This window comes from Manis pentadactyla, chromosome 16 (genome assembly GCF_030020395.1).
Source record: "Manis pentadactyla isolate mManPen7 chromosome 16, mManPen7.hap1, whole genome shotgun sequence".
Classification (NCBI taxonomy): domain Eukaryota; kingdom Metazoa; phylum Chordata; class Mammalia; order Pholidota; family Manidae; genus Manis; species Manis pentadactyla.
Window position 1 is genome coordinate 73,349,960 of NC_080034.1, and position 72,089 is coordinate 73,422,048.

Sequence of the window (72,089 nt, forward strand, 5' to 3'; positions counted from 1 at the left end):
TTTCCAACTGTGGGCATGAAGAAAGGAACAGATTTATTCCTTCTGTCACAGTTACCCTGACACAAGTTGTAAGACTACAGGAAGAACATAGCACTTGGAGGAGTCTATTTTAGACTAGGAATATCATACTTTGTGTTTAAAGATGTTATAATAATTGGAGGTTTGGAAGGTCATGAACAGATAGAGTGTTCTTCATGTCATGGACACTGACTGAGATCTATTTCCACTCTTAATTCAGTCAACAAATACCCAAAAATGCAGGAGGAATTTCAGTCACCTTGGGTATCTTTATGGAAATCTTTGGACAGATGCTCTTGATATAACTTCAAGTATCTTTTTACTGCCTCTAGATATTTGAAGGGAATGTTCAGGCACCTTTAGATTTTAAAAGTTTTGTCAGTCATCCATGGCCATTTTTCTTAATTGTCTTTTCATCCTTTGTATTGAAATAGTTCTCCGTCCTGTGTGCACAGCACAGCCTGCCAGTGACAAAAACAGCCTAGTCTTGGGAAGAGGCATCATCTCCCAGTTGGCAAGTTTCTGTTATTGATGATTGAAGCTGTAAAAATAAAGCTCTAAGGCATGTGTACAAAAAAATAAGTGGAAGATAAAGCCAGGACAAAGCACAACCCTGAGGCAGTGTGACACTGATTCCAGCAGGTGGCACAGAGGTTAAGAGCCAGGACTCTTATCTTCTGGTTTCCAAGTTCTACTGTGCTTCTCTGTGTGCACCAATTATCTCACATGTAAAATAGAAGCAATAATAATAACCATCTGTGTAGTTGTTGGAAAAATTAAATAAGTAAATTACTGCAAGGTAATAAAAATGTGCCCCCAAAAATAATGCCCTCAATTAATGTTTATTATTAGTTTAAAGAGCTAGGTAAGAAGTGTAAAAGAAATGTAATGTGCTGTTTGATATTTTATAAATGCATATAACTGAACAAAAAAGATAAAAATGCATGAAAGTATGTACATGAGAATGCATTATCACAACTGTAATAATATACTTCAGGTACTTGACCATTTATTCACTTAAGAAGTATTGTTGCATACTTACTATGAACCCGAACTTATGGAGCATTAAAAGACATGGATGGTCCCTGTCTCCCACCAAGTAGCTTATGGAGAGAGGAGAAGAAGATGGACACCAAGAACAATGCTCTGGGTAGATGCCATGGCAAAGGTGAAAGAGGGAGAAATTATAGGAAATTGGCTTGCGTTCCAGACTGTGGAACAGAAGGGAAAACATGGCAAAGCCTTCAGGCGAGTGAAGTAGTCTGGCTTTTAACCTTCATAATGGGGAGCATTTGAAGGATGTGTTTCATTTCACTGTCTACATTAGGGAAATGAAGGAGGACGCATAGGTGATGACAGGGAAACCACTTAGTTTGCCATTTCATAATCCATTACCTGGGATCTGAGCTAAGCTCGTGGAGGTGGGGTGATGGGCAGGCAGAAGATTTGAGAGACAATAAGATGATAGATTAGTAGAGAAGTTGTGTCAACAATTGGGTTGAAAAGTTAAGGGAGAGGGGCATAAAGAACTCATCCCTGAGTTACCTGACCCACTTAACTGGGTGGATGGATATGCTATTTGTCAGTACGCAGAACAGTAGGAAGGATATGGTAGATTTAGGTAAGAAGGTGCTTTCTCCAGATTTTCATCTATTTAGACAGAGATTCACATACAAATTCCTGCAAAGGAACTTTAGTTTACAATAGAACATATTTTTCTATTACACATAAGAAAGGTCTGGATTAGATAAAGTAGATTTGGGAGTTATCTCATAAAAATGGTAGTTGCAGCCATGATAGCCTTACTCCAAAGAAGCAGATGGCATGGGACAAAAGAACGGCTGAAGATGGAATTCTGAGGAGCACCAAAATTTTATGGATAGAAGAGGGAACCTGCCAAGAGGTGTCAAGAACAGCTACAGGAATAGCAGGACAAAGCATGTCACTGATGCCAAAAGAAAACTCGGTTCTGAGAAGAGGGGCTATTCTGCAGGAACAAACTGAGCAGAGAAAGCAAATGGGTTGAAGGATTAAACATGCCCTTTGACATCAGCATTGGGAAAGCCCCTGGCAGTTCGGGCAGGTCCACATGGGATGGCAGAGGTGTGTCCTCACAGGGCAGGTGTGGAAGAGGGGGTGCGGTGGGGGCTGGGCACACAGGTTGCTTGGCAGAGCAACAGCAAAGGGGAGACGTGTGGCCAGGTGAGGTTGTTTCTATTTTCCTTCTGGTTCTTAGATTTGGAGTATTTGAACATGTTTGCTTGCTAAAAGGAATGGGCTGTGGGAGAAGAGTAGACATTTTTGGAACAAAACGCAGTAGGAGCCAGACAATTAAGGTACAGATATAGGAACGGAGAAGATGATGGTTTTGGACCCAGTTTGCTAGAAAGGGTGGTGGCTTGAGGTGTTCTTGAATAATTTCATGAATAAAGAAGAGGATGCTTATCCTTGGAGCAGGATGGTGAAGAAATGAAGTAGAGGGCTTGAAAGGGGGGTTGACTTGGATAGTCCATGTAAAGAAGAGGACAGGGAGCCAATGAGGAAAGGGTCTCCAGTTAGCATTCCAGCCCAGATGGGGTGCCTTTGTAATGGTGGCATCAATCCTCATCCTAGATGAGAGCTCAGACCTCACTTGCAGGCTTGCGGGTCTAATCAAAGGTACAATAAAGAACCCTATTTGCAGGCTATGTGAGCTCTGATGTGCTTGACAAGTCTATGTAAGTGGAATGCTTTGAGGGGCAGATCCATAACAGGTAGTAGAGAGCACCCTCTGGGGTGAGTAGCCAAGGACTTGGGTGTTGCTCTGTGGAGGGAGCACGTGGCCCCAGAGTGCAGACCCCTGAGTGGTCTCAGAGGAGGCAGGGCGGTGCACCCCGCTGCACACACGCCAGGATGTATGCTGTGCTTTCTGTCAGTAAACTGTATATCACATTTACATTTGTGTTAAGTCTTCTTAAACATAAAATTTATTGCATTCAGTTTTTACTTTTCAACAAAATGCAGAATCCTCATGGGACACAGGTGGAAAGCGCTCAGGAGCAGAAGAGCCCCAGGTCAGAACCCCAGTTCCACCACTTAGGAACGTGGATCACAGAATGAGCCCTGGAGTCCCTGGCATCTCATATTTCTTCCTGGTGTAACAAGGTGTGACTAGCCACCATTATGATATCCCATTCTAAAATCCTGTGCGAGACAGGAATTTTCTCTTATCCTGGTCAATTTGAAGTGTAGCCTTCAAAGTCAAACAGCCAAGAACACCTGAAATCAGGGTGGATAGCAGTCTGTGCCCACGAATTCTAGAAGCCTGATCCTGACCCCAGAGACTTGCAGGCTAGCAGCGGGGTTGTTCCCACCAGCGTGTTCCATGAAAGCTTCATGTGGTGCCCGGGGACTCACCTGCTCACACAGCAGAATCTGACGGAAAGCGTTAACACTGCAGCGTCAGATGGAGGAAAATTGTTCATAAATTCCACCAATGTGCATGGCTTTATTTGGGGTCCTGGTTGCAAACTCATTATTCATGCTGTGTACAGTAGGCCATCAACATATCCCACCGGGAAATTAGTTTGCAATTTAGAACCGTTTCAAAGTACAAGTGATTCTCAAGTCATTTTCTGAGGTTAAATGAGAACTCTTACTGCCTTCCTTGGGCTCAGAGGGGACTGTTGCTGCACGAGTTCCCTCCTCCCCCAGCTTCTGTTATACTGGTTTGATTTTTCCTTTTTAAATGCCACCTGTGCTGAATGTCTTTTTTCTTCATTTTTTGAAAGAGAGTAAATGGAAGGCCACTGGCTGCATTTCCCTGCTTGCTGGGACTGCTTAAGCAGCTCAGTTTTGATTACTGCTGTGACCCGTCCAAGGCTCCTGGGAGGGTTCCACGTGCTCTGCACAGGGACTGCTTAGCTGACACAGGATGGCAGCCACGTTAGGGTGCAGCGAGTCAGCCATCATTCCCCTCCCTCTACTGCTTCTCCCTCCAGGGGCCAGGCGGTGGGCAGGGTTTCAGACAGCCTGGCCAACAGCAGGGGCCAGACCGGTGACTCCAGGCAGGGCAATGTGCCCATCTTCAGCCTGCCTGTGGGCCATAAGCACAGAGCAAAGTATTAAGATAAAAGGGCTTCACTGACTGTCTCCATTTCACACACCCCTTTGGTGATGTGATTCTTTCCTTTAGAATTTCCTTAGGCAGTTTTTAAAACTCTATTTCACCATTAAACGTGGGCGTGTCTCCCAGAATCTTACCCGGACCTGGGAGAATGGGCCTCCGACCACCTAGTAGATCATTTATAAGCTGATATAACCCTTTGGGAGTGAAAGCATTATTTTAAGTGCATCATTTTGCCCTTGATCATTCCCGTAAAGCAGAAAATAACCCATAGTCTAAAATCCTCAGAGGAATTTTCTTTTCCTCTTTTCTCAGCCAGTGTCTAAAATGCCAAGGCCTGATGTTATTAGTATAATAAACCAAGGTCAACTGGAATATAAGTCAAAGTTGTTAAGCTACATTGAGTGACTCTCCTCTCCCCCGCCAAGACGCAGCATTAGGGTTTATCTGCACCTGAGATTTCAACATCTCTCCCGTGCATTCAGGGAGTGCTTCTGCAGGCAGAAAGTACATATACCAGGGAGATTAAGGGTTTAGTTTCAAAATACATGAAATCACTAGCTTAAACATAGAAACTATACACAAAGCACAAAGAAACGATGAAAACAAGAGACCAGCAGAGTCAACATCACCTAGAAAAGCTAACAGTCTTAAAGGTCAGAAATCCTCCCTCAAACAAAAAGGTCCATCCATTAAAAACAATCAATCACAAGATAACGTGGGAGTACCACCTCATGAGCTCCCTTTAAAGCAGAGGTCATTCAGCTAAAAGCTGGTGCTCCCTGCCCTGCAGGCAGCAAACAGAAACGGAAGCCCTGAGGAGAAGAAACCTTAAAACAAGGCCCGCGGTGAGGCCTCCTGGGGGTCTCCGGGCGCGAGGAGCGAGGGTCTGGTGCAGTCCGCCCAGCCGTGCCCTGAGCTCTGCGCGCTGCCCGGAAGGGAGGCACAATGGCTCTCTGGATTCAGCATTCTGAGTTAGTCTTTTCAGTTGAAATTGGCTTTAAATGTTTTCCTTGATTACAGATAATTCGTGTCTTTTTCTACCACTGTTTGAATGTGAAAATGCTTCAAAAATAATCCCTTTTCCTTCAGGCACTGGGGAAAGCAGATACTGGTTTGGTCTGCTTGTGATTTTGGTGTTTTTAGTTCTCTTTTTGATGCTATATACACTTCATAATCTTTTAGCTCCTACATTTAACTCATCTCAACCTCTGCTTGGTGAAGTAGTTGGTATGACACCAGGCCTTACAGAAGCTTGGAGTCTGAATCTTTAAGGATGCTCACGCAGATGGCATTTATAAGGACGTTTCCTATGTCTCCAACAAGTCTTCCTAGATTTCCATACCTTGATTTTTACTTTTAGGGAGCATACTAAGTATTTGTCATTAAAGCACTGAATCTTCTCACAGGTATGGAGATGGGCTGAGCCCATTTAAAACCTCCCAGTTCTCAAGCAAATTATTGTATTATTAAGGCAACTTTAGAGATTCCTGCATTTCTCATATTTCATGAGATAATAAGTTTATTATTAAGTTTCCTACAATGCAGCAGAAAAAGCAGTAGGAATGCTCTGTGACTTTCCCATTTTCATGTGTGTCCTTGGAACAGGAGAAGAATCCAGCTCTACCTTCTGAGTCACACCCACTTTGTCTCTGTGACACAACCTTCCGTGGGAGGCCAGCCATGATTCACAACAACCAGGGGATACATGCTTCTCCCTTTCCTCTCCCCAAAGGGCTGCACTTTGCTCCAAAGCCTCATTCTCAACACATGCCAAGGTACTTTCTCTATATGAACTAGGATCTCAATGATAGTATAGCACAATTCTTGACAATAATTCCATGGAGGTGAAATCCATGGTAGGCCAGTATCATCTAGATTACTGAAACCAGAGACCTTTTTGCAGAACAAACATATTGATGAAACCAATAAAAACCCGGTGGCTTCAAGTAGCAAGAAGGCCCCAGTTAGACTGCAGGGTGCCGGACTGAAGACGCTGTGAAAGTCGGAGCCTGCTTCTTTATGTGAGCGCCTGCCTGCATCTAGGGCTGGCCACTTCTACACTCATTAGCATTATTACACACACCTCCAGCCACTCGGACGTTTTGATTTCATGAATGTGTAATTCCCAGGGATTATTCATTTTCATATTAGATGTAATAAAACATTTTGGAGGTTTACATAATTGTCCTCAGATGTTTCAGCCATGGGAAAGGAAGAGGACAGGACACACCCCCTCTACCTAAAACACCAATTTCTGTGTGCTGTGTCTTCTCGCTCCTCAGGCCTTGGGAGCACAGCTATTGTACACAAACTGCCTGATTATAAGGTTCTCAATAACCAATGACAACCAATGAGTTATTAAAGTTCTTAGTAACTTTTTTAAAAGACAACATAATCAGCCTCAAAACCTGCTGTTCTAGACACAAGAGCACGTGGCCTTCGCCTGGGACAGAGTGACTGCAACATCTGCAGCGGTGAGCTGCTGAAGCCAGGGGTCAGCGGAGCGCAGAGCGGCCTCTCCTGGCGTCCACTGGCTCGTCTGCGCCCGGAGCTCGGCCTCAGGCCTCGGAGCAGAGCCCCAGGGCCGACCGCACTCCCCAGGAGCTTGCTGCTGTGCCCACAGAGATGAGCACCTGTGCACAACGGGGAAAGTATTTCTTCTGAGGATCCTGGGCAGGGCCACAAACACGCGGTTGCACCAACCAGTTTGGCTTTCTCCTTTTTAATTTTCTTAAAGACAGAGCAACCTCCCCCTGTAGATTTTTAAAGATAGCCTGTTTGTACCCCCTTGAAAAACAAAACAGAGCCCCAGGGGCCCACGGCCAGGTTTGGCTTTAGAAGTCGCTCATTTTGGACTCACTTCTCCCTATCAGCGAAGTGTAAGAATCATGCACACGAGGCTGAGGCCTGCTCTGCTTAGAAAACATCTGCGTTCAATTAGCAACCAGCCTGGGTGTTGTGCTAGTGCTGCAGAACCAAACAAAGTCAGTTTTGTTTAAACTCTTCCAGCGCCGTGAGGAGGAGAGGTTTGCAGGAGTAAAAACAATACAAATACAAAAGCAATAGAACAAAACTGCCCTGTGGTCCTGGAAGGGAGCTGGGAAGGCAAAAAAGAAGTTACTTTTCCTGGAGCCTACAGACCCGGCCATTTTTTTCAGGAGAGTCCTCCTCTACCGTTTCTCTCTTGAGGGGCCCCGGGGGTGGGGAGTAAGTATTCTTTTCTTCTAAAAATGCAACTTTCGAAGCAGTGGAACATTCTCCAGATTCCCCCCAAATGAATATGACCTAATAGTTGATGTGTTTGGCAAATCAGAAGTAGTGTTTTATTTTTAATTCTGTGGAAAGCCAAACAAACCAAAATGATATTTATAGCCCACTGCGTGCATTTCCATCACTCTCACTGTTGCTAAATGTGATTGATATTCTGACCTCAGATATGCTGAAATCAGCTGTTTCGACTGAAGCGCACACCTTGCCGCGAACACCGGTCAGGTCCACCTCTGTTAACAGCAGCAGCACAGGCCCTTCTGGGGTGGAGCTTATCCCTGTCCAAGGTGTCTGCGGCGGACCAAAGGCACTTCCACACAGGAAGGTTGGAACTACGTGTCACTGAGGCTGAGGCCCCGAGAAGAAGGGACTGCAGCCACTCCTTTGGGCTGGAGTAGTATTTCCTCTTCATGCCTTCTCTTGAGATGAGGTCCTACTGCATGTATCTTAGGTAAGGAATGCAGATGAAGACTCTCTTTTCGTTTAATTGAGTTTTGAGGGATAAGATTCAGCCCCTAATCGGCAGGTAAAAATGTTTAAGTCTTTGATGTTTAGCCCTTATCAAAACATGGACTATGGGCAATTCTTTATGGATGCAGCTTGATGGGCAGGCTAGACCTTTACTCTTTCATATATATTGACTCTATCTTCAGATCAAACCAAAGAACTGGGCATTGAACCAAACGTTTGGCACCATTTTTATTGGTTTTCACTAAATTGTCCGGTAACTTTATATCACTTTTATCTATTGAAAACACTGTAAGAAGCCATCCAATAAAATGTACCATCATACTTACTACAGGAACATTTGTACCATATTTTACAATACCTGCTCATGAGAAGCCAGGGGAGAGATTTCAGTGTAAACATCTGAAATGTGCATTGGGAAGATGGCACACGCTTCCATGATATTTTACTCAAGAACTTTATGCTGGGGCGTGTGTATCACCCTCTGTGTTATCTCTGTTTCGCTATGTTACCACCTTATTTATAAGTATGAAGAGAGCTTAAAACTGATGCAAAAGAAAAAGTGCTAAAATATTTCATTTCCATTTGCCATCAGATACACAATGACAGACCCGTCTCTTCACTACTGGTTCACACTGATTTTTCTTTGGTTTTGGGGAGGATGAAGATGGGAATATGATGAACAACAACAAAAAGAAGTTGGAAAGATTAAAGTTCATGTTTTTGTGTCTATTTGATTATTTAGACACCCTTTAGGTTTTAGAATGGAGAGAGATCTTCATCTTATTTTTTTAAAAAGTAAATATGGGCAGAGATGGAGCTAAGGTTCAGCCCCACAGTGCAAACTCCCTCACCTATACTAGGCACATGTCACCGGCAGCTCGAGGGCTTGAGGCCAGGAGGCCAAGGTGAACTCGGGTGATGGAAATGCCGGGGGCCAGAGTTCCCCCTGTTTTGTGACATCACAAAGGATTATTCTGCTTTTCACTCACAATTCCTTCTGTCCTTCCACTGTGCTCAATATTTCATTAAACATTAAAATGAAAAGTTAAAGCAGAATATCATTTAGTTTTTTCCCAAATCCAGTCGTATGGTCTTATACCATCCTAATTCCATTTCTGTATGATATTAAAAAGGTTTTTTTGGTAAAGAAATAATTGGTATACAAATAAGAGTCATTTGTGTATCATAACATGGGGAGCAATTTTAACAGACTATTATTTAAATTCCAGTTTTCCTGAACACTGAGATACCCACAATAACTATCATGTCAATGATTTATCCCATCTTTTCCCATTTTCTCTCAATCGATATTTTGGGAAATACCACCTGGTAATTGTATATATATATATATATATATATGTCCCTCCATATTTTTAAAGAAATACTGTTTCTTTATGGAACCATATTAACACAAAAATATTTTCCACTTACGGAGGGTAAGAAAAATAAGGGGAAAAAGTTGAGAGCCAAAAGGACACCAAATCTTTCATGTTTTTCCTATGTGGATTTCTTTTGTCATGAATTGCTCTAAATTTGTCCTTATTTCCCGTGTGAGTACTACCTGGGTAAATTATGACTTATATTGCCCTCCATTTGAAATGAAAAGCAGATTGCATCTCAGACCTGACTTATCCTCCAATACGGCATGATACATGATCCATCTTGACAGGAAACTATTGTATATATTTCATAGTTACGATCTGCAAAGTAGCAAGGTCCTCATTATCTCCCCGGGCTAGCCAGGTATAGATGCCGAAACACCGTAGCCTCCAGTATGTGCTTTTTGAAACTTATAGTCCTGTGTTCTGTGTATGGTTAGCATTTAACGACACTGTATAATATAGAAATGTCAGCATACTTTATTAAACGCCCCAGCTAGGCTATTGACAGTATAGGTTTCATTTAATTCCTGGATGCGTCTGACATTCTTTGGTATTTCCTGAATAATATAATAAACAATTGCAGTGCTTAAAATGAATATTTAAAAAATCAATCAGCCTTGAAATTTAATTTTATCTAATTGGCTTGCTATAGTCTAACAAAATTAAATGACATAAAAATTTCACCTACCCTATATAATTTCTTATTTTCTCCAATCATAAAAATATATTTTTTTCCTTCTCCTTTAACTTTCTTTGATATAATCTTTTAATTTACTATGTTAATTTAACCCTCTCTTACACAGGTTGAAAAAAGTGTGTATCATCATCCCTGGGTAGTAATCATATTCTCAATATAATTTTATATCAGCCGTTCTATTCATGCTTTGCTTCTACAGTGAATCTCCAGGACAATTAAGCCCTTCCAGAGGGCTTTGGTGTAGGAGGCAAAGACTGATTACCTTTTTTTCGTACTTCTGGAATGGACTAAAGATGCATACAAACCATCCCTTCTGTTCTCCTAGGACTCCCTGGAATCAGGCATCGCACCTCCGATTCACCACCCCGTCGGGAGCCATCAGGGTGACCCACACCACGGTGAATATCGTCGGTGCCTCTGGGAAGGAACGAGCAGGTCCTAATGAAAAATATCAAAGCTACAAAAGCAGCTAGCTTATGAGCAGACAACAGTGGGGAAATATATTTTTTTCATATAGTCAGTCTGTCTGCTTAAAAAATAAATATATATAAATGGAAGAACACCCAGATAGGAGTCCCTAAGGAGTATGAGGCACATGTTTGTTTCTGATTAGCTAAAATTACTGCTTGAGTATATGATTTGGCTGTGTTTACATACCCAGTTGGATATATTGAATCTCCTCTTAAAGTTAAAAAAAAAGTATTTATTTAAACAATTTTACCATAATACCAAATAATTACTTGGTCGGCATTTCTCTTTTCATTTCCCTCTGACGGTCATATTACCATAGCCTTACACCCAGAATTCACCAATGAAAATTCAAACATGTTGATTCTGATCAATAATCAAACATTGCAAAAACTAAACTTAACATATTCACAACAGGTAAGAAGTGTATCTCCCTGCCAATTCTAAATGCAGTGAACTCTTAGAATATGCCTTCTTAATGTGGAAAATAAGTTTAAGAGTGCCATTACCCACAGATCTTTCTAAAATCCTGATTAAGTACATGTATATGGGGGTGAATCAAAATAGGGCTCAAAACTGTTCTAATTTTCTATCTCTATCTGATATGGTCCAGCCTACTAATTGGATGGAATAAGAAAGCATGGGTTACAACATTTTTCCCAGAATGAAAATTTCTGTGATGAGCCAGTCACACTAAACAAAATGGGTTTATGGTACTAAAATTATGGCCCTAAGGTATGGGGAGTCTCTCTAATCCCCTACCGGGATGACTAGACAAAACACTTTGAGAAACAAAGCACATAGTCCCCTCACAAAGATTTGGTCCAGACTCCCATCACCAGCAATCTTGTATGCCAATGTTTCTGATTTATTCAACTAAGGAAAATTCTTATTAAACGTAAGGACCATTTTCTTTCTTTGAAAAAATCTCGATAAAATGGAAAGGAATGTGCATCTACCTGTGTATGAAAATTATTTTCTCTCCACTGGCCTCATGTAGCTGTTTCTGCACTAACTGGAAATGTCCTGGTTTTACCCAGGTGTCTGACTCACATTCGGATTAATCCTACCGCCGCAATTTATGATGCTCTCGGTTTCACGTTTACTGCTAGCTCAGACTATAGGCTCTCTCTGGACCAATACCAGGACACGGGGTCAACACCTAGGTAATCACGCCATTGTTTTTCCATACATGTCACCCTCGAATTATCTACAATGATGATTGATTAAAGACACATCTTGGATGATGTCACTTTTTAAAAAAAGGAACAAATTCAATTTTTCAAACAAAGCTTGTTTAGGTTTGTACGAGATTTTTTTGAACATCTTAAATAATTTTATTAAATAGATTTTTCATTCAACAAAATACATATATTTAGAATTAGCACTAATCACCATTAAAGACTTTTGAGGCTCCGTTTGTAAAGCCACAGTGCTTTGAGTTCCATATGTGAGCAAGACCTAGATTGTATCATACCATAAAGAGAGAGGGAAGTATATTGACAGCTTTATTTTTAACATATTTTTCATGCTACATAAAGCTATTCTTCCTTTTCTATATTTTGAGAGTAACAATTTTTTGTAAATTAAAATCTTCAAGATAACAATATTAAAGCATACGACTTTATATGCACTACTGATTTTTGAGTCCTCGGACTAATTTCTATCAAATCTTCCTATATATAGCATGAGAGGTAGTCCCTCCCCACCAACCCCTTTAAGAGAATGCCTTATCTTATTTTACAGTCTGTGCTACCCACAAAGGACTATATTCAGCAGACCTTAGTAAGAGAGAGTCACTTCTGGATGCAGCTTTTCCCAGTATCTGAATCTCACCGAATGCTATGGATGTGCAAAAGAAGTTAAGGATAGGCTAAGACATTGAACCAGAAAACACAGGTTCACACCTCCTGCTGGTTTTGTGTGTTCTGACCTTAGAAGAGTTGCTCTGCTTTCCTGTCTCGTGTTTCTTGGAGTAAATACAACCTGTGCCTACTGAGAACCACAACTATGTTACATTAGGAGCATTCAGCCAGTGGAGGCCAGAAGCAGTCAGATCCACGAGCGCTGTGCAGTTTGCTCGCCACGTTTATACTGGTCACATGGCACATACTTCACAGACGCAAGAGGGCAAATCCACACTGCTGGCTTCGGGGTCTTCAGGAGCGCCTTGAGCAAATGGTTCTTAAGTCAGTGAGGAGATTCTTTTTGGAAAGGAGATGGAGGGCGGGGAAGCTGTGTGAGAAATTACAGAGCGCGGAAGAGAAGCACATCCATCCAGGCAGTGATGGAAAATTGCATCTGAAAGGCAGTTGGCTTTGCTCCTGACCCTCACTCTTGTCTTCTTCTGCCTCGTGTCCATGTTCCCGTTCACCATGGCTTATCTTTATGAGCACTGAAGGAAGCAGTTATGGGCATGCTCCTTAATCAGAGGCAGACTTCCCTTGCTAGCCTCAGTGTCTGCTTTCCCCTATTTGACTTGGTGTTATCTGTCCAAGGACAATTAAATTGACTGAAAGGAGTTGATGACTAAAACCCTGTGTTAAGAGCTCTGTGTACTGCACACAGCCATTTCTATAGCCACCCTATTCCGTATCCTAAAGCCTTTCAGCCTGAGGTCCATGATACATAAGTACACATGCAAACATCTAATCTCCATCCTTCTTTCACTTTCTGCTAAGCTCGTGGTTCGCGCCTCCAACTCAGAGAATTGGGAAAATGTACCTCCAGCCTCCTACCCTTCTCATTACTACTACAGGTGTTCTTAGCTCAGCAACTGGGTCATTCAGAACCCTCATTATTGCAACTGCATCTCTGACACAAATGACCTACAGATTTAAGTTCCAGTAAGTTGGAGGTTTCAGATGGGCTTTTCTGGTAGTTCTGTGCATTACTTGAGATTTGGAGACCTCAGTTACTTCCTGATTAACAAAGAGAACAAGTTGAGTTGAGTGACCACTGAAGTTCAGTAAGTTTAAAATTATACTGATAACCTTTCTGGCCAAATTTTTCTTCTTTTATCTCCATTTTGGAACATGACCCTTTCAGTTATACCCATCCCCAGCAATATTAAAAATGGTCTCTTCTTCCTCATTGTCTATAACTGGTCTATCACTAATTTGGTTGCCTAGAACTTCAAGTACAGATAACACTGATGCCTAAAATAATTATGATTCACTTTTTCATACCAGATTCAAATTAAGGAGAATAATCCCCACTTTATTTCCCTGGCGAGCTCTGAGGAATACACTAGTATAGACAACGGACCTAATCTCCCTCCACCAGACCCCACTCCCTGGCAGGGTCTGACTGTATGGATCAGAACCGAGCCTGCATGACCTCTGAGTTTCAAAGCTGCCCCAGAATCTCACGTGTCAATACTCACTCCAACTTCCAGAAAGTAGCTTAAAGTAACAGCGTTTTCCTTCTAAACCTTGATGAATTCAACCAATCATAAATATTCAAATTATCCTTTGTTTTTTCTTATGAAACTCAAGAATGTTTAGCAAAACATGGCCCAAAGAGACTCTTGGATGGTCATGAATCTTGTCCCACTCAGTAGGAATCTCCAAGCTTTCCTTGGTCAATGGCAAATCAAGTCAGCAGAACTCGTAATCTAACATAAACAGAATGTTTTTAGTCCTTACTGTAGAACTATTTTACGGTCAACACGTGATCAATTCTCACACTTCCTCTAGAGCACGGGAGAGCCCCACACAGAACTAGAGATAAGGACAGGACAGCCCTGAGTCAGCCGATAAGGCCTCAGGCCAGCCGCTGATCACACGGGAGTCGGCAGGACATCCCCGCCTCAGAGACTCTATTCTTTGCCATTAAAAATCTTGCTCAAACCAAGTATTTTTTCACCAGTCATTGGCATAGCTCTTTGCGCCAATTTCTCGAGTTTCTGTTAGCAATTAGCTTGTATCAGTGGTTCCAAAGCCTGTTTATTTGAAAATCTCAGAGCAATTTCCAAGTCCCCAGGGATCCAATTTCACTCATGGAACTAGAAACTTCGAACTAATCCAAGCTCGTTTGCCATCAATCTTCCTCCACGCTTCCAGAAGCAAAACTAACTCCTTAAGAAAAAGGGGCTCCTTAGAGGTTGGGTTAAACTCCCAGGCAGCAGGGAGGGTTTTCTTTAAGTTTTCTTCTATCTGGTGATCATATAAACAGATTCGTAGGATCTGTTATCTCTGAACAGAGTTCCCCACAGAACATTGCCCTCTGCTCAACAGTTTTGGCCTCAGTGTAAAGTCCATTATATTTTTTTGTTTGTTTATTTTTCTCATGTTATTTTTTTAATGTGTGTATTGGAAGGAGTTTGTGTGCATGTGTTTGAGTGTGTGTGTGTGTGTGTGTGCATGTGTGCATGAACACTCTTTGGTTTTGTTTCTGTTTTTTGGAGACTATCAACAAGTTTGCCAACCCTATCCACTCCTTTTTCTTTATAGTATTTTTCAAAAAATCTGAAAGCTTGATAAAAATAAACTCTTGACTCAAGTTTAGTGTAATAACTTGAATTGGAGGTAATACTGAGGACTTCGCTTTAAGTTCACCATCCAAGAAGTCAGCCCTCAGTATTTACCCAAGTGTAACTGGGGGCTCATGGTTGCTGAGTGGGCTTGCTTTCAAAGGAAGACAGTCTGTCAAACAAAAATTAAAGCTAATTATGTCTAATTTTTACATGGAATCTCAAGGAAATGCTAAAGGGTGAAAGAAGGCCTAGTACACATTGTGAAATACTGGCCCACAGAATAACATCTCTCTCCATCGCTCCCCTGGCAGGTATTCATCCAAACTCCTGAATTCTCTTGCCTGAAATCAAATCCCGATGCAGAGATTTTCACTTACAGACAGTACAGATGCCATCTTCTTTCTCCATTCTCTCTCAGTTCCTGTTGAGCCTGTTCTAATACATATCAATCAAGCCTCTATAACTTTCCAGTTTTTTCTCATTAACCAGAATATTACAAATAAGGAGAATTTGGGGGCTGATAGAACCCCCAAGAGTCCCTCTTCCTTTTGCCTTTATTGCATAATAATAATTTCAGAATCTACTATATCAAGAATCCATTTTGATTTTTCATGATTCATTAACAGATTTTTATTGAGAACCTGCAAAGTGTTACCCTAGGCATTGGACAAGAAAAAAATCAAGTCCCTATTCTTATGGTGTTTACATTCCATACGGTATGTCAGTTGATTGGAAAGGAAAATAAAGCAAGGTAAGAGATGAGAACCAAAGCAGGGGGAAAGTGTTATTTTAATTAAGTGCTCAGATAAGTGATCTGAACATAAAACGCTGGCTCTCTTAGAAGGGATCTGGGAAGACTATAAGAGTTACGGCAAGGAAGAACAAAAATGCATGAAATTTTCAAGACACAATTGCAAATTGTTATATTCTTCTATTTATTTGACAAGCACACAGCAAGCAGGCAATCTGAGAAAGAGATCATGTCACAGCTGGTGGCTCGGGACACAGAACTAAGGCCAGACGCCCTGCCTGTGTGGAGCCTACAGGGCAAGGAGGGTGATGGACAGGTGGTTTCCCATCTTTGAAGTGGTGACAGATGTTCTGGGGGAAGGATAAGAAGGCCACAGAAACATGTAATGTGGGAACCTCATCTGGCTGGGAGAGGTGATCTGGGGAGCTCGCCTGCCAGGGAGAGGTGATCTGGGGAGCTCGCCTGCCAGTGGCGAGGGCGGGACCAGTCCAGCAAAAGGATGGCGTGTGTGAAGGCCCTGGCAGGGGAAGGGTCTGGGCATCAGAGGCATGAAGGGAATGGAGCCGCAGGTGCCCCGTGTACACGTGGTTATCACAACACATCATTTACAGGTGAAATGCTTAACACAGCTGCCTGTGTTTCAGAGTTAGGACTGACAGTGACGATAACTCTGCTGCGTCGCCCACTACTTACTATTGCTTTGGAATTCCCGGGCGGTGCCCTCTGAGAGGAAAGCGACGGGTCCTAAGATCACCAGAGATCACACAGCTGCAGCTCCTGGTGTGAAAAGAAAAAGTGAAGTTGTAGCAACACTTATAATGTGGCACCTTTTATAACTTGCTTTGTTTTGGCATTCGCTAAGTCCTTCAAATGTTTGCTTTCTGTGTTTTTTTGTATTTTTGTGTTTTCTTCTTTTCTTTTTTTGGAAGGGGGCGCAGGAGGAGGCTCCAAGCATAAACTTTAAATGCTATTTTGACCAAAAATGTACTTTTAAAATGCTTATGATTTCTTTCCTCTTCCTTGCTTTGAACTTGCTTTCTGTTTTTCCAAACCTTCAATTAGATACATATTTATGTGTTTTAGTTTATTTTCATGACTTCTTCTTAAAAAATGAATGGATTTAAGGTAGTGGATTTACTTCTCTATACAAAGTTGACTCTGCAGAGATATTCATTTTTCTGATATTCAGAGATCATATTTGTAAAATGGGGAAAAGATATGAGAGAATTTAGCACCAAATGAGGCATATTGTACAAAGTTAATAGTAACCTTTATTACTCTTTAAATAATGATTTCCCACAATGATCATATACTAGTAATGGTACTTTTGACTCACAAATAACTCAAGCTGTGAAGGTGAACATTCTCTGTCTCTAAATGTCTTCTGCTGTGGCCAGAGATCATACAGATGAAACTCCTGCAATAAAAAAAAAAGTATTGAAGTTGTAGCAACAATTCATCAATATCTTAAGTGTTCAGTGGTTACTTAAAGAGGAAGTAAGTAATCTATTTTTAGGTTATAAATCTTAAACTGTTCGCAAATAATTCAACTTAAGGTATGTTTTCAAATTTTCAACATCCCTTTCTTTCCACATTACTATTGTTATCACCCAATAGGGTTGAGCTTTTCAAAAGGAAATTGATGGTAAATTATTTGTTATACAAAATTTCATGAGTACATGAAAGATAGAATTTACTTTGCAAATATGAAATTTATTTTTCCTAGCTTTTAATTTTGAATCACATTAATTTCTTCTGTATCAAACAGTAATGTTGTCACTTCTTTCTCCAGGAGGTTGTTAAAACTGATAGTTCTTGGCTCATAATTTATTTTTATTCTACTGTTTTACTTGAGTTGATTGTTTAAAAACTTACCTGGGGGTGTGGGGGTGTCTGCTTTCCACAGTTACCACATTATATTTTAATTAAAATGTCCAGATTCAATTTAAAAATTACATTACACACAAAGTAACAAGACAGTATGGATCCTATGTGGGAAAAAGAGACCATCAATAGCAACTGTTCCACAAAAGCCCAGAGATTTTTAAATCAGCTTTAATAGGAAAATTCAAAGAACTAACAAAAACCATTTCTAAAAACTCAAAGGAAATATGAAAACAATCTCTCTCCAAAGAAAGAACACCAATAAGGAAGTATAAGCTATAAAAAACAAACCAAATAAAAATTCTGAAATGAAAAATTTTCTACTCAGGCTCAACAGCAGATTTGAACTGGCAGAGAAAATAATCAACAAAATCAGAGACAGGTAAATTGAATGGATGCACACTGAGGCACAGAAAGAAAAAAATAATGAAGAAAGATTGATAGAACTTGAGAGACCTGGAGGACACTATCATCAATTCCAACCTACGCATAACAATAGTCTCAGAAAGAGAGGAAAGTGAGAATCAGGCAGAAGAATATTTGATGAAATAAAAACCAAAAGTTCCAAAATGTTGAAAATCATTAATCTGCAGACCCAAAAGTTCAGTGAACTCTTAAGCAGGATAATCTCAAAGAGATCTAGCCAGCCTCATCAAAAGAAAAATCTTAGAAATAGAAAAAAATGACTCATCACATTCAAAGGCTCTTCAGTAAGACTAAGAGGCAGCTTCTCATCAGGAACCATGGAGGCCAAAAGGAGAAAGGGTGACATAATATTCAAAGTGCTAAAAAAAAAACTGCAAATAATTCTATAACCAGTAAAAATATCCTTCAAAAATGAAGGAGGAATGAAGACATTCCCAGATAAACAAAAACTGAGTGAATTTGCCACCATCACACTATCCTATAAGAAATACTAAAGTGAGTACGTCGGCTTCAAATGAAGGACACACTAGAGTAACTTGAATCCACACAAAGAAATGACTACTCGTAAAGGTATTTGGATAGGTAAATAAAAAAGACAGTGTAAATATATTTTTATTTGTAACTGTTGTTTCACTTTCGATTTAAAACACAATTCCACAAAGTAATGATTATAAAACTGTGTTGATGGGCTTACAATATATAAGGGTATAATTTATATGACAATAATAATACAAAAGAGTGGGGAGTGGTTTATATTTTTGTAAAGTTTTTATATACCATTGAAATTAGTATTAATCTGAACTAGACTGTTTTAAATTAAGATGTTAACTGTAATCTCCAAGGTAACCACTAGACAAAAACTTTAACACATAGTAAAATACACAAGAAAGAAATTAAAATGGTAAATTGGAATATATATCTATTTGTAGATATACACAAAGAAAGCAGTAATGAGAAATGTTCTAAGATTTCATGTGTATAAAACATTGAGAACAGGCGGATCCGTACAGGCAGGAAGCAGCTCAGCGTTTGGCGCGTGGGAAGGAGAAGGAATGGGGAGCGACCGCTCGGGGGCTTGGAGTTCCGTTTGGGGATGATAGAAATGTTCAAAAGTTATGCACCGGTGTTGTAGGACTCTGAATGTACTAAAAAGCACAGAACTGTACACTTTGAAAGGGTGAATTTTTTGGGTATGTAAATTATATCGCAAGTAAGCAATTGTTTTTATAAAGTAACTCAGTTTTCAAAAGAACACTGCCAGTTATGATTACTTCTGTTTCCGTTGTACGCACTGGACATCTTTCTGCTCCTCTGCAGCGACTCTTGGCCGTTCCCACCGCTCGGTGCTCGGGAGGCTGAACTACGCGGGGCGTGTCGGTGCCACCCTTGCCCGCTGGCTCTCTGCTGGGCTCCCCGGGCAGGGCTCCGTGCGCGAGGCGGCAGAAAAGGGAGGGAGCCGGCGTCCTCACTCGCTCCCGCTGGGCCTGTGGCCATCTGCCTGTCCGCCCGACGCCGCCCGCGGCCGCAGTCCCTCTCCCAGACCCACCTGCTGGGTGCCGGTGACTGCGCCCTCCCCTCGCCGTCGGGGACACGGGGCGTCAGGGCCGGCTCCTGGATCCCTGGTGTCGCCGGCTCCTGGATCCCTACACCTGCTTATTTGTTTTCTTATGAGCAGCATTTTTATTAATTAGCAACTTCCAGCTGTCTTCTGCCAATCCCCTATTGACACAACGGGTTTAGTTAAAAGGATTTTTCATTTTGTTATTTTCTTTGAGTCCTGGGCCTCTGTTTCTGCCCTTTCCTCTCCTCCGCTGTGTGGTCCCTTCCACGGTTGTTTTCAGCAAGGGCTTTCAAGGTGATCTTCCTCTTTTTAGCTGCGCTTGAGATGAGTTTAACGTCTTAATGCTATTCTTAGAACCATATTAAACTACTGAAATCTGTAAGAAAATAATTTTGATCGCTCTTACTTCAATGTAAGGGATTTGGCCCTTTTCCATTTCTCTCCTTTTCTGTTTTAGTGAATTTACTTTGAGTTTGTGAAGAAAGTCTTTCTTCACTTAAAAATATTTCATTTTATCTCTTTTATACTGGGTTTCCTGGCCATGTATCTTTAAGCTACATGTTGTACCTCATAACGATGTAACAGCAGGAGGACCCGGGTCATTTCCACTGGGGGTCCCAGGGAATGGAGACTTGCTTAATTTGCCTTAATTAAAATGTTTTTTTTTAATTCTTTTAATAAAAATAGTTAACAAAGTAAGAATGAGGAAACTGTTCTGCAGATTTGACTTTTGGAGATTTCTGAGGGATGGATAAATCTGGTAGAATATTCAGGTACATGTAATAATTTAAAGAGAAAGTTTAGTTATAGTGCCATATTATGATATATTCAAGAGCAATGATACATTTTTTTTTCCTGTTCTACAAATCAGGAACCTGAGTATTGTGTATTTTATTTTATAATTTACTTCTAATTCCATTTCATAAGCACCACTTGGCATAGCCATTTTGGCGCTCTGCCACATCACAAACACAGCCCTGAGCTGGGATCAAGCACCGACTTCGGCCGAAGCATGGTGTCTCTGAAGAAAGTATAAATATCTATGTCTTGAGGCCCAACATTATTCTCTATCACAAATTTTTCATTAAATTGCCTTTAGCCTAAAAATTTAAATGATCACTTCTTTTTATATTCCTAGTCTGGTTCATTTTCATCATTTATGGTATTTCTTGAGACAGTCGTTTGAATTGCCGTTCAAACTTTGCATTATTTATTTTCTTGCAATTGTCTTATCTCTCCAAATTCATTTAAGCTTTTGAGACCACAGACCTTTTCATTTATATTTTATGTACATCACACACCTGACAGCTCAATGCTGGAGACAGAGATGTTCAATAAATATTTTTTAATTTGATTTATTACCGCTCTTATTAGTTCTGTCTGCTCAGTCTGGTAGCACATTCCCTTCTGTTTGGTATAAAGCAGACAGCCCTTGATATACTTTGAAATGCAGTCCAGAATTAATAATCTCTGAGAAACATGATATGCTTTTAAACTTCTCAGATCTCTTGTTAGAAAACTCAAGAGACTTAAGGCATCGACTTTTCATGATCTGTTACCTCGTTTGGTTAACGTTCATATCTACAGCAACATCGTGAGGTGAACAAGGGCTGCACAAATCTTTGGATTTGTTTAAAATTGGCATTTAATATGTATGTTTTTTCTTTTTAAGAGCATTTGGGGAGAGTTCAGCTGCCAGGTCCCTTGAGCAGAATGGTTTTCTTGAACTGCTTCTGTGTTGTCTCACAGCCATATATCTGGCCCTGTAGCTTGAAAACAGGAAAAGGAGGGGTGGGGAGAGAGACCTGTTCATTCCCAGCGGCGATCCACTGGGATTCTAAATACCTGAATATTTTCAACCCACTGGGAGGCTAGAAGCACTAATGGAAGAACAAATAAACAGAGTTCTGAAATAGTAAGCTAATGCCATATAAATCATAATGATGTTCCAAAGGACAGAGATTTAAATCCCCTTTTCCCTTGATAAAGGCTTAATTATATAAAATAGCTCTGTGGAATCATTTCAACCGGTCTTGTCCCCAATCAGAGGCTGTATCCACACAATTATACAAAATCATTGGAAAATATTATTTCATCTTGAAATGTTTAAATATCCAGATGTTTGGTGGCAAGTAAAACAAACATCTAGGCGATTGACTGGATTTTTAAGTATTTCTTCCAGGTGTGGACAAAGATGTTAAGAATTCAGTTTAGTTACTAGATAGTTCCATGGTTAACAATCTTATACTAAATAAGAAGCATATTCATGAAGAAAAGTACTGAGAACTTTGCATTAAGATTATTCCTAAATATACTAAAATGTAGAAATGCTCTTCTCCCCCACCTGCCCCAGCGTGGAGGGGGTCCTAGAAAGCCAGTCTGCCGTACAGACGGCTGAAGAGGTGTTTCCTCTATAACTGCTGCACGTGTGTTTGGGCTGAGGTGATGCCCGACAGACGCTGCGCCGATGGATGCTGTAGGAATGCCCCTGGGCGCCCGGGGATAAGGCAACTGAATGGACATGAATTCTAAATGGCCGTGTAGGGGAGGAAAAATCTTTCCTCTACCCTTCTAGGTTCTATTGGCTTGTCTAGTCAGTAAACTGACATAAGACAGATTAGGAGAGAAGCGAATTTAATTCTACATGTACAGAAGCCCCAAAGATACGAGATTCAAGGGTGAGTCAGGCAGGGAGTCATGTGCCACCCTCAGCTAAGATTGCTCCATCTCATTCAATCAGTTTAAAGGGAAGGAGGAAAGTTCCTAAGAAGATGGGAAGAGCAAATGTTTGGTCAACAAGTATTTGCCATGCTGTGCCATGCAGAGCTGAGGGGACACAGAGAGGAATGTGGCCTCCCAGCAGCAGCATGAAGATTGTTCATACATAAGCTGTTGTGGTGATTTTTCTGAAGTTCATATCAAGTTATCTAGTTTTAATTTGCAAGGTTTTGGTAAAATAGCAGTTTTACTTTTTAATGATTCCAAGTAGGAAGGGTAGGAGAAAACTGAGAATGTTAGTTTGTAGAACTATAGTCAAACACTGGAGGAGACCAGGAGAATTCAGGGAAGAGCCCAGTGTATAGGTAGGAAACAGAACCTCAGAGACATTTAGCAGCACTGCAGTTTGATGTCACAAAGGTATGTTACTGAAATTGATTTTTTTCTCTACAATTACCACCATTTTTATCAAAGAGAGCCATAACAAGACTGATTCATTTACAAATTAAGTCTGTCTTCAATAACCTTAGCCTGATAACTTACAAAAGTGCAATAAAGATAGTGATTGACCATACAGGCTCTTAATCTGTTTGCTGGAACTTTTCATAAGAAATTTCAGATTGAACATCTTAAACCATCCCGAGGCTAGAAACTCAAGCCAAGGACTTGCCTTCGGCTGTTACCTGCAATAGCTATTGATTCAGGTCGATTCTTCTCTTTTGGAAGCCCCCAAAGTATCTTCAGGCTGCCAGGCCTACGGAAGTAACCTTCTTTCTTCACCTAGGAAGGCTGCTGGGAGCCTGTGGAGAAAGCGAAGGTTTCTACGACCAGGATTCCCACCTGGCCTTGGTTGGCTGGCTCACTGCACACATGTGGGTAATGCATTGTTAGTGACTCTATATGAAGAGCTCCGCCCAGTGCTCTGGGCGACATGGGGCACAGCTGCACGGCTGCAGGAGAACAGAGATGAGACTGGAGTGGTGGCAGCGCCGAGGACAGAGACTGAGACAGCTGTGCAGGCAGAGAGGCCCAGAGACAGAGACCAGCTTGCTGTATGCAGACTCACTGGGATTCTAGTTACTGACCTGCCACCATGGGAATAAAGTTGAGTATAAACCCTTTCACCCCAAGAATGTTCCATTGTCATTCCTTGGGCTCACTGACTCCATAGTGAACTTGCCCAGGGCTGAAAGTCATTGACAAGATAGAACCCTATAAGCAAAGCACCAGGCCTATTTCTCCAAGGAGCTTTATTTGCTCCATAAAATCAATGTTAGCTCCTAAGATGTATCTGGGCATATCCATGCTTATGCACATGATTCTCAAATATGAGATTCCAATCAAAGACTTGGTTATATCTAATGTTTCCAATTGTGTCCTGTTACAAGAACAGATTTTTTTTTTAACTCTTTTAGACTACATCGTCATAAAAATAAGAATACTTATTGAGGGTTTCTGAATTCTGGAGGGATCAGGTAGGGAGTAAAAGATAAATGTTTCATCTTTGGTCACAAAGATATATTTTACTAAATTGCTCTAAGCCATCGATAGCTTAGGAAGAAAGGTTTCCTTATATCTGGAAATCAAAAGATTAAAACACCAGAAATATTTCAAACAAAAAGTCATAAAAATTATAATCATTCCCATTAGTCCATTAATTCCCATGTAATCAATTCTTGTTGACTTTTATCTTTTCTTAGTAGTTCTATAAAGCCATCTTTTTTTTTTCCATTAGAGTTCTATAGTTTCTTGCCCAGTTCAGTGGTCAGATCTCAAAGTTCTCAGACACCCATATTCTAGAGTACTTTTCAGTTATTTCCGTAAATTTCTCTGCAGATAAAACACTTTTGCAGGAACATTTTTTTGCAAAAGCATCAGAGTAAAACAGTAACTGTCTATAAATAACAAAAGGCTTAAAAATGCCCATGTTAAAGATCTTATTAGAGTTCGCCATATGCAGCTGTCTTGCCAATAGGCTTCAGCCCCAGGCAAGTTTGCTATGGATTCAATGTGACCAAAGAAAATGACAGCAAACATTCTTTGGGGTGAAAGGGTTTATTACCTGGCTTGTTCTCCCGGCGGTAGGTCGAGCACTAGCATCTCTGCCCCCCGCCCAGAGCACTGGGCGGAGCTCTCTACATAGCGGGATAATAGCTTATTGCCTAAAGGTGTGGAAGCGGTAGCCTAGCGACAGGCCAGTTACATCATCAGGTGGTTTAAGTTCAGTGAGGATCCTGGCCACAGGAACCCCAACCTCCCCACAGCAGTTGACAAGGAAAGTTGGTTATTTCTGAAATACATGTAACATTTTATAACTAGAATTATCAGTGATAACATTATACTAGGACGTACCAGATTTCTAGAAATTTTTTAAAAACTTGGAACACTCATACATCTGTATAAATACATCATAAAGAAGACTTAGTATTATTTCTTATTTCATTGCTTCCTATGTAATTTAATGTATCAAGTAAACCTAATTAGTTCAACATCTCTTTTCTTTGTAAGGAGAGAACCAATCTTTTGAGATATTCAAGGTACCTCTGGAAAACCCAAAGTTACTTCCAGGTCAGAAAGATTTCACAGAATTTGAATTTTGGGGAAATTTGCCAAAAATAATAAAATCTTTAAAAAGCTTGGTTAAATAGGTTCAAAGGTCACTGTGAAACAATACTTAGAAATCTATTATTTAGATAATTAGATATGTCACTATTTAACCACAGTGACAAAGACTTAGAAGGCAAGTACAGAACATTAAACAAAGAACAGCTTAGCTCTTTTAACAGAAAAGACTCTGTTCTCTTAATTAATCAAAGACTTGATGAATAAATGAAACTCAGGAAATTATTTTCAGGGCAAAAAATCTATATTGTCTAGGCAGATTCTTTTAAAGGTAAAGAAAAATCTTTTATACTCTCTTACTGAGGGCAAACCAATAGTCCTAGAAAACTTAGAAAACAAAATTCTAACTTTGAACTAGCTTATTTTTTATATTAAAGGTCAGTTTTTCTCAAATACATTTATTTTAATCCTTGCCAGCTTGACCATGCATAAAGTGTTTTTCCAATTCTTTTCTCATATACTTTCTGCAACATTCTTCTTTATATTTATATTTTGTCCTATGTTTTTCTTTATCCCATTTCAAGGTGATCAGCCTAGCTTTAATACAAAATTGTTTCCTTTTTTCTCAGTAAAAATTCATTCCCATTTCTCATACCTTCTTTTACTGGAAATATACATCCTGCTTTCCTTGCATTCAGAGATGTTTCTCCTATTATTGCTAGTAGTTTTGATCATATATATTATAATTATTTAACCCTGAAAACCTTAATTTTAGTGAAAAATAAAGAAATAAACTATTATGAACTTTTATAATAGCATTCTGTGACTTGGCAAATTTATAAATACTTTTTACAGTTTTTGGAACCATATTCTTTTTCATAGCTAATTTCTCAGTGTGTCACAAAACGTATTTACTAATACACACAAATAGGGTCAATTTCTCTGTAAAAGGAAACAAAAAGCAGATAAATCTATGTTCAGCAATTAATGTATCAGTATTGTATCTTATTCAGGAAGGATATGAATATTCAATGAATTTAACTTAACTCATCCTTTAACACAGCAAAACTTTAAGATTTCAAGTTACCAAAATATTTGGGAAAACAAATTAAAAAAAAAAATTCACCTAAAACCTTTGAACTCACATATGTTTAGTTAATTTGCTTTTAACAATCATACTTAGCTTTACTCATGAAAATTTCATGAGACATTAAAGCAGTTAGCCATCAACTTAATTTATTTTTCTTAGTGACAAATTTTATAAGAGATAACAGAAACTCATTTGACTGTTAGAAAGCCTAACTAGAACAAAAGTATTATATTTAATGCTGATAATGCTGAAGACATGCCTGTTTTAATTAAACCAACAAGCTTAAACTACCTTTAATACCAAATATTTTCCCTGAAATTAACTTGGATTAGTTTCTATTACATTTCTGAGAATTTAATTTACATAAGCACTGAATTTTCCTTAGGCCAATTAAATAGAGCTCTTTTGCAAGTTAATTTGGGCAATACAATCCAGAGGTAGAAAATACAACACATTTCCATCCACAGCACATATATGACATACATCAACATTCAGAGAGATGCAGAGACCTCACAGCTTCCCTTCTAAAATTTTAACAGTAAGATGATGTAGGGAAAATGGAAGTGCCTATAGCCAGGATCCTCACCTGACCATAATCTACTTGATGATATAATTGGCCTACTGCTGGGCTAATGCTTCCACACCCCTAGGCAATAAGCTTTTACTGACTGACTCACTATATAAAGAGCTCTGCCCAGAGGCAGAAATGGAGACAGATTGCAGACTTTGCAGAGGTATATGTGATTCCAGCACTCGATCTGCCACCATGAGAATAAAGATTGCTATAAACCCTTTTACCCACAATGTTGCATTGTTATTTGGTCTCGCCAAATCCAGAGTGGACTTTCCCAGGGGCTCCCATAAGACAGATGAATATTTGTAAAGAAGATATTTGGTTTTTTGTTTGTTTGTTTTTACCTAAGTTTCAAACAACCTTTCCCCCTGTCTTGCCAATGGGTTTCAGCCCCGGTCAAGTTCACTATGGATTCAGTGTGACCAAAGAAATGACAGTAGAATGTTCTTGGGGTGAAAGGGTTATACCCAACTTCATTTCCACAGTGGCGGGTTGATCACTAGAATCCTGTCCACTCGGAGCGAGTCTGCAGGCAGCAAGCCGGTCTCTGCCTTGGGGCCTCTACACTCACAGCCAGCCTCTGCTATTTCTCCTAACAGCCCCTGAACATCAGCTTTAGCTGATCATTTGTAGGAGGACCTAGGATAAATTATGGTCATCTATTTCCTCTGTGTTGGGGTGGGGGGCTCCTCAGGGAACTGTCTGGTTTGTCTGTTAACTAGTGTAACATGCATAGGAAGAAACCCCTCAGCCCTATCGCGGTCCCTGTGAGTAGGACTGGGAACGGCCATTAATCTTTCTAACTGTGGGATCACCTGAAAGTGGAAGTAAAGGGGCTGTATAATTTAAAAGATCTGCTGCTATCCATGGGACCTGAATTCTCTGTGGCAGGAGTCCAGAGAGTATCCACAAAAGAAGTTGGACAGGAAGGCTGGACACTGGCAGAGCCTGCTCACAAGGCCCTGGGAACAGGAGGTGCCAGGAGACACGGCGGGGAGCCCTCTGCCTGTCCCAGGTACCTCAGCCAGGGCACCTCCTGGCTCTCAGCATTTCCATGAGTTGCCTGTGTACCCAGGGCCTGCACTTCAGGCCAAGGGCTTCATAAATCCCGTAGGGAAAGGGAAGTTAAAATAGGCAAATGGGCTAGATTTTAAGAAGGGGAATTTATATGGGATACAGGCATTAATGTTTGTTCTAAATCTAATCTCTGCTCTTCCATCCTGTTGAGGAAGTCCCCAAGGCTAGCCACTGCGCTCCTTCATGTTCTCTTTTTTAAATTGGTGCTGCCATATGAACCAATAAAACAATTGCTTAGGGTGCAAGTTCTCTATGTATTTTTAAAAATACATACAGTCAATTCAAAGAATCCTTTGTTTGTAGCCATTGATGAGTAAGATCTGCTAATCTCAACAGCAGCTCAAACCAATATGCCTCTTTGTGGATTGACTGTGGATGTGAGAGTCATCCCAAAGGAGCGCGCAAAAGATGCAGCCCTCACAAAATCCAGAAGGTTTCATTCCCGGGTCAGCCTAAGAGAGCAAAGACCTTCACTGTCACAGGCAGTAAGGACGGTGTAGTGAGTGGTTATCTCCGAGCTCCCATGATAACGTGAGATGCGTCCAGTCACAGGCCTGCTGATCCGGGACACCACCGGAAGGGGGCTTTTCCAGCACATGAAGAGACCGTGAATGCTCAGATGGCAAAGGCCCTTGAGACTGGGCCCCCTCGTGACAGACCTCCTGGGAGCTGGCCCTGCCGGACAAGGAGAATGGAAGGCTGCATGTGGCTTCGTGTCTGGGAACTGTCATCTGTTCCACTGGCCACCAGATGTGCAGGGTATGTGCACCTTCTGGATGGCAGAGACCAAAGAGAATATTCTCACTCATCACAAAGTCAAGCCCTCAAGACACAGAAAGACAAAAGAAAACCTCAACCAGTTTTTCTCATATGCACAGTAAGAGCTTTAGCCAAACCTTGGGTCTCTGGAGCTGAACGAATACCCAAGAAGGATGGACCACAAGGCTGGGGGCAGGCAGTGTGGTGCTCGACAGTGTGCCTCCTTGTGTAGAAATTTCCTTGAGTTTGCAGGTGGCCCAGCTTCAGGCAAATCTGTTTCATGACCAAATTAACCTAACATGTGGGTCTTTGAGTTATGTGGTGAGCCTTCCAATAGTTCTTAGGTGCTCAACCCATGCCCTCCAATTCTGTGGCTTTGGTTTCCAAGCTGTCCCTTTGCCACAGAATTTACCTAATGGGCACATTAACCCACAGCACAGCTTGTCTAAACCAACAGCATTCTGGTAAGCACGGAGGACTCACCAGTCTGTGAAAGTGGCTCAAACAGCAGGCTTACAAGGCCTCAGTCTACATTCTACCATTTAGTTTTCCTCCTTATGGCATGTGACACAACAGAAAAAGACAGAAATAATGACCGTCTCTGGGGGGAAAAGGATCCATGCAAACTGGAGCACTCATAATAAATCTGCACCAGAGTCACCAGCCCAAGAAGCCAGGTCCACAATAATTTCTCCAGCAAATCCAAATTCAGGAAAGGGGAAAAATGGAAAGGCCAGTCTCCACCTCACTTCCACCAGACCCTGCGGGCAGGCATCCAGGAGGGGGGCACGGTGAGAACTTGTACCTTCTGCTGGCTTTTCGGCAGAGTCCCAGGAGGCCCCCACCACAGCAGCCTCGCAGCAAGCCGTGTCCAGACAGTGAAGTCGGTCTATTCTGGCCATCGTTTTTCCTCTACCCTTCTAGGTTCTTTTGGCTAATCTATCAATTAAGTCGATGTAAGACAGATTAACAGGAGAAAAATGTAATTTTGCCCATACAGGAACCCCAAGGAAATGAGATCAAGGCCAAGTAAGGCAGCCGAGTCTTATATGCCATTAACTGGGGAAAGGGATGAGGTTATGGCTTCAAAGGGGAGGAAGACAATTCACAGAAGAATGGGAAGAGCAGGTGCTTGGGGGACAGATATTTGCCGTGACAAGCAGAGATGAGGGGACAGCAGAGTTGGAACAAACAGGTCTGCCCAGCACCCCCTGATCCCCAAACCTAGCCCCCCTTTTGTAGTTACCTCTGGTGGTGGCTCTCTTCTTCACCAGGCCCTCAACCTTATTTCTTAGAAGCAGGAAAGGGGGAGGAAAGAAGCTCTCCTGAGTCTGGGCCTCAATGGTCTTAAGCTCAAAATAATCCAATGTGCCAGTGAGGTGCATTCTGGGACAGGCCCCCTTTGGTAGCAAAACCTCTGAGGTCAGTTTCCCAGAAGTCCTTTCAAAGGATTGAATGATTGATGGATGCAGAAATCCTAGGAACAACAAAAAGTCCATGTAAGAGCCATTTTTGTTTGGAAAGAATTCTTCATTTTTATGAGCATTAAATTTTCTATTACTTTTTATGTATCATATAGCCCACTGACTTTTACAACAATTGCAAGGACTAGTTGATGGCATTGATAGAACTGTCATAAAATCTAGTGGTGACAGACATTCAAGACTCTGAATGTCACTCATATCATGAGTTTCCTCTGGCATGTCACCATTCTTTCTCCAGTCCACACTGTGATTTTCCAGTAACCTTTACCCAGACTGGCCCATGGGTTCACAGCTGACACTAAAAACGCCCTCCCTTAGCTTGATTATTTAGGGAATTACAGCAGGTAACATTGAAATAACAAAAGAATGGATGCCATTGATCACAGCGAATGTTTTTCCACTGTTTTTCAGCCACACGATAAAAACAGGATGCCTCACTCCTGGGGACCAGTGGCCGGTATAACTTATCAAAAGCTTTTTCCTTTTCCTTTGACTTTTCCCTTTGTTTCCTTGAGGGATATAGAAATGACATCAAACTATTCAAAATAGCTCTGACCTATTACAGATGACCAAAGAGGTATTTTCTTCATTTTGAAGAAAAAATAATAGCTCTAACCTTTTGTTTTGTACAGAAAACAAACAGGATGTATATATTTTTTTCATCATCTGTAGGTTTTATCTCATCCTTTCCTGCTCTTTTGAAACAAAAGAGGTTAATTTTAAAAAGAGAACTTGTATTAGTTTTCCATAGTAAATTGACTAAATCATAACTATTTTAGGGACATAGGAAAAGAAAAGGGAACTCTCTCACACTTGTAAATCAGCTTGGTTTTTTCAAAACAAATGTTAGCATTTCGTAGCAAGTTGAGTTTGCAGGTGTCCTGTCTTCACATTGTGCCTCTTAAGATTCACTTACAGCTTCTTTGAGGCAGTTAGATCTGGATGTAGTCAGAGCAAGATAATTCCCCTGCAGCCGCGTTCTGTGATTCAGAGGAGCAGTTCAGGCCCAACGTTAAACCATCCTATATTGTATCACCAAAGCACAGACCTGTTCCAGAAAGGGCATCTAACCACTGATATGGTGAAAGCCCTCAATTCTGCCTTAGACGGCCCAAGCCAAGGAACTCCCACACATCCTTCCACCCACCCAGACAGGGAAAGTGTCCATGGGTGCAGTCAGGGCATCTTTCTTTAGACCAGTGCTGTCCAGTTGAATCTTACAATGAAGCACATTTTAAAAAATATTTTCACTGTCTAATACAGAACTCTCTAGCCAGTAATGCCTATTGGGCACTTGAAATGTCATGAGTGCCCCAGAGAACCAAAAACTTTGATTTTATAAAAGTTAATTAATTTAAATCTAAGTTTATATAGATCTATATGCCTAGCAACCACCATAGTGAATAATCCACCTTCAGACTCCTTAGAATGTACTTCCTAATCTTGAATTCCTTAATGTATATTTAAATAACTAATAACATTTCTGATCTTTTATTATTTTAAATGAAAAAAGTAATAAAAAAGCATCTCATCTCAAACTGGGATGATAATTTGCTTAATAATTTTTTATAACAAAACATGAAAAATCTAATTCAGGGAATTTTGAGATGAAGTTCCAAAGGTCATCTGTAGATATATCATTTTACATTCCAATTATTTTAGTTTTATGTAATTATAAACCATGTGCAATGTATATAATGAGGTATCAGCAGATACAATTATGTTCAAGGAGTTATTTTCATAAGTTCTAAGAAACTAGTCAACAAGCCCCTTGAGGCAAACCAGGGTAAGCAGAGAGGAGGAGTTCCTGGTATTGTTGTGGATGAGGACGCCTGAGTCTCACGTGGAGCATATATTAAACTGGTGCCCCTCAAATTGGGAACAATTTTTTTATAGTGGTAGGAATACTGAGTTCTGAAACTTCTCCTGCACATGGAGAATATAAGGGTTTGAATCTGGGCAACTGAAGGTATTTGGGGGCAATTTTTAGGAGGGAGTAGTGTTACTGTCACAGCCCCAAAGGGGAGAGATGAGAGCATGTGCTCCTTACCCCCCATTTAGGAGAATGAGCCCTAAAGAAATCACCAAATGGCCCCAGCATCTGCTGTAGAGCCTCCTCCCCAAAAGGATCTGACAGAGGGCTGGTGACAGAGCCATTCTAGAGACATGCCCAGGTTGGCAGAGAAAGGACAGAGGTTTGTGATGTAACTGCACCCCTGCAAACTGCCCAAGTAAAGGACAGATAAATGTTTCCTCCAGAAAAAAATGAATCCTAAAGGGCTGTCTGGGAGAGACATGCTGAAATGCCATTGGATCGTAGGACATTTCCCATACCCGAGGGACTAGATTGGAAAGTTCTTAGGTGGGTGCAGGTGGGTGGGAAGGAGGCACACAGGGCCTCCAGAGGATTTACAAATCTCAGGACAAAAGAAAATTTCAACTCTACCAAGACCCTGGTGCATTGACACCAGCTCAGGGGGGTTTGTTCATTGAAAGGCTTTCCTGTCCCCTTTTCCTCTTAGTTTTTCTGTGTCCCAACCCAAAGGGGCCAGACACAGCAGAAAACAGTGGGAAGGAGGAGCTCTGGGGATAGCAGAAAGCAAAAAGCTGCCCACCAGCCATTTCCTGTCTGTGGAGGCTGAGCTGACACTGTGGTGGCTCAGAAGCATAAAGAAGATAGGAGACTGAGACAGCGAATAAAACGGCATCGCCTTCTTCTACATCCATGAACGATAAGAGGACCATCAGTTTTGTTAGCCTGCTATATTTTCATCATGCCTGTTAAAAACTGACATCTAAAATACTACAGCAAGTCTGAGGTGAAGTTTCCCCTATAACAATATTTAAATGGGTGGGCTCTTCAGTCTTTTGATCTCTAGTGCTTTTTTGGGGGGAATTATAGGAAGTAAAAAGTATCTTTCTCCTTGTCCACATAAATAAAGACTATTTAAAATCAGATTTAAGACTTTAAACAAGGAGACTGGTTTTGCTAACTAAGACTTAGTATAATTTAGGAATGCCTTAAATAATCAACAGTGTTAGAAGATTAAATTAGTAACCTTAAAGACTCAAATGAACTCTTAACATGCATGCATTTCCTACTCTTCTTCATTAATCCAACATATGAATGACTACAGAGTTCTGCTTGAAAAGCCTGGTTCTAGAGCAGAGTCTCGATGTCAGGCTGAACATATCCTAGTGTCTTCCCAGAGGGAACCAGGACCATGTCCTGGGGGGGATTAGCTGCCTCAGGGAGGAAATGTATCTGACAAGTGTAAATTGGGTCCTGGGCCTTAGGTAAAGGATGCAAATGTCTCCAAATGCAAATCATTTAATTGTACCAATTTAATGAACTTTATTTAATTGCTGATTAAAGAATCACCAATCTTGAATAGATCTTAAAACTTACTTAGTCTACCTTATACATTGTAAAGATTACTCACCTCAATATAGTCATTAAATTCAACTAAATTGAAAGAGAACATAGTTCAAATGGCTTACCCAAGCCCATAGTACTCAGAAACTGAACAAGGAGTTAAACCCTGGTTTGTAACTTCCTATCCTGAGTGCGTCCCTCAGGAAATGGTCCTTGTCATCTAACTTTATCCAGTGGATTCTTTAGCAATGTTTTTCAAACTTAACTTCATTTTTAATGAATAAGTATGTCAACTTTCATGTCCATTTTAAATATGTATTAAGACCACTGTCCATGAAAATTAATGAACTCTCCAGAAATAATCCATTAAAATTGTTGAAAATGTAGACTGAAAAATTACATAGTTGGATATTGGATATTCCTTTTCAATTTCTAGAAAAGCCAGTATTTAAAATATCCTAGAAGGCTGCTATAGATGGAAGTGCTCCTAAGGCTAAATAGCCATCACCAGAGAAAGTAAAACACAGTAAAGGAAGTAGACCAATTAATTACTAAGCAAATGCAAAATTAAATCAACTACCCACAAAGTCAGTCAAGGCATACACAAAAAGTACAGAATATGACACCTAATATATAAAGAGTGGAGGAGAAAGAAAAAGAAAGGAGGGGAAAAAATAACCTTTAGATTGAGTTTGAAATTGCATAATAAGCGAGTTAAGTTAGACCGTTAGATGGTAAAGAAGCTGCCCTTGAACCTTTGGTAACCGCACAAAGCTTGCAATGGCAATAAGTACACATCTATGTATAATCACCCTAAATGTAAATGGACTGAATGCACCAATCAAAGGACATAGAATTACAGAATGGTTAAAAAACAAGACCCATCTATATGCTGTCTACAAGAAACTCACTTCAAACCCAAAGACATACACAGACTAAAAGTGAAGAGAAGGAAAAAGATATTTCAGGCAAATAATAGGGAGAAAAAAGCAGGAGTTGTAGTACTTGCATCAAACAAAATGGATTTCAAAACAAAGGAAGTAACAAGAGACAAGGAAGGACATTACATAATGATAAAGGGGTCAGTCCAACAAGAAGGTATAACCATTATAATATTTATGCACCCAACATAGGAGCACCTAAATCTGTGAAACAAATACTAACAGAATTAGAGGGGGAAATACAATGTAATGCACTCATTTTAGAGATTTCAATACACCACTCACTCTCAACTTTTATTCAACCTAGTACTGTAGATACTAGCCACAGCAATCAAGACATCTGCACTGGTAAGGAAAAAGTTAAACTGTCACTGTTTTCAGATGACATGACATTGAACATAAAAAACCCTAAAGAGTCCAACCCAAAACTAGTACAATAACTGAATTCAGCAAGTTGTAGGATATGAAATTAATACACAGAAATATGTTGCTTTCCTATATACTAACAATGAACTAGCAGAAAGATAAATCAGGAAAACAATTCCATTTACGCTTGCATCAAAAAGAACAAAATACCTGGAAAAAACCTAACCAAGGATATGAAAGACCTATACCCTGAAAACTACAAGACACTCATGAGTGAAATTAAAGAAGACACCAATAAATGGAAATACACCCCATGCTCATGGATAGGAAGAATTAGTATTGCCAAAATGGCCATCCTGCTTAAAGCAATCCACAGATTCAATGCAATCCCTATCAAAACACCAAGAGCATTCTTCAACAAACTAGAGCAAATAGTTCTAAAATTCATATGGAACAAGAAAAGACCCTGAATAGCCAAAGCAATCCTGAGAAGGAAGAATACAGTGGGGTGGGGGAGAGGGGGCAGGGATTCTGCTCCCTGACTTCAAGCTCTACTACAAAGCCACAGTAATCAAGACAATTTGGTACTGGCACAAGAACAGACCCATAGACCAGTGGAACAGAATAGAGAGCCCAGATATTAACACACACATATGTGGCCAATTAGTATATGATAAAGGAGCCATGGATATACAATGGGGAGATGACAGCCTCTTCAACAACTGGTGTTGGCAAAACTGAATAGCTACATGCAAGAGAATGAAACTGGATTATTGTTTAACCCCATATACAAAAGTAAACTCAAAATGGATCAAAGACCTGAATGGAAGTCATGAAACCATAAAACTCTTAGGGGAAAACATAGGCAAAATTCTCTTGAATATAAACATGAGCAACTTTTTCCTGAACATATCTCCTCGGGCAAGGGAAACAAAAGCAAAAATGAGCAAATGGAACTATAACAAACTAAAAAGCTTCTGTACATCAAAGGACACCATCAGCAGAACAAAAAGACATCCTATGGTATGGGATAATATATTCATAAACAAGATATCTGATAAGGGGTTAACATCCAAAATATGTAAAGAGCTCACATGCCTCAACACCCAAAAAGCAAATAACCCAATTAAAAAATGGGCAGAGGATCTCAACAGACACTTCTCCAAAGAAGAAATTCAGATGGCCAACAGGCACATGAAAAGATGCTCCACATTGCTAATCATCAGAGAAATGCAAACTAAAAATACAATAAGTTATCTCACACGAGTCAGGATAGCCAACATCCAAAAGAAAAAGAAAAACAAATGCTGGTGAGGGTGTGGAGAAAGGGGAACCCTCCTACACTGTTGGTGGGAATGTAAACTAGTTCAACCATTGCGGAAAACAATATGGAGGTTCCTCATAAAATTAAAAATAGAAACACCATTTGACTTGGGAATTCCACTCCTAGGAATTTATCCAAAGAAAACAAGATCACAGATTCAAAAAGACAGATGCACCCCTATGTTTATCACAGCACTATTTACAATAGCCAAGATATGGAAGCAACCTGAGTGTCCATCAGTAGATGAATGGATAAAGATGTGGTACATATACACAATGGAATATTATTCAGCCATAAGAAGAAAACAAATCCTACCATTTACAACAACATGGATGGAGCTGGAGGGTATTTTGCTCAGTGAAATAAGCCAGGTGGAGAAAGACAAGTATGAAATGATTTCACCCATCTGTGGAGTATAACAACAAAGCAAAAACTGAAGGAGCAAAACAGCAGCAGACTCACAGACTCCAAGAAGAGACCAGCAGTGCCCAAAGAGAAAGGGGTTTGGGAGGGCAGGTGGGAAGGGAGGGAGAAGGGGATTAAGGGGTATTATGATTAACCACACGTAATATAGGGGTGGTCACTGGGAAGGCAGTATAGCATGTAGAAGATAAGTAGTGACTTTATAGCATCTTACTATGCTGATGGACAGTGACTGTAATGGGGTATGTGAGGGGACTTGATTATAGGGAGGAATGTAGTAGACACAATGTTGCTCATGCAAAATCTTCGTAAGATTATATATCAATAACACCTTAATAAAAAATATTAAAAAAAGATAAAACAGTTTTGCATGTTTGACTTTAACACAATGAGCCTTCAAAGTCTTCAAAGATTCCATAGTGACACAATACATTTCTCTAAGACCTAGTGCAAACCATCCCTTCATTCAATCCCAGACCCACCAGCTTCCCAGGTCAATAACAATGTTTAAGTCAACCAAATAATCAACATTTTAAATTAGTTTGAATATAATTGCCTCCCTGCCACCCCCCGCCACCCCCCATCTCTGGACCTACACAGCCTTCTGTGACCACTGGATAATTACAAGCTTTGCTGCAGGGTCTGTTCCGAGACTTGCATTTGCACGGTCACACTGAAATCAACCAAAGAAGGCCTGTATCAGTTTAGTTCTGGACGCAAGTACACCCGGCATAACCGTGACTGTTTAGCACAAGCAGAATGAACAGGTAACACCGCTACTTTCTGGGTACAAACTGGATACCCACCCTCTAACTATTTTTGCATAACAAACTGTAAATGGGGTTGGGATGGTTTACTTACTAATTTGCAGAGACTTAAGTCCAGTTGTAAATGAATACTGCAAAGTATTTTCTGAAGACTTATTAAAAATTTAAGTTATCATTCCAAACCCTCAGGCTACTTGATTTTTAAAGTTAAATTTTCTTCTGAAATAGTGATATGTGATGCCTGTCAAAAATCCAGAGCCATAATAGCTTTAGGCTACTTTCCAAAAATAAGATAGCAGCCTGTGTCAGTCAGCAAGCGTGGGTGCGCTGTTTTCCATGCTTCTTTAAGGGCTGATAACTGCTACAGTTGAAATTTGCCTGCCACTTGGCCAGAAAGACTGGCTCTGTGCTAACAATGTGAAACAAATTATGCCTTGTCCACTGAGGTGACAAAACAAGAGTGGACAGCCTGCTTTTGATTTAAAAAAAATGACTTACCCTTTCCAAATGAGCAGTGAAGTCCTCAACAGAACATTTCATGTTGAAATGTTTCCTTTCCTTACTTCATTTCCTCATCTTGGAGAAAGGGGACTTTAGGAAGAAACTCAGTGTGGCCTGCACTACGAGGCATTTTACAAATTATGTTGTTCTGGTAAAGTGGCTGATTCTAAGAAAAAGGGGTTTGTCTAGGCTTGATAGCTTATTTGGGGTTGGGGAGGGGAGAAGATATTTTTTTAAAAAGTAAGTGTCCTCCTTGAGAATTGCCTTTCCTGTCTTAACAAAATAGGCTTTTTAATTCTAGGTCTATGCCTCTCAGCCAGGGTAGCACCATCCACCCTGAGGGTGTTTGCAAATGAGTAGATGTGAGGGGAATTGCTTGGTTTTCCTACGTCTTGTGTAGGCAATGCTCCTGGCACTTAGGGGGCAGGACTGGAGATGCTGGTCTCACCACCGTGTGCCACCCTGTCCAGCCCAGCCCACCAACTGGACCACCCTTGCCTCAGTGAGATGTGCATCCAACCATTTGCTAGGTATTTCTCTTATGACATGTGAAATGGAAGAATATCTTTATATTATTCTCACTAACACTGACATGACAAGTATTACCTATGTGCAATCTTCTGGTGGTTTAACATGAAGATGTCAGGAAGAACAGGGAGGGTTTGCAGCAGTTCCTTTCGCCAGGAATCAAACACACTCAGGAATCTGGTGTCACTCCTGTTTCTGCCTCAATATTTACAGGGTTTGGGGGAATCTTCAGGAGTGGGATGTTCCCTTCTTGAAGGAATTACAGTTCTTCTAGAAGAGGCACACAATTCAAGATTCAGCATCCTGTCCAGAAGGCAATCTGTTGCTCAAATGCCATGCACTTTGCAAGCTACCCTCTTCACTTCTTTTGTTATTTTTGTGGGAAAACAGTCATGATATATAATGATATCCAGAAATGGTCTACAAGTTCACCTACCCAGAGAGTAGTACACATCCCACATGCATTTGTTTTCTTTATGGTTCTCTCTGGATGCATGTTTATAAAACAAATTCATAACTAATTTTATTCTTGCAAGTTCTCTAGCTTTATTGAAAGAATGATAAGATGAAGAAAAACTAAAGAAAAAATTCCTCTCTAAACATAATAGGATATGTAAAACTCAGTGGGCTGGATTCTCTCCAGGGTCTGGAGCTTATAGAACTGCATAAAATCCTCAAGGCCAGTGCAGTGCCATTTGCCTCCTTAGGGTTTCACTCGTTGCTACAAGTATAAGTTGACTTAATGTCAAGGTCACCTTAATGTCACTTCTTCACACACTCATGTGCATGAGAACATTTATATCTGATGTTATAAGATCTTAAACATTCCTGGGAGTGACATTAAAAATTTTTTTTTGTCATTTATAACTTAGAATTTTTTATGTCATTATATTCAATCCTGTGAGCAGGATTTAATGATGGGTTAGGCAGCACTTAAGAGAATATTTGGCTACAAGATCATTGCAGGAAGGAGGAGGTACCTCTAAGGCAACAAAGAAAATAAATGGTCATCAACATTTTGTCCATGACCAGGGTGTCTGCACTGTCTCTATGTATTAAATATCTGATCAAGGAATGTTAAATATGCTCATCTTTTCACTCAGCTTTAAATAAAGTCTATATCTTGCTTAATAAAATTCTGAAAAACAGATATTCTTACATATATGAATAATCAGCTCTTGTTTTCTGAAATTTGGATTTTTCTTGAGAAATTTACCCAATGAAAGAAGTAATTCTTGAGTAGTTATTTATAAAGCAAATGTTTATCTAAACATTAAATTATTTTGTTTTCTATTACTTACATCACAATTAACAGGACATTTTTAGGGGAAAAACACGACCCAAAGCCAGTACAGTGGCGGGGCCTGCACTGCCTGGTCTCGGACAGGCAGGAAGGCTCACAGCCCCTCAGGGTGCACAGGCCTCTCCCTGCTGCAGGGCTGAGATCCTGGGGGACCCCCATCCTAGATGGGATATTATCACCTGCATTTTACAAAGAACATCTTATCTTGTTCTGATCAAAGTATAGAAACAGAAGCTGCAAATCTTCAGTACTTATGAGCAGGTGTACGTGTGCGTGCATGTGCGTGTGTGTTGGGGTGGGGTGACCATTTGCTTGAATCCTGTTTTAAAAGCCCTTTTTTCCTCAATTAAAGTTGAGCTTTGTTTTTGTTTCCTTTTAAAGGTTATATGTGTGTCTATGCGTGTATGTCTGTATTTTCCAATGTTTTGTTTGATTTTTTTGGCCAACTGATGTGACAATGTTTCGCACTAGTGTTTTGATTTTCACACAGGGAATAATTAGACTCAAGTCAGGTTCACCCAACCTCGTTGTAGAACGTGTGGAGTATACTGCATACACGTTCATTGATACAAAGCCAGCAAATCTAGGTTATAGTCTTTATTTTGCCCATGAACAATTTTCCTAAAGTAGCTGGTAAAGAACCAGGGGCCTGATGGCGTTTTGTCTATAGCAAACCTGACCAGGCCAAGGTTTCCATCCTTTGGAAATCTTTAGGTCATTTGCATTTTTCACCATTAAATAAAAGTTAAAATAGTTTTGAAGAACCATACATTTTGGGCACATAGTAAAATATAGCAAGTGCGTTCAACAGCCTTTTAGAGGCGATAGACGTGAGTGTACACACGTTGATGCACACCTCGCCCCAGATGTGTGTGGCTGTTGGTGGCAAGTCAGAGGGGAATGTTGCAAAGTGCATGAATGGTATTTAAAGTGATCACTTTGCACAGGAAGGATTTTCCTTGTTCTTGTTCTCTTTTTTTCTTTCTTTTAAATAAAAGGGAAATTGTATATAGCAGCTCAGGTAGATTCTGTAACATGCCACTAAAATGATCCAACCTAGGCCGGTCCCAAGAGCTAACTTTTTATATAACAATGAACTTTTGATGCACAGAAGCCACGCAGGTTATCCTACTGGTTCATCAGGGTTTGGGGGTATTATATACACAAAGTTTTCTCCTAAGACAAAATTAATAGTTTTAAAAGCCCATAAAATATAAAGGGCAATATGCTAAGATTTCACATTTGTGGGCACATCTCAGTATGTATTTCTGCAGCAGGGATTCTAGAATCACAGTGGGAACCGACCACATGGTGGTGGTAATTTTAAAGGGCATTGTATACCTTCCAGTGTGTCACTCACTTAAACGGCATAGATTATATATTTTTAAATGACTTAGAGGGAATAAAAGTAACTATTCAAATGTCACATCTAAATTCACCTTAACTGTGACTTTGGCATGCAGCAGTGAACACTAACCTGGACTTTAATCATTGCCACTTAAACATAGTGTCTCCATCTCCTGTGTTTGAAAACACTGCAAACTTATGGCCACTTGTGTATATTCTTTCATCTCTTCCTACCAACAAATGGGTTCTCCCTTCTATGCCTGGACAACAGAGATGTCTTTGGATGTTATGAGAAAAGACAGGTTCCTTAATTCAGACCTCGAAGGAGAAAATTGTTTTACTTCACCTTTAGTGAGAATTTCATTTGTAAATGTTCCTGTCAATTGAAACATACCGAAGAAGACAGTGACTGAGCACTGCAACGGAGCAATGTGGCAGGAGGAAATTAGGCCACAGCGGACACTGGCAACACTGAGATTCGCTCTCTGGGTAGGCACGAACCCTTTCGAAACCATAAATCTCTCCCACATCTCCATCATTGGGTAAAGGTCACTACCTTTATGCATTCACCCCAACCCTCTTTCGATTTAAAAAGACAGAGCTCAATCACAAAAATGCATGGAAGTGTTTCGGGAATATGACTAAATTAAATTTCACAAATAAAATGAATACACATCATCAAATCTACCAAGGGAGATGGGGTGGGAGCGGAGGGCTCGGAGGGGAGGAGAGAGAACATAGGCAGCCGCCCAAGATCGGCTTCAGCCTACCCGGCCTTTGTTCTAGAGGTCACTCCTTCCTGTTTCCACTGGGAACTGCAGAAAGTGGGGCAGAGAATGCAGCCCCAGGGTGGCAGGTGCCCTGAGACACAGGGGTGGGGTGGAGCCTTGAGCTGATTCTAGAAGGGAGAGCATGGCATCAGGAGCACAGTAGCCCCCTCACCCACTCTGGTTTCCCCACTCTTACTGGCCGTCAGCCTCAGTTTGGAAACAGATGAACCTGCTTCCACCTGCCCATCAGAAGGGCAGCGGCGCCCTGACACTGCGTCACGGGGTCTGTGCCCCTCGCCTCGGCTCACCTGACCGCAGGCGTCATAGCATCTGTGTCATCGCAAGAAGAAGGTGAATGTGCAGCAGCAACAAGGTATTTTGAGACAGACCATGTTCACATAACTTTTATTACAGTATGTTGTTACAATTATTCTATTTTATTATTGGTCGTTGTTGTCAATCTCTTTCTGTGCCTAATTTATAAATTAACATATGTACGCAGTTGCAATTAGTTTTCTTTTGGCCGGTAGAGCTTACAGAAGTTTTGAGAATCTTCTATAATCTTTTTAATACATGCTGCTGAGCAATACTTAAGTTATTCTGAACTTAAGCAATTAATTACTTCAGACCCCTATGGAAAGACTTGCATTTAGTCTTACTAAAGCTCCCCTTGCCTTCTGGAGCCTCCTTGCTGTACCATACAGTGGATTTGTTGGTACCCCCGGTTCACGGCATGCACGCAGTACAAGCTCACTAAGAGAGGATGGGAAGAGGCCGAGCATGAAATGAAATATTTCAGACCAGACATTTGTACTGGCCTTTGAAAGATAAGCAGGACCTTGAGAAGCGGACATCACAAAGAAGGCTGTATTTTTTTCTCATTCTACTATATACTTGCTTCTAGCTCTTGATTGCCTCTTTCTCCAATGCTCCCCAAAATGTTATCTTACACATAATGGTCATTCTTGTGGGACAAGAAAAACAGAAACATAAAATGCCAGCACCACTACAAAAAGGGTTATCTTTATGATTTCACTTTATGCTGTAAGCTGTCGGGAATTTGAGAAATTCAAAGAGAAGGAGATTCATTTGTGAGGTAAAAGTCTCTTAGAAATGAAGAAATAAAAGATAAGTAAAGAAAACAGAGGTTCTCAGGGCTAACCCACTGTTAGCCCTGACGCAATTCATTGCAAAATGTGAGAGTTTAGGGGAGGGGATTGGTGCCAGACAAACAGAAGGTGGAACTGACCTTTGATATGATAGGCAAGGTATGATCAACATACTGCAAGTTTTCAGGCAGACACAGCAAAGAAGAACCTGCTTCAAATGCCAACGCAAAATTCTACTATGTACTTGCTTCTAGCTCCTGCAACGCAAACCGCACTGCAAAGCAATGGTCATAGTTAAATGACTTCTTCAGAAATCAGACAACGAATGTCATAGCCAGGGCTCAAACTCTGCCTCCACAATTTGTACAGAAGTTTCACTTTTAAAGCTTGAAAATCCTTTATGTTCCAACAGTGAGAATTTTACTAAAAATGTTTGTAGAAGGAAGTAATTTTTAATTTTTAGTCTTGCTTTTATTTTCCATGTTGCTTATTTGCCAAATAACTTGTGTGAGTCATTTGTGTCTTGCTGCACAAGTAGGAATTTAGGCCATGTCAGAAACTGAGAGCCAGAGAAGTGGCTGTGTATTTGGGCATGGAACTTTCCAAGGACACACATAAATGCCATTTTGCTAAGTAAATGATAAGAACTGTGGGGGCAAGTCCACACACATTTTTTGTTATGACTTTAGTTCTAAGCACAATGACCTATAAGATATAGAAACTCAACTGGTTGATTTTGAGGAGAACAGCAGCAAAGGGTTTATATGCGTGGATCGGGAGGGCGTTCTGTGAGTGAAGGGTATTGATTCCCATCATCTCTAATCAGAGAGTGTTATCAGACAGGATTCGGGAGAAACTATGCCTAGAGTCAAGCTTAGCAAATAACATCAATGCTGAAGGAAGCCTAGAAGATCTTAAATGCAGATTTCTTTTAAAAAAGATATCAACTATGCATGTAAGTTTATAATCACTTCAAAATAAAAAGTTAAAAATGTGCACATTAAAAAGATAATAGGCTTAATTTTTAAATACATATTTTTGTTTCTAAGCATGTACATAAGCATACTCCATACATTGGAATTAATCACTTTTTAAAGTATCTGCCAACGATTTGAAAGTGTGGCTGTATTTTCCTTTTTTTCCCCATTGATTAAGTTTCTAGGTGACGTCGGGCACATCCCTCATGCCCTGCCGTGGGTCAGTGTCCTCACCGCTGCTAACACAGCCTGGGAGCGAGGGGCGTGGTGACCTGTGTCTGCAGATCTTAAAGAAGAATGTGATACTTTTAGCAAAAGAGGAACTGTACTTTTTATTTCATTATCAATAATACACCTTCAGGGGTTCTCAGGAAGCTGAGGCTTGTTTGGCTCAGGATGGCTGTGTTTCGTCTTTCTCTCCATCTCGGGTCAGCATACCATCCGAGACTCACCTGACTGGGCAGCGCTGCTCTGGATTGATCCTTCAGGCAGTTCTCCTCCCACGTCCAGTGCCCTTTGTTCTCTTATAACATGGCCTCAAGATTTCCACAGGAACACCTGTAAGCAAAGTCATACCTTAAGGAAGTGTGTCATTTTTCTCTGTGTAGGACTCTCATTAGTTCGCTATATCAACATCCCATGGGTCAAATTTAATTTACAAGGTGAACCAAACAAAAACCTAAGAAGGGAGCAAAGATGAGAAACAAATACTGTATGAAGTTCTCAGCATTCCTGCAGCTGTGAGCGTCATTCTATAAAATTTGAATTCCAGAGAACCTTCACTTATCATCTTTCATCTCCTCTCTATTCCCCCTTTTAAAATTAATTTTATACAGTCGTGCTCTTTGTAAGGAGCCTTAGTTCTCCTTATGTTTTCTTTCTTTCTAAATCACGTCAATTATAAAAATAAGCTAAGCAAAATGCATTCAAAACAGAGGAAGTCCAACACATATTTAAAGATGCAATTCATCAAGGGCAGAACGATGTCTGAACCCTTGGGACAGCTCAGCCTTAATGCAGCAGAGAAAGCAGTGGGGGCAAGAATGGCAGTGACCTGGAGGCCAGGACATGGCGTCGGTGATGTCTCAGGCTGCTGAAGCTCAGTTTGGTAGAAAGTAACGTCTGTGGGATTGCTCAGAGTAGTGTTGTTCCCCGTGAAATTTTGATTATAGCCCCCACTTCCTCACATGGAAACTCGTAAGAGCTCTTCAATTATAATCACCAGGATAAAAGTATTCATTTTTCCATTCAGAGCCAGCCTACTCCGCTCAGACTGTGTTATTTTTTTCAGGCAACTTCTGACCCTATGGGAAGTACGTGCTGAAGACATTGCGCATCAAAGCTGTGTGGCAGTTGGTGGTGAGGGGCGACCACTCAGCATGTGAATGACCCCATTTCAAGCAGAGGAAGTGGCTAGAATTCAGGAGGAAAGAGCAAATTCTCTTACATCAAGCTATAAGGACAATAGTACTGAGTTCTGTGGACTAGACAGGAGAAGGATTTTGGAAGTAGGAGCATGCAGGTTAGCTCAGGGTCTAGGATATCAGATCATTCCTGAAGCTGAGAGTTAACTGCAAACTGTCCCGACGCTATGATTCTGCCTCTAGGTGTCCTGGAGTGAAAAGATCCTTTGGGATAATCACGAACTTTGGGCATGGGAAGACTCACTACAGTATTTATTATATCCTGGTAATAAAAGGAAGAAAAATCTGTACACTGCACATTTGAAATAGACCTTAAAATATGCTAAACTCATCTTAACATATATTAAAATATTGAACCAAAAAATCTCTAAATTACACGTATTGACTCTCTTTTTAATCCTGTACCTGTGTAAGCTGAGGGTTTGAATTCAAAAAAATTATGTGTACATCTGCTAATACAACTGACTTTTTCAATGAATGTTAGTTCCACATTTATTTACTTTCATAAAACAAAATGTAGGAAGATCAAAGGTGCTTATTACTGAATACATAATAGGCTAAACACCCAGTCACTTTATACTAACCCAGGAGCCTGACCAACATCAGGACCCCTCGCCTATGTCCCCATAGGCCACTATATGTGGTACTGCAAGTCATTTGAACAAGGTTCTATGATGGCTACTTCAGAGAACTTAAACAAAAGTATTTGTTCGTTGATCTTCAGACACTTAGAAAGCCCAGAGATTTTAGAATGCTCTAACAAAGCAAAGTGAAATATTTGGGAGAAAACCATATCTATTCTTTTCCTCCTCTACTTAAAAGCAAACATTCAACAACTGCGATTTTGGACATTTGGTTCACTTTTCATGGAGCAATTTGGTTAAATTTTCCCTTCAAAATTTCCCAGAAACATTCTCCTCTTCAGCCATCAATTCCTTACCAACACCCTGGCCACTTCACACCCACATTAGCTCCCCCCTGAGCCCACCACTCAGTCTTCACCTTCTCTTACATCAGACTGTTCAAACACTACTTTCAATTGAATGTCTCATTTATTTAAAACATTTAAAGTATTGTTAAATGTTGAAAAGCATGTGAGAACATGGAAAAGAATTAAAAAGAAGATATTAATCACCCAAAATTTCACAGAAGGGGGGAACAAAACAGCTAATATTTGGTTGACTTCTTTTCAAACTTCTCTAAGAATAAATGTACATGTAGAGAGATGTTTTACAAAATTGGGGTTGATTTGAATACATTGCCATCTGATTTCTACACTGAGCAATATATCAAATGCAGTTTTCATATGTTAACTGTTATTTGAGATATACCTGAATGGCTTTGAATGATCCCAGTATGTGGATGCATAAATTATTTAAGAAATCTCCTTATTGTTTCGACATATAGATTGTTTCCAAATTTGCACTATTATAAAGAACACAACAACTGTACATGTTACATAAATTACCAATTTTTCCAATAACTTCTTCCAAGTGGAACTACTGAGTCTAAAGTTGTGAACATTATTTTAAGGTTTTTATGTAATTGCTACATCACCCCACAGCTGGAGTGCAAGGTGACTGTGGGACCAGCAGAGTTGAAAATCTGGTTAAGAAAATGATGAAAAAAGAAGCATTTTCCATAGCAACACCTCCCTGCCTTCCTATACCACCCACGGCCTCCCGCCAGGTCTCTACTTCCTTGGGTGAGTGAAACAAACCTTCACTGCATTCTTTTTTATGTACAGAGAATATTTATCTACCTCCAAATTGTTGTGGATTACTTACATAAACTTGTTCAAGTGCAACATCTTTCTATCAGCACAGACAGGGATGGAATGAAGTATTTTTCCCCCAATAAAATAATGGAAATATGTTATCATTGAAAGGTTTTGACATAGTAGCAAGGTATTTAAAAATGAATTCATGTCATTAGATGAGGATTGACATATATGGAAATCAGATGGGAAAAAAACAGATTATAAAACTTATCTCCTTTATCATAATTGTATTTTTATATGTCACATATATTTTTTTAATCTGAAAGCATATAAATGCAAATCTCCTAGAAGTTACCAATGTTTTACTCTAGGCATGTATACCTTGTTTTAAAAAAAAATGCTTGGTGCCAGATTTTGCCTAACTTGTCCAGGCAATTAGGATTTGAGTTTAGCTGTGAAGGTAGAGATTGCACAGAGAGGACGTCCGCGAGGTCACTTGAAGGACACAAATGGGACCCAGCCCGAATAGTCTGGTTGGAACCAAATTATTTTTTTTCTTGAAGTTGCTCATACTAAAATTTTCCAAATAACGATTCCAAGTTTTAGCACTGTTTACTGACTTTCTCAGTAAAAATTTCTATAATATAGAAAAAAATGCTTTATTCTCTCCCATCTTCCCTGTGAATGTGTTTAAACTTACAGACACAGTCCTATCTGGAGTTTCCCATGTCTGCTTCTGCCGTTGATGACAGGAAGAATATTATCATTATCTTTAAATGCACAGCTGTAGTCTGGGGTTAGAATTTTTCTTGACCCAATGAAAGAGATTTAAAAGCATTGTCTCTCCTGATAAAAGTATCAAAGCTTCTTTTTTATGTTAACTAGTGATAATTAACAGTGATAACATTTCTGAGCTCCTATATGTGATGTTCAAAAGCAATATTTGAAATTTCCTAAATTTGATGCAAAAACCAGACATTCCATTCTTACTAGAATCTTTTAAAATAAAAATATAGACATATTTCTTTAGTCATTTTGTTTGCCATCACTGCATATTATAAATAATCCACTCAATTTTGAGGACCTGAAAAAGTTACCTCTTTTTAATGTGACTTTACTAGTTTTAGTTCTTAAAATCTACAAAGGTTTGGGAGATTTGATAGCCTGTCCCTTGGTTTTGAATACTGTCTTATTGGTGGTCAACAATGAATTAGGTAATATATCAAAGTAAGTTTAATCTTAGGTCAGTAGATTTTTAAAACTTGGTAACATTGCAAATACTTTTAAGGCAGGAAGCATGGGCTGTGTTGAGTATAAGTAGGAAACAATTTTATGTTTTAGTCATCGATCTTCACTGAGTCCAAGGATAGCCTAATTCTCTAAAAGTTCAGGGTTGGGTCAACTAAGATTGTTGGTAATGATTTTAACAACGGCTAATAAATTAGGTGGTATATTGCCCCATGGATTCTTACAAATATTTAATAATAAAGTTTATTAGACCAAGAATTAGTTTCATGTTGCTGCTATAAAAAATGACAACAAATTTCATGGGTTAAAGCAAGACAAATGTACTAACTCACAGTTCTGGGAGTCAGAAGTCCAAAATGGGTCTCATGGGGCCAAAATCAAGTTGCTGGCAGGGATGCACTTCTTCTGCAGGCTGCAGGCTAGAACGCCTCTCCTTGCCTTTCTGGCCTCTGGAGGAGGCCCCGTCCCTTGCTCCACCTTGAAGCCAGGGTTCATTGCATCTGCCACCCATTAAAGCCTGCCCTTGTGGTTACATCGGGACCATCCCGATAATCCAGGAAAATCTCCCCTTCTTGAGATTCTTAATTAACTCACACTTTGCAAGGCCCCTTGTGCCACATAAGATAACAGTCACAGATTCCAGGAGTTAGGACGAGGACATCTTGGGGGAGTCATTATTCTTACATTTCATATTTTAGTGTTCCCAATATGAATAGACAATACATATCTACTGTTTGAGTTTCTGTCAAAACAGATTTGTTCCCTGATACTCTGAATGTTTTATGGCTGATGGCCATTTCTCCTCATATAGAAGAACTAAAAAGAAACATTAGTGATACTGGTGTAACATAAATGGGCCATTAAAATGTAAAAATCTTCACAATGAGGGTATGGAAAAGAAGCACTTTATGAAAATTTTGATAATCATAACTTTCTAATAACCTTTGACATATCACTTTATTCTCAAAAGTTTGACCTTTGACTGTGTCCCCTTCTCACTCAGGGAAAGAGGAAGAAAAGAAGGTTTGCACACTTACCATTACACACTGTCATTGGATGGTACCTTTGGAGCAATAGCTGGTTAACAGAGCTGTGGGCTGGGCATGGCCTCTCCTGCCGACCTTGAATGATGGCCGTGGGGTTTTTCTCTGACTGTCCTAAAAGTCAGAGGTGCTCAACCTCATTAACCGGGGCTTCCACCAGGGCCTGAGGGAAAAGTCTGGCATGTGGTCAGTACTGCAGCCTCATGGCCTTCTTCCAAGCAAAACCTTCGCAAGGGAGGGAGACCTGGTGGAAGGCCCAGCCTCACAGGAGGTGGTCTTCCTATTCCTGCACAGGAATGAAAGGAACCCTGTGGATGGCAATTCAGCAGATGTAGTGAGAAGGTCACGATGTATTCTCACGTCAGACACTCTCAATACAGTCTGAGTGGGTCCAACTCTCCTCAGTCTACTTAGAGTTGGTGAATTTTTATTAACACGTGTGGTGGACATCTTCATCGCTTCTCCTGTCAAACGGTCTTGATCAACAGTCAAAGAGGAAGGATTCACACCAGACTATTATTTACTGTCCCTAATGCACGGGTGGTGCCTTGGATTTTACACTTGCATTTTTACTGGGATATATAATAAAAAGGACTGGGAAAATCCAAGTTTTGTTTAGGTCTATTTGAGGGCCAAATTTGTAAAATATAATCCAAGAGTTTTCTGTATCTTTACTTCCATCTGCCCTGACACTACTGTAGCCGAGCAAACAAATTCTTGGTTCTGCTGAAGGAGAGTCCTAGGCTACGGACTTTCTGGGTCCTTTGTGGGGTGTGGGGGTGGCAAGTAAGCTGCCTTCTATCTGTGTTTTCAGTGCTTCATGAAAACATAGAGAAGGTGAAGTCGAGTGGTTGTATCACATGTGAGCCCTTGTGTCACTCTGGGGGGAAAATCCCGGGGCAAAAATATCTTTGAAACTAAAATCAGTCAAAGGGAGAAATAAAGTTAAGAAACCCATTTATTTCTTACAAGCAGTTGTCCCACGTCTCTCTTGACCAGGCTGCAGCAGAGGAGAGCTCCACCCAACCTCTCTGGTCCAGATAAACCCTCACTCACCCTTGTAATCACCTACTGATATGTAGGTGGACCACTCCGCTCCACCCCTTGGAAACACCAATTGATATGGAGATGCACTAAAGCCAGGTGAGAGATTCTGGAAATATTACAATATTACCCACACCTTGGAACTTGTGAGTCTTGGTGACACTGAGCATCAGCTGGAACAAATGAATGCTGCCAAGATGCTGTTACTGGCTTTTAGATTTTACATCTCAGTATATCAGTAGGAGTAGTTGATATGGTCAAGCTAATCTGCTTATTGCATTTGTATCCATAGGAAACCTATAAGCAGTGTTGGTCATTGCTTCTACATTACTCTGACTTTAACAAGAAATGTGGCTGTGTGAGCTCGCATCGGCTGGGGCAAAACCACAGGCCTTACTGTGTGGACGTGAGCAGGCCACAACCATTAAATGCTGCTCTGTTTTCTCTTTAGTCAGACACACATATACACACAAATACACAAAGCCTGACTTTGGAGCATCTGAGGAAATGTCCAAATGATTATGATAGTGAGTTCAGTATTTGTAATTATCAGCTGAATTACACTAAATGACGGTCATAAAATACAAAAGGTGTCATTCTTCTTTTCTAAGTCTGTAGAGGGGGAAAAAGCTTGAATATTCTTATATTCTCTTACATATACTAAATGTTTATTTTACTTTGGAAAAGTTGTGATGAGTGACGCTAAGTTTAATAAGGATTTCTATTTTAGGTTAGCAAAATAGAGGAGTAATATCAGCACAATCCCCCGGTGTCCTGCAGTCTTTCATGACCTTCCTGCTTACCCTATGCCCTTTTGTTCTCTGGCTTGAAGTACATCTCAGATTCTGCAAGAGTCTTGCCTTGTGATTTTTATATGCTCATTATTCATAATTCTTTCTTCTAGCAACTTCTATTTTACTTTGAAACCACCTCTGTCTTTGCAGTTCCAATGGGGCCAAGCAACACCCCAGGTCCGAGACAACTTAGGTCTGGTCAGTCTGTCTGACTGGCTCTCTAACCACAGTAATAGTTTCAGAAATAGGTTCCTGGCCAATATCAATAGGAGTTTTTTTCTGAAATTACTGGGTCAGAAGTAGTAAAGTGTTTGTAAACCAACTGTAGGGTGATGGGGGTCTGATGCATAAGAGACGGGAAGCTCTGGTTGGTAGTGTTTGAGATTTACTATGGAGCGAATACTCTCACCTTGGACAATTTCAAGCTACCAAGCTGATACCACTAAATATGAAGTTTTGTTGGGGTCTTCCAAGTCTGATGGGCAGTGCCATGCCCTGAGGAATAAGGTTTGCTTTCTTCTTAAGATTTTATATTCTGTTATTTATTCATAAAAACTTCTGTGCATGCAGAACCTTCTCAGTGAAGGTCCCCACACACAGTCACTGAGGAAAAGACAGCCTGTGTAAAGTAATCAAGTGTCCTCCTACCCCTCCTAAAAGAACAGGAATGGTATTGGCCAAGGGGAGTCAACCCTAGCTGTGCAGAACCTATGATACGTTAACTAAGCCAATACAGTTTTTTCTCTGGGATTTTAATTGAGAGACACAGAGAGAATCAAGCAATTGGTAGCCATTGTGGAGCTCAAAAGAAGCACGGAGAAAGAGGTCAGTGCTGGGGTCTCAAGGCAGAGAACTTGGCCACCTGGAGCTCTAAGAGAATATAAAGTCAGAGGAAACAGAATGAAAGTGCCATCTCATTGACCTGACAGACGCAGACGGAACAGCAGGATCCCATGCCTGCTTCAGTTCCTGTCAACGCCCAGGTCCAGGTGCGGGCGCATATATTCACAAGGGAAGCTCTCTTTCTGTAACAAAAAGACTTTAAGTAAAACATAAATTTGTACCAGAATGAGGTGCAAGCATGCGGAGATGGTGGGTAATTGGAACGGGCTGAGGCTGTACAGTGTCTGTGACTCTGCTGGTGAAGCCCTGATGTGAGGCTCTGGGGGATGAGGGAATCTGGACTCCTCACTGCGAAAGGAGTGAGACCAGGACGTCTCCTTGGACTTACTCATCCTGTTAAGTTTCTTTCCATCCCAAAATAAGTGTCCCTGTAGTCACACCATGAGAAGCACATGTTTCACTGTCAGTGAACTGTTCTAGGAAATGAAATACATGCTCTGGACCAGAACAAATCAATGGTCCATAACCCCAGCTACTGAGTGGTGAAGGTTTCTTCTCACACAAGTTCTCAAAAATGGTATTAGTTAAAATAAAGGTAACCTTCCACATCCTAAATACTCTCGGATTTACTTGCCCATTACCAAGTAGACTCCGAGATCATCAAGCAATTTTTGACATGACCCACTGACATCACTTCTGGAGGCAGTAATGGAGCCGACATATGATTAACAGCATCCTGTTTGTGGGATTTGGCTGTATTTGCAATGTATGAGATGGCATGTGCTAGGTGGGGCGAATTTGAAATTGTGTGGTTAGGATGCAGGCAGTTTGCTCTGCGGGTTAGCAAGAGCTAAACTATATTAGACACATAAAACACCTTGTGCATCATGGATACATGCCTTGCCAAGATAAACTGCCTCACAAAAACCTAACTGCGTGGTTTTGCACCTCCTCAGCCACCCCCAGTAGGACCGAGAGGTAGAACACTAGGATGGAGGGCAGGCAGGACCGAAGCTGGTGAGGAAACTGTGACGTGGTCTGGCTCCCAGAAGATGAGCTCAGGGAGTGAGATTCTTTTGAACTGGGAAATCCTATGGGAATGAGTCATTTAGCAACAGGAACAAAAGTTAAATATTATAGAAGTCAGCCTGGAAAGACAAAGATGGACTTTGCCAAAGGTATGAGGTAACAGAAACTATGAGTAAGCAGAGTGATTAGATGAAGAAAAAAATGTAAAAGAAAGGGTAAGGAAACTATTTTTTCATAGAACACTCATTTAAGGTAGGCATGTGGAGAGTGTCTGGGTCATACTGTTGGCACAGCAAGTTGTACAATAAAGACCCCCAAGTTATTATTGTTGGGGTCTCTAGGAGTATTGTTCATCCAGGAACACCCGTATCTTTGGGAATTCCATTAGAAAGTAGCCATGTCAACAGATTCTCTTTTACTTGAGGTTATTGTTTTGTTTTGTTTTTATCTCATAAGTAAGACTACTACCTATGGCAATGAGGGTGGGCTCGGAATTGTTTGGAATCCACTCCAACCGCCCTAGGCAGGACCTCCTGGTAGCTGCTAGTCTGTGGCTCCTGCAGGGCGAGTTAGTGACTGATTCTGAGATAAGACAGTGACACCTTGGACATTTCCTTGAACGGCACAGGTATGCAACAATATTTAAAGAAGCATCCTTTGTTATCCTCTACTCTGTGTCTGGACTTTGAAGAACAGAAAGCTAGCCAAGTCAGAATAATTTTTAGCTGCAGAAATAATAGACATTTGTCTCTTACATGAACTAGATCTTAGATACAGAATTGAAAGAAGAACAATTCTTGTAAGAATCTATTTATGGAGTAGTGGGAAAAATATTTGCACTGATTTTAATCTTTTCCCCAATTCCAACTTCTCCACAGTAAATTAAATAATTAAGCAGGATAATTTGTCAAAAACAATGAAGCTGATATCTTATTGCTGCTTCAGATGAATTTACCAAATGCCATCACACGGTATTACATGCTAAATTCTGTATTTACCTTAACTTTTCCACTTGTAGGAAGATACTACCATGACATTCTCCCCAGAATTTTTTTTTTTTTTACATCTGGCAGTTAGCTGGTCTGTAGAATTCCTTTAGAGTTACCTTACTAATCATGTCTAACCAAATCACTTGGAATTTGTTTCCATTCAGCTTTAGAATCGTAACAGCAATCTAGCATAGACACACCTAAGTTAGGAATTTATAAATACGTGGTGGCTTAGAATGTATAAAACAATCTTAAACCAAACAATCTTGCTTTCTGCTGCTATCACTACTCTCTGAAATGCTGTCACTTATCACTGTGTCTGTTTCAGGCGTGTCACTAAGAATGGCTTCTGTCGCAACTGAGAGAGACCCACAAATGGGTGGGACAGGAAAGGAGATACTAGATGACGGTGAGCACCGGATCGTGGCCCTGGCTCAGGCAGTTCTAATGGGGCTCTGCATTTCCTACCGTGGGCTTTTCCGGCCTGTCCTCCATGTGTTGACTTTCTGTGCAGGTAAGCTATCCATGTGCCAGCAAAAAAGCACCAGCCGTCAAGGCCTCCTTTCTGCTCACCTGAGCCTCTGCTGGGCACCTTCCCTACCCACTCACTGAAGTCAGAGACGCTTCTCTGCCGAGACCAGCTCAAGCCAGGTGTGGCCTCCCAAGAGGGTCATGTGAAACCACACACTAGAAGTTCAGGCCTGACTGGGTGGCTGTCACTGGGTCAGACATTGTGCATGTAAGAGGGTTTAAGCTGATGAAGTCACCAGCTCTGGAGGTGGATCAGTGGGGTGGGACCCTGTCAGCCGCATGGCTGGTGCCCTGTGGGGGTGGGCTGTGCTGAAACAGCTACTTCTATACCATGTAGACACAACCTAGGATGGGTGAGGAGGCACCTAAAAGGGAAATCTGAGGATGTGCCTTGTATTTCTGCTCCCCATAGCAAGCACCCTAGTAAGTCACCCTGAGAAGGAAATGCTGAGTGCCTGCTGTGGAAGGAAAGAACATTCTTGTGTGTTTCCCCTTTACTCCCACCTCTCTGCCTTGCTTCACTCTAACACTGGGTTGTGGGTTTTCCACACATCAGCAATTCTCTGACACAATCTGGCTGTCCTCTAGTGCAATTCAATTCTGACACTAAATTCCTAGAGTTAGCATCAGATCCCACAAGGTAGGTGTCCAGCCCCACAAGATTTCCCTGACAAATACCAGTTGCAAACCCCAGTCACCTGTATTTCTGACTATAACTTGGGGTTCTCATAACCCCCTGCTTGGGTTCAATAATTTGCTAGAGTAGCTCAAAGACTCAGGGAAACACTTATGTTGACTGGTTTATTATAACAGATATAACAGAGACATATCCTGAATGTCCAAGTGAGGAGACACGTAGAGCAAGGTATGTGGGAGGGTGTGGAGCCCCCAAGCTCTGTCTGGGCGCCCCTCTCCCAGCACCTGCCCCTGGTCACCAGCCAGGGAGCTCTTTGAAGCCCATAGATTTTAAAAATTTTTAGAAGACCCCGTCATTTAGGCATGATGGATCATAAACCCAGCTTCCAGCCCCTTTGTCCTTCCATGAAGATGGCAGGTGGGGCTAAAAGCTGCAGGCTTCTAACCATGGTTTGGTCTTTTGGTGACCAGCCCCATCCTGAAGCTATCAGGAGTCCACCAAGAGGTGCCTCAGAAGATCAAAGGGCACTCCTATCACCCAGAAAATCAGGAATATTCAGGAGCTCTGGGTTAGGAGTCAGGGTCAAGGACCAAGTACAGGTACGCCCCATTTTTCAGAAGTTTGCATTATGCCGCTTTACCTTTGCAGATGCCTACACTGGTACATGCTTCCGCTAATTGAAAGAAGCCTGAGGATTTTCCCTTTTATGAAAAATGTGAAAATCAAAAATAACATTCAGTGCTTGTTTTACAGGGAGCTGTCACAGAGGCAGCACAGACTCTGAACTACGCCTAGCCTCTCGGTATCAAACCGCCACAGCTTTGAACTGTGTGAGCATCTGGGCTTTATCTCGATTTACTTGGTATGTCCATTAACAAGATGTGTCCTCAGGTATCAGAAAAGCCTGAGAAGTTATTTTTTGGGTCTGGGTGCACTCAAAAACTTTCCATGTAAACAAGTGATAACTGCTTCTTCACTCTTTGCCATGTTGATTTACTAACGCTTTTAAGGACATTCTACCCGTGGCAGGGTAAGCCTATATTAGAACAAAATACATTCCTGGTGTTCTTATCCTTTAGGAAATTACACAGGTTTTAGGAGCTCTGTGACAGAAACTGGGTGCAGAGACCAATATATGTTATTTCACACCTGCCAAGTAATTTTGTAAACCATTATATGCTATAAAAACTTTGTTAGTTTACATTGGTTGATGTGACTGTTGTTATTATTATAAAGGACTTTGTTTTTAACTTGAAGGTGTATAAATACATCGCATTTAATAAGAACTCTGAAGCTTTAAGAACTTCTAAGTGAATAAAGTGCCTGTGTAAACATTCAGTTTCACCAGAATTTTCATGTGTTTGTAACATAGTGCAGAAATTTGTAAGAGCAATTACGGAGATACAGATGATTCTATAGTCAAAATATTTGGGAGATGCTAAATTAAACAAGAGGAAACTGATTCTTTGCGATAAGACTCCTCAGAATCTTTAATATGCTAATACTAAGTGTGACTTTTAGGAGAGAGTTAGATTATTATGGAATTTTTATAGAAAGCCCACCGTAAAGTCGCTGAGGAGTGATGACACACTAGGAAATGGTCCCCACTGGGGTCATTTTCCTCCCCGGGGACACTCGGCAGTGTCTGGAGACATCTGTGATCACCACAAATGAGGACAAATGAGGGGGGTGCTGGTGTCCGCAGTGGGCAGAGTTTGGAGAAGTTGCTAAACATCTACACCGTGGAGGACAGCTTTGTACAAATAGTCACCCAGCCCAAAACGTCAACAGTGCCACCGCTGAGAAAGTCTGCCTTAGGCTGATACACGCCACTGACCTTGATGAACACTGATCTGTATGGTTGATGACAGATTTTCTAACTCCAAAGAACAGTATAATCATCTAGTTTTCAAATGCCTCACCAAACTTGATCTTTGTCCAATAGGAGACTATATATATATATATATATATATATATATATATATATATATATATATATACCCTGGAAACTGAAATTACCAAAAACTGGGCAAGGTTAAACCCTAAATTGAGTCCCACATTCACCTCACAGGATTGCTGTAATGTAGATTCATGAAAATGACTGAAAACTTTGTTATTATGCTAAAGCCCTTATCATTACACATTTTATATATGGAATTATGATATCTTGCAAATAGCAGCAACTATTAACCACTTACATTTGAAAACCACTGCATCCTTTCTCAACAACTTCTACATCTCCGTTCTTACTCTTCATCCTCCTCCGTGGAAGGAGGACTCTTTACAGGGCACCCTTTTTAATAATTTAGTACAATTTGAGTGTGTTCTGAAAATGACAGAGTGGCTCAAATAGGAAGTTTTCATTAGTCCTGTAAACCCCCATTCAATGTTTTGTCAGTTGCTTGTTCGAGACTTTAGTCTACCGTAATAGAAAATATTTAATATTTTAATAAGATGTAATATTAAGAGTAGGTCCTTGGTATGAACTTTTCTAGGATTTAACCTACTAGATTAAAGTAATGACAATGTGAGACCCAGGTCCAGGGAAATGCATCAGAGTCGGAACTGCTGGCAGCTCTGCGCGGGCGGGCATGGCCGCCGTTAGGTCGCCCTGTGCCCAGTAGCACAGCGAGCTGTGTTGTCCGTCTCCGACTGGCCCGCTGGGGCAATTCCTGCCTTGACATAGACACAGACCTAAAGCTTTGGGGCCAAGCGAACAGCAACAGCAAGAGAGCCCTGAGACAAGTTGTTATCCTCCCATCGTCCAGCCGCACCGGGATACGGAGGTAACAGGACGGTTTTACTCGAGAGGCGGCCGCAGCCTCAAGGACCGACCGATTCAGGCGTCAGGGTCGGGTGTGCGGCAGCGCTGCCGACAGTCAGCCAGGGCGCTTTCCGTGGGTATACTGTTTATGGCACGGCATTCCTGGGGCACACGCCGGGTCCACCTGGGGAGAAGTCTAAGAACGCTCTTCATCCTTACCTCTCCACATACCACATGGAAGGATAAATACATGCAAAAAAAGAGCATTAACCACCCCCAATTCTTTCTTCTCTCTTTTCCTAGAGTGACATGGTTCGCAGTCAGAGAATGTCAAGTGAGGGAAATGGTCTAGTTAGGAAGTGGCTTACTCACAAGTGCACATCCCAGGATCAGTGGAAATTCCCCAGCGCTGTCATCTAGCAAAGCAAAGGGATGTGGCGCAGACCAAAGCAGTCGGCATGTGCAGCTACTGTTCGCTGACTCGAAAGGACAGCAACGATGCAATGCCATTTCCTCATCCACGGTGTCCCTTGGCCTTCTAACCGTCTGAAGGTGGTATAGACTCAATCTCGGGGGGCCAGGAGAGGAAGGCCAGGATTTGTGTTAATAACCTCATTTCCTTACCTGAGTATAAAGATAAAGATATCTAGCTCTTCATATCTATGCATCTAGCTACCTACCATCTGTCCCCCTTAAAAGGGAAGAAATGTCAGATAAATTTATTATAAAACAGCATGTTAGTTTCATTTCTAATTAATATTTTAATAGGTTTTCTTCAACATCTGGACACTTTTTCAGATGAAGTTCCTCTAAATTAAATCAATGGGTCTAACTGTTAATCTGAAAGTGGAATAAACATACAGTCCACCCCATTTTCAGAATTTGGGGAAGCACCATAATACGTGTATTGAAATAGACTTCTCATAGAAATTAAGCTGAATCACAGAATTCACCATCAGGAAGGAGTCATGAAGTGGCTTCTTCATTTTTAGCTTTTTAGAAGAAGCAGAAGTGGGAAAAGTTGGGTCTGGAATCAGATACAAGATCAAAATGAGTCATAAGAGCTTCAAGGCACCATGTCCGGCCACGTACATGTGATCCCTGTAGCAAGAAGATGAGTTAGACAATTTTACTGATAAGAAAACCAAACCAATTCACTGAATAATGTATTTAGGAGGTCAGCAGAGCTGGTATTCAAACCCCAGGCTGACTTGTAACCCCTAAACTGACCTGGGTTTACATTCTACTGTCCCCCTCGGAATGGCACAAGTTATACCATCTCTTTCAGCCTCTGCTTCCCTTTTTGTAACAAAAGGATGTAATGCTAATTATTCTAAATGGTTATTTTTAAGATAGAATAAGATTGTGTTTGTGCAGTCACCAACACAGAGTATGTGTTTAATTATTCATTTTCCATTCCTCACAACGCAATCAAAATTGAGAAAGTGGTATAGAAAATAACAGTTAGAGTGTTCTCATCCTTGGCTGTACATACAATGTGCTGAGGAATGTTTAAGAAGTACGGATGCCTACTTAGGAGGAGTATGAATGGAATTTCTAGGATGCTGGCGATGCTCCCTTCAGAGGAGTGGTGGCTACACAGGTGAGTTCATTGTGTGGTAAGTCCCTAAGCTATACATTTATGAGTGCTGCATCCTTCTATATGCATCTTTTACTTCAATTAAAATGGGTATTTATGTAAGTATTACTTTCCAAGTCTCACCCCTCAGAAATTCTGATTTAATAGCCCTGTAGAGGGATGTAAACATCAATTTTATTTAAAAGCTTCTCAGGTGATGGTATTATGCAGCCAGCATTGAGAACCATGCTTAGAGTAGATTTAAGAATCAAGGAAGGTATATTTTACAACAAAATAGGCAACATCTGCAAAATTCAAAAGCCTGAGTTAGTGCACAATGATTAGATGCACAGAACAGGAGAGGGTGTGTTTGTTTCATACATAGACCCCCACCCCAGGAACATGGGAATTGAGGTATGCAATAAAAATCTATTAATTGCCATAAAAACACCTTAAATTCTTTATCTTTCCTCTTTTATGAACATGTGTTTAGCATCTACTTTATTAAACCATCATCCTGATTTTTTTGAATTGTTATTCAACAAAACCTATGTCATTTGAAAACTCAGGAAAATAAATCTGCGAGTTAAAATGCGTACTCCTCCGCGCCCCAGTCAGGCAAACATCTATCGAATATGAGGGACAAGTAAGATGATGTCTGCATTGTTTTTTCTCTGCAGGAGACATAATTATCCTATTTACCCCTTATTATTTGTTCTTGATCTTTTAGGCCATGCCCCTGCCATTTACAGCTTTTTCCCTTCATGACACCCACATGCACACCCACACACACCCATGCACACATTCTATATATGCTGTCATAGAAAACTTTTATACAAATGTAAACATGTTAACTTTACGGACTTCAAATTAGTTAACCTATATTTGAAAACATGCATTATATTAACTTCTTTGCCATTCTTTAACAAAGCTTTCATGGTGAAATTTTTTAAGCAATGCACTGATTTGCCAGGAGTTTTCAAATCTGCTTAGTGAAAACAAGCACATGACATGAAATTTTAGGTATTTATTATATATGTTCGAGGAACCCCTAAATTTGCTTTCACAGGCAAAGGTGTCCCGCTACTTTTGAGGGAATTGATCCTCTTGCCATTAATGATTCTTTGTTCATACAGTGCCCGGCAGTTAATAACATCTTCCTAATAAGAGGCCATTTGTTTCATTCATTGACCCAGCAGAGTCTGACAATTGTGTGGACAAATTGAGTGATTAGAAAAGTAAACTTAATTATTGCCATATTTTCAAAAGCATAAACATCAGGTTTTAAGTTTACTCAGAGAATACAGTTGCTTATGAACTCCATTAGCCAACGGAAGAAGATAAAGAAAAGGAATAAAGAAGAAAACCTCTAGTCTTATGCTCAACTGGTGAATCCACAATATGGGTATCGACTCTATCAAGTCTTAGGTTCATTGGCTTTAGACATTGACAGGTCTATTATTCCTAAAAGCTGGAGAAACTTTGAGTCAGAAAACTTATACAGGTAAAAGCAGCCGAAAATATTGACGAATAAAGATTATTCAGCATGAAACTATCTGCATTATTAAAGTTTGGAAATACAAACATCTCATTGAAGCTAGCATACTAATATAAGATTTATGCTGTTGATAACCATTTGCAATTAAGTATAATGTGCAAATACCATGGGATTAAATGTTTCAGTTGTAAGGAAAAGGGGGAAAAAATCATTCATTTTTGGCCCTTCTTAAATGTAATAATAGCAGGTGTGCTGGAAAGAAAAATGAAAAAATCTTTTCTCTGGCTCAGCAGAGCGTGCAGTGATACTGTCTGTGATGTCATTGTGGTGTCATGCACGTCCCTGGGCTGCTTCGTCAAAGGCGGCACATGTTTTACTTAAACAAGACTTCAAGAGAGAACACTGATTTTTGAAGTGGGGTTGGTCTCCACTGTTACAGTCGCTGGGTGATGGTTTCACAGCTGCAGGGGGAAAGCCACTCATTTCCTCTTATCACTCGGGAAGCAGGTATCCTGTCTGCTGGCTCACGGACGTCCACGGGAAGGCCGACGCCTCACAGCGGCGGGGCCAGGATTTATTTATGTGGAATCATACTTTGTCCATGACGCTTGACCTCTCCTCCCCAACACCTTTATTATTTTAATCCTTTGTGCCACTGGCACATTCAAAGGTTTTTTATTTTGTTTTTCTGATACAATAGTGTTAATTTGAACCACGTGCAATTGCCATTTTGTAGAACCAAAATGATCACATATTGACAATTTCATGCAATTCAGTCTATCATTGACTTATTTTTGGATGGCTGAAGGGGCAGGGGAATTTTACAGCAAGTAGTAAAGGAGAGAAGACGGTGTGTGCGTGCGTGTTGGCTGGGAGCTACCGCGGGCTGGGCCCTGGCCTGGGCACTGGACACGCAGCAAGGAGCTGGAGGAAACCCCTCTCTCCTGAAACGGACGTGTCCATATGGAGGGCAATAACAGGGCAACCCCAGGGGAGTGCTGGGAGAGGGGGCAGGGTTTGGATAGGACGGCCAGAAAGGCCTCCTCCAGGGACGAATGTTGGGAGGAAACCTGAAGACTGAGAAGGAGGCTTGCAGAGACCCGGGCTCCGCGTTAACGGACTCGCCAGCGCGGAGGCCCTGCGAAGGGAGGGCACTTGGCGGGTCTGAAGGGCGAGGAGGCCCGTGTGCCTAGATCGCGTGAGTCGGGGGCGCAAGGGTGACAGGTGAGTCGGGGAATTATAGGCCGGCAACGAAACTACGGAGCAGTGGGAAAAATGGGGAAGTATGTGGCCTGGAAAACCAAACTTAAAACAGTGTGATTCAGGAAGGGAGGGAAGGGCTGCGCTTGTCCAATGCTATTGGGAGTTCAGGGAAGGTGCGGCCCCAAAATTGACCACTGCACCAATTTACAAGTGGCAATCAGTGGCAGCCCATTAGAAAGCAACTCTCCGTGGGCTTCTTTGTCCTGTCTTTTAAAATAAGATGTAATTTACGTGCACTAAGATTCACACTTTTTGGAGTATGGTGCTATAGGATTTAAGAAATACACTCAAGAGTGTTATTACCACCATACTCCTGACATTGAACTTTTTGTTGAAACCCGAAATGCCCAGGGCCTCTTTTTAGTAAATACCTTCCCATACTTCCTCTATGTTTGCAAGAATGTCACATATATAGAATTGTGGGCAGCTTTTATGATCTGGTGCTTACGTTGAGCTCAAAGCATTTGAAACTCATTCTGCTGCTACATGAATCTGGTTTCTTCACATTTCCTGCTGAGGAGAAAGCCGTTCATGAAAAGCCACAGTTTGTTCATCCATCCCCTGCCGAGGGCTGGTTCCAGTTCTTGGAGATCACAAATGAATCCACTGTAAATATTCACACAGAATATGTGTGTGCATGAACGTAGGTTGTCATTTCATTCTGGTAAATGCCTAGGAGGCTGGTCCATACAGCAATTGTTTAATTTTGTAAAAAACATCTAAACTATTTTCTAAAGTCACTGAACCGTGTTTTTTATTTCTACCAGAAATACATGAAAGTTCTATTTGCTGTACACTTTTATTTCTTTTAATTTTACTCATTCTAAAAGGTGGTGTATCATTGGTGCTTTAATACCCATTTCCCTTGTGACCAATGATACTGACCATCTTTTCGGGTACGTACCTGACCCCCCCATCATTTTGCTGGGGACCTCTCTGATCAGATAGTTTGCCCAGATTTTAATTGGGTTGTTTGTTTCCTCATTATTGAGTTATGAATTCTGCACACCAGGCTTTTATCAGATATGAGCTGTGTAAATATTTTCTCCCCGTCTGTGGTGGCTTGTCTTTTCAATCTCTCAACAGTTGTTTCAAAATGCAGAAGTTTTTAAGTTTGATGAAGCCCAGTGTAACAACTTTTTCATGAATTAAGTTTCCTATCATACCTAAGAAGACTTTGCCTGGCAAACTCAAGTTCAGAGTTTTCTTTGCTATTTCCCCTAGCAGTTTTATAGGTGCAGATTTTACATTTATGACTATTGGATTTTGTAAGATGGACATCATTGGTGACTTTTACATGAGCGAATATTATTTGTTAATTTGTACAAAGACCTAGTCAAAATAGGTGAAAGAGAAAAATGAAAGAAAATACAATTGAGATCATATTTACAGACAATCTTTACAGGAGTCGTGCTACAAAGATGGATGAATTTTAAGGTCTGAGCTGTATAGAAACCTTAAAGGTGGGGTATTGCCGCTGATTACTCTGGGTCAGCAAAATTAAATGCATTGGCCTGTGTATCTGTGAACTTAAATGGTACAAATCGAGACAAACCATAGGACAGCAGATCCAGTGAAACCTCACTCGGGAGTGGGTGAAAAGTTCCAAGCAGAGAGAGTGGTTATTTAAGATGAAAATAACAGGGTTTCTGGGGCAAACAAGGATAAACTTCTATGCTTTCTGCATTAGAGCCAGTGAAATGTTTGGCTTGGAAAAAATGAAAGGAGGTGGGAAAAGAATTTCAATTTGACCTTAAACTCAACGACTTGTTCTGATTGAATCTTTTTCCATGGATTAAGCAAGAGAGCATCAGGCAGAGGGGGCGTCCTTTCCCTGGGCAGAACCTCAATGGGTTTCATATTTCCTAGGCTCTCTTACAAACTCCTTTAAACAGAAAACGACCTCTGTGGTTTGGTACATTCCCTCCATCCTGGCATTCTCTCTGCCCAGCACCCCAGAAAGTAGGTAGTGGGTCAGGGGCAGAGGTCACAGACACCCGGGGCAGGACAGAAGCTCAAACTGGAGGAAAGGCCCGTATGGGTAGCCTATTCCTTTAGTTGTAAAATATTGTTCAGGCTTCAAAGGGGAAAGAGCGCAGTGAAGTCATGAAATCCCACGGTGGTCAAGGTCGGGTGGTCAAGGTCAGTTGTGAGATCCGAGCTCTAGACCAGGACTCAGCCGGCTCTCCGACAGCAGAGCCCTGGTGCCCTCATGCCCTCGGGGTGACGTGGAGGAAGGCCCAGTGGCACGTAACTCGGTGACTGAAAGGCACTGGCTGTTGGTGCGTTTAGAGAATTGGGGAGAAAGTACTGAGCTCTCGTGGTGGTTTTAATTCTTTCATTTGTTTATATTGTAATAAGACTAGTGGTTTCTTTCTAGCTGAAAGTTACACAACATAGGACTCCAATGGCTAAGAGGAGCTAAACCTGAAATTATCTATTGCTTTAAAACACCAAATTAGGCATCACTGAGCATATTATGGACACTTTTCATGGACCAAATTGTAAGTGAAAAAATACTGTATATAATTTATGTGTCGTAATTGGCTTTGTATGTGTCCTTGTGCCACAAAGAACTCTGAGAGGACAGCCTTACTTCCCAGAGAGATGCAAATGACTTTACATTGCAATTCGATAAAATTCATGTCCTAGTCTTTAAAGTTCCTCATTTCCATTTTGTTTATGTTGGGACCAATGAAAAAACTCGGACTAAGAAAAGCATTTTATAGCTTTTTGTGTAAACAAGTACAAAATCTATTATTCCTTATTTATATGCGAAATTAATAACTAAATCAATGACATTCTTATCATTGTAAATAAATAATAGAGATGCAGTACTTGTGATCTTTGAATGGAGAGCAGTTTTGAGTTTCTTTAGTTTGTCTCCTCTTTTCAGGATCTTCTGGCCTTGTTAGCGGTTCAGACGTGGACCCTCCATTGGAGGACACAGGACTGTAATCTTCTGCCAGTACAATTATTGTCACATTTTCTTCAAATCCAGTTCAGATTACAATTACAGTGAGTCTTCAAATTAGTTTTCACATACCAGCATGTGCTTAATAATTTGAATGAATTTTGTTTTCATTAATCCTCATAAAATAGGTAATACTTTTATCCATGTTTTGCAGAGGAGAAATAAGTTTAGAGAGGAAAAATAACTTTCCCAAGCTTGCACAGAAGTATTGTAAAGAAGGCATGTCTCCAACTCAAGTATTCTCAAGGGTGGGTTCTGAACCACCAGGCAACAGATACCTACTTAATACGAAAGGCCCATGTATGGGCAAGAAAATTCCCATTATGGTGATGGAAGGAATAAAGAAGCATAGCTGGAAGGGCACTTAACGACTGTCGTTTCCCATCTGTCTGTTGAGAAGACCAGTCCTAGACATTGTTTGGATGGAGAGTGTGGAGGGCCATGACCTTCAGGGGCATATGAGGTCAGCTTCACATCAAGATAGCCCTTGTATCTCAGGAAAGACAGTGTGACAGTGTGCTTCTGGACTGCCTTCCCAGACCCACACTGTCCATGATGTTTGGTTTCCCAGCCATGTGACTATGAGCATCATCATTTTAAAGGAGCCCTCGGACTCTTAAGGACCCCAGAGTCCAATGCTGCCACCTTTGACAGCAGGGTCACAGCAGAGCAGATCCCCTTCTGGGGGTGCTCAGCTGACCATTTAAATCCTAATGCAATTTTGCCCATCATTCTCATTATCTCATTAAATCATGTTTCAAGAAACAAAGATGTCCTTTGTGATTCTCAATTAATACCTTCAAACAGTTGTGCAAGTGAAAGAGCCTTAGAAATAAGGGCAAATTGGACTGATTGATGTGTGGAATGGATGCTTTAGAGAGTTAACACCAGCAAAATTAGCAGCACGGCAGGAGGTGAGGGAAGTCTATGCATTCATTTGTAAGTATGATGATATATTATCAGCTGATTTTCACCCAGTGTGTATTTACCATCTGTCAGTGTTGCCTGTACTAAGTCATATTCATGTTCATTATAGCTATTATTTTACTATTATTTTGTGAAAGCATATAGTACTATGCAAGTATGACAGATTTTTATTTCATATATATATATATATATATATATATATATATATATATATATATATATATATATATATAGTTTGTTTGATCCAGGATAGAGATCTTCCAATGTCAGAAATCTTGTGGGGAAGTTTTTCTTTGCAATAGACCCTCAGATCACTTTTGGTTCTATGGGAGACACAAATCTTTTGTTATTAAGTACATAAAAGCTTTGCTTTCAGGGAGAACAATCTCAGTTGTTCTCTCTCTGAGTTAGAATTTGAATGATTTTCTCATGACAAATAATTACTGTAAATTAATAAAAAGAAACCCAACCCCCACCCCTCTCTCTCTCTCTCATTCTCTCTTCCCTCTTCATAACTGTTACATCCAACGCTTGTATTTTAGGGAAATAAATCTTTGGAAAAATAAAAAACAAGCAATTGTTTTCTGGCATGTTACTTTGTGATTCATAGGTACACACTAGTAATATTAAATATTTACAACATTATACAGTAAGACACATTCTCCCATCAGTTTCTTTTTTTCCCTGAGTTTCAAGAAGAACCTTGACATTAAATCTCTGCTTTGGAATGAAGCAACTACCCCAGAAATATGCGGACCATCTACCCACCATCTACCCCTTTTGCCTTCTATTCAGGGGCTTACATGAACACGGAAGAGCCAGAGAAGGTGCAGCCAAAATGGAGTGTTTGACAGCTGTGCTGGCGCTCCCAGTGCTCTGTGTGGGGCCAGGACACCCTCAGCCACCCTCATGACCGTGGACGACCCCTCCCCAAAGAGGACAGGTCAGTAAGGCAAGAGAAGTAAGGCTGGGAGGGGGCACTAAACAGAAATGCCACCACTTATGCACGGCTCCAAGGGAAGTTCTCTAGAAGAAGAAAGGAATATTTCTCTCTGAATCAACTCTCTAAAGATATTCTTAGACTTTCCAGAAAAATTAAGAAGAACATTTCATATTTTTTAAAAGTCTGCTCTATTTATAGAACTACTCCCAGTAATTTCTTAAACTTATCATAGACATTTACACATACCCTGGTTTCCAAGTGCTAAAATAAATCATTTGACCTTCAGCAAAACCGACAGCCCTGTTTCACCCGCCGGTCCTCCCACATCAGCCCCTGGAGGCCTGGGTCTCTGCCTCTCCGGTCTCCCAGACGAAGTGCTTCCTCCCACATCTCCTCACTGCCACAGCAGGGATACGATCTCCGATGTGTAGACCGGCATCTCCCACAATGCATTGCAATGACAAGTGGTTTCATGGAAATTGGGTACATGTTTCTCAACATGAGGATTCCATAGCAGACGGGTTTAGAAGAAGTAAAATTTAGTGGGCTTCTTTAAGTAGGATTTCCCAGAGCCTTTCATGAGTTTGTGCATCACAAACTTCAAGAAGGAAATGCCATAAGCATTCTTTTATTATTATTTCTTCATTATAAACCTTTGGCAGGGAATTTTGTAAGCATCAGCCAAGCCAGGCAGCAGGCTCAGCAGCTCAGCTGACACCCGAACACCAACGTTCCGTCTTGGCCCAGGGCTTGGCAGGGCCCTACACTGTGTCCCCTCTTCTACATGGCGATAGTACGGACTACCAGATGGGGTATTGTTTGTTTCTTATTTCTTCCTACCTTTTAGTGCTATTTTGCAATATTTCAATAGGCCAGTGTCCTGAAAATTATCATCCTGGCCACTTGTTAGAATGAGATTAGCATTATATTTCATTAAAAGTGAATATAGAAGAATACCTTATAATTTGCACAAGCACCTGAAATAAATGTTTCAAAAATCATTTTGTCACCTCTTAAATTGAGCTAGATTCCCAACTACTTTAATGGTCATGGCTGTGGTGCCACGCAATCTGTAGCAAAAAGGAGGAAAATGGTCCACCTATCCTTGGGAACATCTTACTGGGGGACAGACACCTCTGACCAAGGTTTGTTTCTTAGGGCGTCGGCTGCACAAGAATGATCCTTCTCAGCAAAGCATGTGGTCTGTCCCCTCCCCACTGGAACACACAATCTCTGTCCCCTCACTCAGTACAAGCTGTTCCCTCCTGTCCTCATAGCTGTGCGTGCCCTTGTGCAGCCACGCACTCCTGGACCCTCCTGTCCCTGTGGCATCTCTGGGTCTTCCCTTCAGACTTCCAAGTGCTTCCCCACAGCGTCTTGCCCCATGGGCGTGTGATCAGAGTTGCGACCAGACAGACCTACCAGGCTTGAATAGGGTGCTGGGCCAGGCAGGAAACCCATGGGGCCTCCCTCAGGCTGGGCACCGCCATGGAGGGCACTGCTCCCTCTCCGGCTTTTCCTCACGGGTCAGCCCTGCTCATCACAAAGGCACCTGCGTGCCCAGTGGGAGCACTGGGCAGATGGTCACCCAATAGACTAAATAGCATAACACTCTCTCTGTCAACAAAACCCATTGAAGGTTTTATAAAAATTTGTTGTTCAAGCAGTTGTTTGCTAAATTACTTAAAATCATTGGCTTAACTCATTACTTCATTAAAGAGTTTTTTTTTTTTTATCAAACTGGCTGAATTCATAGGGTGTTTTATTTTCATACTGAAGAACCAGGTTGGGACCAAAACCTTCAGACACACAGAACATCCATGAGGGAGATACTTACTCACAGTGCCACAGTGAAGACATATTACCAACCGACTAAAATGCTAGTGTATTTGGGGACTTGGAGAAATATGGGCTCTAGCAGAAGAATCAAAGAGCTCAAGAAATTCAAATGCTTTTTTGAAAGTTGACAAGACACTAAAGATTTTATTGAACTTAGTTGACAGTTGGTTGTTAAAAGTAAAAACGCCTTCTTTGAATAATTTGCCAGTCTCTTAAGGGCCTGTCAGGTACACAGAGACGGATGAATCCTGAGATTCTCCTTTTATGACAGAGTTCTGTTGCGTAATACATAGTGCTATTTGTTTGTTTGTTTTAAGAATATATTAAAGGCCTGTGAACCCCCCACTCTATCCAGAAGCTAAACACTGCAGTCACGTGTCTGTGCTGCCATCTTCACCCATCCTGCTCTCTGACTCCACACAAATTCATATAAAGATATTGGCACAAAAACTTTGTTTGATATGATGTGCACACAGTTTTCCTATAATGTTGCTTTCTTTTTTCATGTCTTTTACTTTATGCAACCACTTGAGAAGATCATTTCCAAGTCCTATCAACTGGCTTGTCAATCTCAGTCTATGTGTTTAGTCGTGTCCACTAGCAGCTAGAAATGATGCCACCTACTTCCAGGGAGTAATACGTAGATTGCAAATCACTTAGATAAGCAAGTAACTCTCATGATTTTCCACCAGTTCTACAAGGCAAGCATGACCCATGGATTAAGTGTGTCAGAACCAGGATTTTACCCACGTTCTATGTTTTTTTTTCATGACATGGAGACTATAATACTGCACCCCACTGGTATCAGCTGGGCTGACACCTGTCTGCATGGAATTACAGGACAGGAAACGAGTTCCTCTCCTCCTCTAATTTGCCCTCCATGGCACATGACCAGGTACCTATTTTAATGTTTGTCTGTCCAGACTTGAGGAACAACGTGCTAAATCAAAAGTAATTTTGGTCATTGTTTCTCTTCTGTTCTGAAATCTTTGTGTAATTCTGGAAAGACTTGTGCAGGAGCCCAAAACCTGTTGGCAGTGAGTTCGTTTTCAAAGTGAAAACAAATGCTTATCTTTGCTTCCCCTGTAGCTGTCTTTTCTGGGACTGTGTTGTTCTACTGTCTTCATTATAAGCTTTAAAAAATCCAGGGAATGTGTCTACCTTGAAGTATCTGATTTCTTGAGTTAATACAATTTATCAGCTTTTCTTATATATAAATTACTTTGTCCTGAGACATTTCGCAGGTCCAGTAAAACCACAAGCATTTGACCTGGTGGAAATGAGAGTATGTGTATTTTAACTGATGAAAAGAAATGTGGATTATGAACTATTATTAACCTCAGTTTTATTATTCTGCAGTCCCCATAATTAGAACAAATCTAACGAACTGTTGCTTCTTAGTTGTCTTTAAGTGACTTTTCTTAGTTAATAGCTAATAATGATTTGTAATTAGCAAATAATTTCTATGTAAATAGATTCTTCTACACTGCCTACCAATGCTTGAAAACAATTTGTTCTCTTAAACAGCTTAGAAATTACCCAAGCAGTCTTGATGATACTGTTAATGTGCTTGGTAAAATGTTCTATATAAGAAATACAGGAAGAACTTTTGCTCTACCTCCACTTGCATTTTAACACATTTCTAATTGGTAAAGTCCAAGTTAATGAGCTTTTATTGGCCACTAGGGCAGCGGTCCACAAGGAAGAGAATGTGTCCTGGAAAAGAATTCAAAAAGTGCCTCAATAAGTCAGTATGTGCCTCAAAATTACTTAAGCTTAGTAACTCCATAAATCTTCCTTACAATTTTCTACGACAGTGTCCTCAAATTAGAAGAAATCTGAGAGGAAAATGCATTAGGAAATTCTTCATGCAGATAAAAATGAGAGAAGGGTCAGAATGGGAGCTGGGGAGGTGCAAAGTAAGATGGTAGCAATGGGAACGTACAAAAGTAGGAAGAATGATAAAATGGTTTTTCAGAAAGGGGACGGGTGGGATTCGGTGAGATACCATGCGTAGAATTTGAAAGATGAGAAATGGAAGATGATTCCGTGCTTCGGAACTGACTCCATCATTTGTCAAATCCTTGTCAATCATCGCAGAGGGAACCAAGAGGGAAAATAAAGATTGTTCAGCCCTAGATTTATCACACTCCTGGGAAAAGTAGTCAGCTCATTTCATAGTAATGAGTGGTTCACTTTGTTAATTGTATAGACAAAATCTGGACATTGAAGCGCTAATAAAATAATTTGCATATAAATGAAGATATGACTTTTTTCTAACCGTTTTATTTTGATATTGGTCTCACAAAAAAAAATGCACTCGAAAAGACATATTTCTAAAACCATGTAGACTTTCTACTTATTTCACTATGGAGAGACTTAGGACGGCTTGTTCACCAGATTCACAGGCAGAGTCAGGCTGGAAAACCTTCAACCCCCACAACCTGGACATGTCTACATACAGTTTTGATTCAGCTTGAATGACTGAATGCATTTCTGCCACCCTGTTTCCCTGGTGGATTTCTGCTCAACATCCTAGACTTAATATTTATATTATTAGGATTTTATCTCTGCAAACTTTCCTACCAGGTGGACGTCACTGAATATCCCGTTATCACCATTTCCCTGGTACTTGCTATGCCCCAGTTATAATATTTATCACATGTATATTACTACATTTGATTAAGTAATACATTTACATGATTTACATATTTACTAGATTGTCCCTTGTTCAGCTTATTTAACATCTGAGCAGACCCTAGTTGCCATCCCTGATCTCAAGTAGCCATAATAAATGTTTCTTGTTTGTCTTTCCAACATGTATTTCTAAACTTACAAGCAAATTCAAGTATATTCTTATTTCCCCCATCCCTGTCACCCACCAGAAGATAGAATGCTGTGTATACTATTTTGTTTTGTGCATCTTCACTTTGTATTCCCAGAAATATTTTATTTCTATGTCAGTCTATAGAATAGATTTCTCATTTTTATTTAAAACTGCATTTGTTTATATGGAATGTGTAATATATTTAACTTGGCCACTAAAGATGAATATTAAGTTGTTTCCAATCTTTTGCTATTAGGAACAGTACTGCAAAAACTGCTTTACCTGTGTAGTTTCACATGCATGAAATGTATATTTATTCAATTCTGATAGGTATTTCCAAATTATCCTCCGTTGGGTTTGTAAGAACTTGCACTCCTACCAGAAACACAGGGGAGTCCCTGCTTCTGTGGACTTTTGATAGAACATATTATTTAATTTCTGTGCTTTTGCTAATTTGGTCTGATAAAATTCGCGCCTTAAACACACTTCTCTTCTATGAATAAGATTAAACATCTAGTATTTATTTTTCTTAAAATCTGTCTGTATCTATTCTATTTTGTTTTCTGTTGGACTGTTGGTCTTTCCCGTTCCAACTACAAATGGGTCTATTTCTCATCGTAGCATTTAACTGAATGCCAGTTGCATGTGTGAACTACAGATTTAATCT

General features: G+C 40.6%; 2 long non-coding RNA genes across 2 annotated transcripts; both read right to left on the reverse strand.

Annotated features, from left to right (window-relative positions):
- Positions 1-2,809: 2,809 nt before the first annotated feature.
- Positions 2,810-30,469, reverse strand: LOC118907945 (uncharacterized). Its single transcript, XR_008994329.1, has 4 exons — positions 30,391-30,469; positions 29,537-29,767; positions 16,976-17,056; positions 2,810-4,093 (listed from the first exon to the last, which is right to left on the reverse strand). It is a non-coding gene; the product is annotated as an uncharacterized LOC118907945 (long non-coding RNA).
- A 13,253-nt stretch (positions 30,470-43,722) lies between these two features.
- On the reverse strand, positions 43,723-51,804 carry LOC118907946 (uncharacterized). Its single transcript, XR_008994341.1, has 3 exons — positions 51,702-51,804; positions 48,962-49,227; positions 43,723-44,064 (listed from the first exon to the last, which is right to left on the reverse strand). It is a non-coding gene; the product is annotated as an uncharacterized LOC118907946 (long non-coding RNA).
- Between the last annotated feature and the right edge of the window lie 20,285 nt (positions 51,805-72,089).